This window comes from Glycine max, chromosome 2 (genome assembly GCF_000004515.6).
Source record: "Glycine max cultivar Williams 82 chromosome 2, Glycine_max_v4.0, whole genome shotgun sequence".
Lineage (NCBI taxonomy): Eukaryota > Viridiplantae > Streptophyta > Magnoliopsida > Fabales > Fabaceae > Glycine > Glycine max.
This window is the reverse complement of record NC_016089.4, coordinates 45577673-45639258: the sequence shown is the minus strand read 5'-3', so window position 1 is coordinate 45639258 and position 61586 is coordinate 45577673. Positions and strand designations below refer to the sequence as shown.

The 61586-nt window shown below is 31.2% G+C and overlaps 6 protein-coding genes, 1 non-coding gene and 1 pseudogene across 11 annotated transcripts in view; 4 read left to right on the top strand and 4 right to left on the bottom strand.

The window, feature by feature from the left end:
- Positions 1-2865: 2865 nt before the first annotated feature.
- LOC100813380 (pentatricopeptide repeat-containing protein At2g34400) lies at positions 2866-6418 on the bottom strand. 3 transcript variants are annotated; one of them, XR_001385720.3, is made up of 3 exons: positions 5367-6418; positions 3172-4669; positions 2866-3034 (listed from the first exon to the last, which is right to left on the bottom strand). XR_001385720.3 is itself a non-coding variant. In XM_003518347.5 (2 exons), the coding sequence occupies exons 1-2, from the start codon at positions 6263-6265 to the stop codon at positions 3721-3723; spliced, it is 1848 nt and encodes a 615-aa protein (XP_003518395.2). In that variant the 5' UTR covers positions 6266-6418; the 3' UTR covers positions 2866-3720. The 3 variants fall into 3 exon arrangements, 1 of the variants encoding a protein (XP_003518395.2); XR_413305.4 differs by having other exon boundaries at positions 2866-3503; positions 3590-4669; XM_003518347.5 differs by having other exon boundaries at positions 2866-4669.
- A 1586-nt stretch (positions 6419-8004) lies between these two features.
- Positions 8005-8089, top strand: MIR169J (microRNA MIR169j). The gene has a single exon (NR_048878.1). It is a non-coding gene; the product is annotated as a microRNA MIR169j (primary transcript).
- A 3561-nt stretch (positions 8090-11650) lies between these two features.
- Positions 11651-17976, top strand: LOC121174311 (uncharacterized; the record flags this gene model as incomplete). Its single annotated transcript, XM_041013388.1, has 2 exons — positions 11651-11844; positions 17940-17976. Coding segments are annotated over exons 1-2 (231 nt in total), but the record flags the coding sequence as incomplete, so codon positions are not given.
- Positions 17977-18058: 82 nt separating this feature from the next.
- On the top strand, positions 18059-22817 carry LOC100812848 (probable methyltransferase PMT11). The gene is made up of 9 exons (XM_003518346.5): positions 18059-18820; positions 19413-19562; positions 19658-19928; positions 20048-20158; positions 20301-20460; positions 20974-21231; positions 21321-21443; positions 21549-21626; positions 22174-22817. The coding sequence occupies exons 1-9, from the start codon at positions 18197-18199 to the stop codon at positions 22373-22375; spliced, it is 1977 nt and encodes a 658-aa protein (XP_003518394.1). The 5' UTR covers positions 18059-18196; the 3' UTR covers positions 22376-22817.
- A 1438-nt stretch (positions 22818-24255) lies between these two features.
- On the top strand, positions 24256-26833 carry LOC100812305 (uncharacterized; annotated as a pseudogene).
- A 1403-nt stretch (positions 26834-28236) lies between these two features.
- On the bottom strand, positions 28237-30383 carry LOC100807302 (protein phosphatase 2C 37). The gene is made up of 4 exons (XM_003519309.5): positions 29711-30383; positions 29303-29617; positions 28992-29097; positions 28237-28887 (listed from the first exon to the last, which is right to left on the bottom strand). Exons 1-4 carry the CDS (start codon positions 30173-30175, stop codon positions 28550-28552), a joined length of 1224 nt encoding a protein of 407 aa, XP_003519357.1. The 5' UTR covers positions 30176-30383; the 3' UTR covers positions 28237-28549.
- A 16405-nt stretch (positions 30384-46788) lies between these two features.
- On the bottom strand, positions 46789-47857 carry LOC102662367 (zinc finger protein 10). Its single transcript, XM_006576037.3, has one exon. The coding sequence runs from the start codon at positions 47647-47649 to the stop codon at positions 46789-46791; it is 861 nt and encodes a 286-aa protein (XP_006576100.1). The 5' UTR covers positions 47650-47857.
- Positions 47858-54718: 6861 nt separating this feature from the next.
- LOC100811766 (ARF guanine-nucleotide exchange factor GNOM) overlaps positions 54719-61586 on the bottom strand; it is a 7101-nt gene continuing 233 nt past the window's right edge. Inside the window, exons 1-3 of one of the 3 annotated variants that reach the window (XM_006575448.4) lie at positions 61276-61538; positions 60090-60889; positions 54719-58875 (exon numbers count right to left, since the gene is read on the bottom strand). In XM_006575448.4, coding sequence (XP_006575511.1) covers positions 55198-58875; positions 60090-60830 — 4419 coding nt within the window. In that variant the 5' untranslated portion in view covers positions 60831-60889; positions 61276-61538 and the 3' untranslated portion in view covers positions 54719-55197. Of the gene's footprint in view, positions 58876-60089; positions 60890-61275; positions 61539-61586 lie in introns of those variants that run through there. The other 2 variants (XM_003518345.5, XM_006575447.4) reach the window with 2 other exon arrangements.

Below are 61586 nucleotides of genomic sequence, written 5' to 3'. Positions count from 1 at the left end.
CTATAATTTTTTTTTTATTCAAACTTCATACGTCCATCAACACCAACCTAATTTAATTAAAAAAATAATACAAATTTCATATTCCAAATATTTTCTTCAAATAAACATCGTTACACAATTTTTCTGTTTATTTTTGAAATTTAAACACACACTAACAAGCCTTTTAAACATAAAACCTAATATAATTTTTTAAAAATAAAATGCTTCATACAACATAAATTTCTAAAGTCACCAAAATACCAAAGCTACAAAAACGAAAACAAAATTCAAAGGGAAAGCGCTGAAGAAAAAATATAAAAGCTAATATAATTTTTTTTTAAAAAAAATTGCTTCATCCCATAGCAATTTTCAAACCAACTAAAATGCTACAGCTGCCGCAACGAAACCAAAATGTTTAAACGAAAGTGCTTCATACCACAAGATCTTCAAAATGCTTAAGCTACGAAAACGAAAGTAGGATATTAAAAAAGGAAAGCTCAGAACAAATGTAGAAGCCTCTGAGAAACGAAGGTATTTAAACACCTTCAAACGCCATCACCATTGACGTTTCCATGCAAATCGCAGGTACCAATGGCGCTTCCAAGCATCAAAAGTGAAAACGCAACAAGGACTGGCGCTTCCCTGCAAGCCTCTGCAACTGCAACTGCAACAAGGACCTAGGGTCTGCACAGCAGTCGCCACTGCTGCTGGCGCTTCCAAAGGACCTAGGGCCTAGTCGCCACTGCTGCTGGCGCTTCCATAGACAGCTCAGCAAAAGCGAAAACGCTGCTGACAATGGCGTTTCCGTGGCCACGTGCCTCGTCCAGCTTGAAGGCGCCATCAGAATTGGCGCCATGCATGGCCAGTTACGTGAAAAAGGACACCCCCTGGGAAATACTTTCAGAAGAACCCTAGTTTGGGAAATTCTTTCTAAAAGAATCCCAAACAGGGAAATGTGCCTGCATTGGTATGCTAGCGATTGACACTTCTTGCTCTGTTGTCCATCTCAAATATTGACACGTTGTTATGTCAACATTTTGGTTAATGTTCATATTCTATTGGTTGCAAAATGTAATTGATAATGTTCTTAAAATCGAACGAGCCATTCACTTAATCAAGATATCAAGCTAATGAATCGTTGGTCGACGATAACATAGCTCCTGGTTTAGTAGGTATGTGTTTTATTTTTAAAAACTTATCTTCATAAAAGCTTCTTCGTTTCCACCTCCATACTCATAAGCCACTTTCATAAATTTGATCAAATAAACTCTTTTAAATACTTCCTAATTCTCAAACTTGTGCTTTAACTACTCATTTCAACCAGGTACATGAATGTGTGAATATGCTATTTTTCATTTGCTCTTCAAGTGTTGTCACTTTCTAAATTCTATTTTGCCATTAATATGTATCTTTCATTACTTTCAATCATTTATTTCTCAAATGACTGTCCATATCTTCATAGAATTCATTTCTAACTTTTCGCCTATTCTTTTCGCTTGCTTCCAATGCAAAATTGGTTTGTTATACCATATCACCGAACCACCTGATTATATTTAACATGGACACGTGTCTCACTCAATGTCTATCTAACAATGAGATCTAAAATAAATTTTAAGAAATTTATTCTTTTAAATAAGAGAATTATACATTAGTTCTTTTTATCAATATATACATTAATGGTGTTTGAATTAAAACTAACAGTAGAACAAATGTGTTACTAAAATAATTTTTTAGGGAATATTTTAGAACTTTTAAAATATAAACACCAATTTAAAATTAAAAAATAAGTTAGGTGATGATACATATATTTTAGCAAGAAAATTAAACATTTTCCTCTATTTTTTTTAACAAAAAGTTATCATTTTTAATTGACTTAAATACCTTTCTACTCTTTTTAATTTAGTGTTTTTCTATTACTTTTCGTCTTTGTAAAATATTTTTTACATTTTTAGTCTTGATAAATTATGTTTGCTTATTTTTTGTCTTTATAATGTTTTAAATAATATTTTTTCATTATTCAAAGTATTATCTAAAGTGTTTTAAGAATTAAAATCAAAATAAACATAATTTATAAGAAGTAAAAGTAAAAAATAAAATTAATAAAATGAAAAATTAAAAAACACATATTTGTAAGGAATAAAAATATATTTAAACTTTTCTAATTTCTGTTATTTTCGTGGGGTTACCATGATCGTGTCTCGACAAGTCTCACTAACAATAAATAAATAAAAAAAGATCGGGCGTTACAATTTAGATAAGGAATCCTGTGGTTAAGATGGGTTTGCTAATAATTAGCTGCAGTTGGACCCATGACAAGGCGGTGGGTAATTGCTTCAACGTCGTTTATCAAGAACAATCTCGTGAAATCGCATTCAACATGGCCCCTTTACACGTGATTCCACGTTTGAATTTTGTGCCTCTTGACAACAACGGCGTATTTGGTACCATTAGAAAAAGCATGGTAACAGTGAAGTATCATATTTGGGCCCATTAAGTTTGAACCATTGGATGTTTCCCACGTCAATCATTGGACAGGGTCAATTTTAGGATGAGCGGTCGTGTATTTCCATCTAATTATAAACCACTGTAAATAGTAAGTTAATTAATTTTTATAGTATTTTTTTATTGGTTCAATAGTGTAAAAGTTTTTAAATCAAAGATGCATGAACATTAAACCTAAACTATTTCACCAAAGTCATACATACCGAATATACGTGACAATAATAGAACAGAATGAAAACAAAATCATGGTAGGAATAAGTGAAAAACTCCATATTGAAAGAAAAACAGTCTATTTAGTGTAAATTTTACAATTTGCTTTCATAACATTTAGCATTTCTATTTGTTAACAACTTGGTCATAAAATGAAAGCCCAATAATCTCATAAAAGTAGAATGGAAGTTCATTATGAAAATCTCATGATTTTGAATAATTTTATCTCATTATAGAACAAGAAAATGAAAGTAGAAAAGAAATGAAAGTGACAAATTGTTAGCTTACACTTGTATCACCTCCCAGTACCTCATCAACTCTTTATCAGCATTCTCCACTGAATCTGTATTGATGGCCAAAGAAAATTCATCATTCCATCTTATATGTAAAATAATTTTTGTTGCTATAATATAATTACCTAGCTAAACCTCCACTGGTGAATATCAAATATAAATATGGAGTATCGAAATTTTCAATTACTCTTTTATGTTCTTGCTAATATGATATACAGAAGAGCTACTGTTGCTTCCATAAAAGCAAGATCAACTGCTGGACCCCACTGGCCACAAATGTTGCTTATAAATGCAAAATCTAGTTCTTCTGAAGTAAAATATGATCTCATATTTTCTCCAAATCAACTAAGTGAAAAATTTCTTAGAGTGTCAAAACTTGGAGCAGATATGCCTATGGATACTCCAAAAGACAGTTGCAGTGCGGCACATGTTTTCATAATACCCCATTTCATTTCTATATGACATTTAAGCTGGTGTAAACGCCAGAGACTCATCCTCAAAAAATGATCCATATCCGAGCTTCATGCACAAAAGAATACAAACATCAGTAGAAAAACAAATATGGTTCCCACGGTACATTAATTGTGCTGTCTGAGCACACTTACCCGATAAAACCAATCCTATTAACATTAATATGAAATAGTTGAGCTGAGACAACTGAGTTCCCCTTGATCCGATTTTCCTCACTTCGGAAACTTCCAATTAAACAATCTTTAGCTCCACACAACTGACAAAGCTATTCAACAACTTTTGGGACATACCCTTCCCTTTTGAGTTCCTCATAGAGCAAATCAATTATGTTACTTAGATCTATAGAGTCAAGGCATAAACCATCACCAGCATGAAATTCATGCAAGTGATTCTCAACCTCAATCCAGCTACAACCAGGAGTTTTAGTAATACCCTTTTGTCTCATCAACAATCTCATCCTTGCTGAATCTTCCCACATGTTCAGATTAGCATATATTTTTGATGAGATAATATAGTTACCAGAATTTGAAGGATCCACCTCCAGAATCATCCGCATAACCCGCTCACCTATATCTACATTTTTTTTACTTCGACAGGCACCAAGCAAAGCACCTAATGTAACCTTGTCTGGTTTTTCGGGCATTTTCCGAATTAGATCCCATGCCTCGTATAAATGACCAGCACGAGCCAAAAGATCAACCATACAAGAGTAGTGCTCAATTTTAGGTACCAATCCGAACAATGTGCTCATCATATCGAACAATCTATATCCTTCATCAACGAGGCCTGCATGCACACAAGCAGAAAGCAACCCTACAAATGTTATATCATTAGGGCGGGCACCTCCACCCTCATCTGACATGTGCTGAAATAGTGATAGTGCCTCCTTGGCTTTTCCATGAGCAGCAAGTGCTGATATCATTGCATTCCAAGAAGCTTCATTTTTTTGGGGCATATCTTTGAAAACTCTCTGTGCATTGTCCAAACTCCCAGACTTAGCATACATATCAATTAATGCAGTAGCCACAAAAATATCATGCTGAAATCCTCTTTGTGATGCATATTCATCAATCTGTTTCCCCAAATCCAGAGCGCCAATGGTGGCACATGCAGAGAGCACTGCAGTCAAGGTAATTTTATTTGCAGTAACACAGTCCTCCTTCATACCATGGAATAACAAGATTGCTTCATCCGCCATCCCGTTCTGAGCATATCTGTCAAGATGTGAAAATCACAGGATATATTAAAAATAAAAATAAATTGAGTTTGTAGGAAAATCAAGATAGACCCATAATTGCAAAAGTGATTGGAACATGAATCTATAAAGTATAGATAGATCCGTGACATGGAAAAAGCATAACATGGACATGGATAGAATTTATCTAGTTATTGTATTATTCAAGTCAATTTTGGTATTAAACTTTAATTTTTTTAAAAACAAGTAAAATGCAACTAGGACAATTCAAATTGCCCATATCTCCATGAAGTATTTGACAAGACGCAGGTACTATTTTGAAGTGTCTGCACTACTTTGACACGAACAAAGCATACACAAACCTACTATCTAACTCAACACTACAATCTAACACAACATGAACATCCAAACATATGATGATGCTCATACAAGTCATATAATAGAATCAATTAAATTGGGGCTTGTTTGGATAAATTTATCTATAAAAACTTAAGAGAAGAAAATAAGAAAGAAAAATTAAATAAATTTCTCTCATAAGCACAAATTAAATGGGAGAACTTTTACAAATTAGCTTATGCATAAGCTAAGTTTAGTTCACGGGAGAAGCTTACTTCATTTTTCTTTCTTATTTTCTTTTCCCAAGTGCTTACGAAGAAGTTTTAACTAAACAGATTAATCTTTGGTAAGAGTTAAATTTTAACAACATACTGACTCACCCTGATATAACAGCATTCCACGTGATAACATCTCTTGCAGCCATGCCATCAAAGATCCTTCTAGCAGACTCCAATTCCCCACATTTAGCATACATACTAATCAAAGCAGAACCTATATAGGAGTTAAGAGTCATGCCACGTTCCACAACAAACCCCTCCACCCACCTCCCCAACTCCAAGTCCCCCAACTCCCCGCAAGCCCCGAGCAAACTCACCAGACTCATCTCGTCCGGCTCAAACCCGTCCCGCCTCCCCATCTCCCGAAACACCTCCACAGCCTCCCTGGCACAACCCGCCTTGGCGTACCCGGCGATCATGGAGTTCCACGACACCGAGTCCCGGTGGGGAATTTCATCGAACACCTTGCGCGCGGACGCGACGAGGCCGCATCGCGCGTACGCGGTGATGAGGGAGTGGGCGGTGTGGGGGTCGGAGTGGAGGGCGAGCTTGAAGAGGAGGGAGTGGGCGGCGCAGGCGTGGGAGAGGGAAGCGAGGTTGGCGCAGGAGAGGAAGAAGAAGGGGAAGGTGAAGTTGTCTGGTGTGAGGGAGAGGGACATCATGCGATGGAAGAGGGAGAGGGCGAGAGGGTAGTTGTGCCACGTGGTGGTGAGGGCGCGGATCATGATGTTGAAGGCGTAGTCGTTGGGGTGGGGAGCGATGTGGGAGAAGAGAAGGGAGGAGTAGGGGAAGTTCTTGAGGTGTATGGCTTTGGAGAGAAGGTGGTTGTTGGGGGTGTGGATGGAGGAGTTCACCACCATTTGGGTGTGAACTTGTTGGAGCGTCTTCGTTGATGAACATTGCTTCGCTAAGAAAACTAGACATTCCGCTGTGTGGTAGTACTTGCACTTGCCGCCAACTGCTACATTTTCAAACGCCAGGTGCCGCCGGACAACCATCATCAGCTACCTCACTCACTCCCTCTGTTACTTTCTTATGTTAGTTACGATGTCTTTGTAGTACTACACTTTTTCAATGACCAAGACTCGGAAGCACAATATAATTTTGTTTTTTATTTTTATTTATACGAATCAAATAAAATATCAGAAACTTTATAATAATTCATGTATTCGTTTAATCAGTTGAACTAAATTTTTTATCCTATAAAAATTAGCTATTAGACCATGAGATATTGCCATACCATTAAATAATAACAATATTAAAAGGAAATTAATAATTAGACACCTAAAATGCAAAGTGAAATTTAGTGAAAGAGAAAAAAAAATAGGTATTATAAGTGTTAGTATAATATGATAGTAAAAGAGAGATAGAAATAAATGTGTTCAAAAATCCCAGTTGATATTAAATTAAAATGTCATTATATTGAATCAAAGACCAAAAGATTATATTTATTATCATTTAATTATACTAGTCATTGTAATGCTTTCATCTCTTCATGAACCGAGACAAAATGAACAATGGATGCATTAATTGACTTAGAGTGTGTTTGTTTACATGAATCACACGTTCCAAAACATTTTGAATGTGATTTTTGTGAGAGAAAACTTTGGTGCCAAACGTAATTCAACTTTAAATCAAACACAATCTTACATTAGTGAGGGGTGCAAGTATACCCTATCATTTAAAAAATGATGATTAATTTTTTTGACAAAAAATTATAAAAAAAAATCTTATATTTTTGTATTTTCTATTTTATATATTTAAATCCATTTACTTTAGTTTTTATAAGTTATTTCCACTTACTCAAGTCCTGAGTATGCTGCCGAATAGATGAGTAGGGAATAATAATTTTCTTGGAGCATCAATAGCTTCTCTGGTGAGGTGAAAGGGCTGTAATGAAAAATGCAATTTTTTCTTTTTTTTTCTTTATTAATATAATTTTATAAAAAAAAAATCATACACTAATAATAAAATAGTTATACACAATTATCTAATCATAAACTAACATATATGATAAATTGTTAATTTTTATTATAATTATATTTTAAAAGTTATATAAATAATTATTTATAATTAAATGACAATATATAAAATTATTTTATATTAACAGTGCATAACTAATCATTAACTCTTATTTAATTTTATTATTATTATTTTATAATATTTTAAATGAGATGAAAATATCTCATAAGATAGTCTAATAACACGTAAAATAAATGAAGTTAAATACATATATTTTAATTCCACCATATCATTTTTTTTTCATCAGCAATTCCACCATACCATACCCCTTTGCTCAATATCTCTCTCCTTGAGACACAAAGATTCTATTCCATTTTAAATTTGAATACATATGAAAACAAATCAATTTGCAGACAGCTTTATTCTATATATTGTGAGCTATCAAAGTCGTATCAACCGCCCTTAAATAAAGGCATTATTCTTTATGTGTCAAGTTTCTCTTGGTTGCATGCAAACACTTTCTAATGGAAAGTTATCTAGCTAGATAGGACTAAACACAAGAGAATAATAAAATACAATGCCACTGAATTGGAATGATTGCTCCCATTTCCCTGCATTAACCATTCCCCTCTATATAAGGTCGCAAGTAAGGCTTCATTTTGAACCATAAAAATTTGGACACTAACTATTGTTCATACAGAAATATGGATTTCCATGCCTTAACCACCTCCCCCCATTTGGTTTTAGAGTGTTTGCAAGAAGAGGCAGGGAGCGATTGGTAGCCAAGAATGACTTGCCGGAATGCATGCATTTATTAGGTACCAAGGTGTATTGTATGATTTCGACGAGTTGTTCTTGGCTACATTTATCTCTCTTCTTCTCTTTGTAAAGTTCTATAAACCCTTCTTTTCTTTTGGAGGACATATATATTCTTTATGATAAACAACATCAAGAAAGGTAAAGGATGATATAACTAACTGCTTATACTGGTTTCAGAATTAATAGAAAAACTATACTACTATTAGTAATTGCTTGCTGTATGAAAGTCATAAATGCTTAATGTGTGTTTGTCATTGCGTAGATGTAAATGCAAAACAGAAGCAACACCCCGTTGCTTTGGCTTTTTTTCATCGGAATGCCAAATTTTTCTGTTGAATGCAGTTGTAACGTGTTTCCAAACACGTTAGTATTTTTTTTAATTTATCTATATCCTCTCTCATGTGCTAGAATATTTCATAAGTCAGGGCAGTAAGATTCATTGATCCAATGATCCATCTCTAACTTAAATCTATATTTTTTTCTAGAAGAACTTTAATCTATATATGAAATGTATATCAATAAAATAATACTTAGATTTAGGGGTATAGAGTTGTTGAAGAAGCATCCATGTTTACCACTGATTTAGAGAGCAATATTTATTGTTTTCCTAAATGTATAGAAGAGCTCATAATCTCAGTGGAACAATCATAAGACAATGATTGAAAAGGTATTTTGTAATATATGATTCTTTAACAATGGTTTCGTCAAATAAAAAAAATAGAATATATTTATTTCCTTGTGATAACAATATATTATCTTACTCGCGAAAAACTCAACACACAAGAATGCCAACAAAATCAACACATCCACGTGACTTAAGGACCTATAAATTGTCCATAATAACGAAGGACATATTTCATAATAGTTTATAAACACTTAATTAATTTAATAAACTTTACCGTAGAAAACTTTTTAGAATAAATTAATAAATAAAGCTGCTAATCAGTGATGACCGGATAATATATAGAAGGCATGGAGCACGAACACACACACACTAATGACACTATTATAAGAAGTTTGGACTTAATAAATATTTGGAGTACATGTCCTTAATCAAGAATAATTGACGCATATAAATTTGATTTGATTGATAAGCAATGTGCAATCAATTTATAATTTTCAAAGTCAATGATTATTTGTTCCACAGAATTAGTGGTCTGTCAATCCGTATTTGGAACTTATTCGATTTTATATCTTCTCATGCCTTTTAAGTTTTAATATAAAGTTTTTTTTATCAGAAATTGCAATTTCATTAATGAACAAGAAATGCATAAAACGAATACATATTCACCAAAGATAGCCCACAATTAATCATGTTACAACATATCTGAAACCCCAAAGATATTCCTCTATACCTTTCAATAGAAAGTGAATAGAATTTTTTTCTTCTTCGTTTTTTTACACATATATATTTCTACCTTATGATTTTGCTGCTGAAGTTTCTGGAGGGGGCCACAATCCCTTGCCAAGCCCTGCTTATGTTCATGCATGGAACCGTGTAATATTTTTGACAATTTTTAGTTTTATCAAGTATATATATAATATATGTTGGGGATGAGATAGAAGAGACGATTGTGTACCTTGTTAGAGATGAAGTGCATAATTAATCCCAAATCAGACATAACTTAATCATTTAAAATAACAAATTATAATTAAACATTAATCTTTCTATGATTGGTCTTTACTCCCTTTTGAGTGTCCAAAGGGCTACGAAGCACGGGCTGCAAATATGTATATTTGATGTCAATTACTATGTTTTTAGGTCACTAGCTAGATGTATGGTAAAAAAGTGACTGACAGGTTTTCATATAGTCTTTGTAAGTTCTGGGTCATATTTTTTCTCCTATAAAGATAAATATCAAAACATTTACAATAAATTATACTTTATATTTAATCAACTGAATTAAATTTTATTTGTATGATAATATTAGGTCATATATGATATAACAGTAGAACTGGATACATAAGAGATGGCTGGGACATGACAGGTCAATATGTAAATGAGTTGGGCTACAGCTTCATTAATATATTTTTTTTTGGATAAAAAAGAAATTGAACTGCAACGAAAAGTTACAATCATTATTGATAAGGAGGCGTCAATATATGAAATGGTCAATCCTGATCATTGCATTAGCTCTCTCTTTTCAACAAGAAATAAATTCCATTGACACACATTTTTTTAGATACTATTCCCACAGAAAGCCACACAATCCTTCAATTTTCAATGTTTTAATTCCATTGTTAAAGGAGTGGGGATGATAATGTATTAAAATAGTTTTTATAAAGTTTAAGCCTTAATTAAAAAATATTTTATAATAATACAGTATTTGTTCGCAATTTCACATGTTCCCAGCCGTGTTAATTATAAGAAGAAAACATATTTCATTTATTAAGAAATTAATTACCTTCGTTAAAAGTGTGAGTTCCAATTAAAAATTAAATATTTTTTAGAATTATTATTCGTTAGAACTTAATATTAAGTATAAAAAAATGAATGAAAGATATTTTAAAAATAGTCTCACTGAATAAGACATTGATAATTAAGAATTATTTATATTTGATACAAAAATACAAGAGTCTTTTGTTGTTTATATTTAAGACCGGAGAGAATATGCAACAAAAAATAATTTTCAGAAATGATATTTTTTTTCCAAATAGCAATTACTCAAAAAAATAGTAGGTGATATGAAGAGCAAAAGAATGTGTGGAAATAGCAGCATCCATTGATATAATGTACTTGACATGGGCCTTAAATTCTAGTGAGAATGACCAAACGGGAAGGCACAAAGCCTTGAAAATTAGTGATAAATTACTTATTCAATCATGAAATATAGACATCTTTGTATATTAAATACTATAATATTATTATTATTTTTCTTCTTCTTATTGTATCACTTATTATTATTGACTAAATTTTTTTTTTTCTTCTCAAATCTTAATTGTTCATATGTGAATGGTTGGAATATACTATAAAATTAGAAAAAAAGTTCAATAATTAACTTTGTTATTATTCTAATAATATTGATTAATTTCATCTTTCTCTATAATTATATAATTTTATGTACATATAATATTGCACAATACTCCGGAAAAAAAACACCAATATAATTTTATATACATAAATTATAATTATTTTTAATCATTAAATTTACTTAGAAATACATAAAAATCATTTTAATTTCTACATCAATCTTTATGCAATTCAGCAACTACACACTAGAATAGATTGTTAGTCTCAATACATACTTCTTCTAATTGATGATCCAATATTCACTATTTGTATTATGAACATTCGTTAAGACCTTTGGTTGCATTTGTAATGCAATGCTTAATTGTTTAGTGTTACACACAACTTTTATTCTATTATTTCTGTTAACTTTTCATTCACTCCCATGCACACGGGCACACTTGTCATGAAACACTAAAGCTGCTAACTTAATGCATGAGAGAAGGTACACCAACCCATTCATGTGATACCCCTCATGCCAATAGAACCTGACATTAATTTATTAACACTCCCTCAAAGCATTGAGTACATATATAAAAAAAATTGTAGTTAACAATAAGTAACTACTTGAAAAACTATTGAGAAAGCACAGAGGAATATGGAAACCCCACAAAAGAATAATAGTGTTGGATTCTTTCAGATGCCTCTACACTACCCAAGATACACACAAAAAGATTATCAGGACATGCCCGAGTGGAAGCTTGATCGACTCCTCAAGGAATATGGCTTGCCTACACATGGTGATTTGGCCTACAAAAGAGAGTTTGCTATGGGTGCTTTTCTTTGGCCTAAGTATTGAGCCAGCTTGCTGCATATAATGCAATAAGGTGTTTGAAGGCTTATCTATAAACAAGAAATTTCAATGTAGTTTATAAATACTACTTTATTCAACTAGTAAGGTATATTATTACTTGTGAGGTCTAAATTGGTTAATTCAATAAATTATTTCCTCACTACTCCACCTTTTGCACATAAGTTGATTTTCAACAAGTACTTTTTTGAGCCTTTTTGGTACATTGGCCTACATGAAGTTTATCCATGAAAATGAAGGGAAGCATTGCCTTCATAATAGGAAAAAAAAGTGTTAAAAACACTCAATCTTGTGGATATTTTTTATTGGTTAATTAGAATTCCTTTTTTTTTTAATTACACTCAATTAAAATAAGTATATCCATAAAAGTAATATTCCTGACATTTCTCACTAAGAAATTTTACTAAATCAGCATGCTTAAAATGAACGATGTTGTATGTCATGCCTAAACGAAGACGGTTTATGAATGATGTTGTATGACATAAGACAACTAATAAAATTATAAATGTACATGTGTGTGCGAGTGTGTGCACCTACAATGATAAATGAATAGTGATTGGTTTAAGATGAATTGAGAGATATCTTTTATTTATATATCGTTGCTACATGTTGTCAGACTGATGCCAAAAGTGAAGCATCCACCACCGTGGTCAATACTGATGCCAAAAACAAATATTGTTATTGAGCATCTCTTAATTTTTTCACTTCAAAGTTAACTTCTCTCCCTCTCTTTCCTTCATCCTCACACCACTTTCTTTTTTCTCTCTCATTCTCTTCTTTCATTGAAGTTTCCTCTCCAAGCTTCTTATCCAATACACTCTCTTGGTGGTGAAGCTTCTCTTTCCATGACTTATTCTCTAGTGGATGACGCCTCCTCTCACCTCTTCTCCTTTATCTTCCACTGTAACTCCATGACTGAAAATCACCATTGAAAGACCTTATTGAAGCTCAAAGATCTAGTCTCCATAAAAACTTCTCAAGCAAACTTTCATCAAAGGATGGTGAAGGTTTTACTTTGATTCACAATGAATTTATCTATGAACCAATGTGATATAATAAAGTGATTGTGTAGGATGAACTTTGAAGTTTGTGTATATTATGATGTCTACAATTTGAAGACACTGTAGTAGTGAATGTAAATATAAATTATCCCTATCCAACTACAATGTTTGAACTATCATATTATTCATAGTTTTTTTATTATGTCGCTTATAGTATTTTATCTTCATATTTCATATATTATATATTTTTTTATCTTTTTAATCTTTATTTTTAAAATAAATTTTAAAAATTTTATCCTTAAATTATCAATACTTTAGTTTATCATCTTTTATCTTTCAACTAAATTTCAATAATTTTCCCCTTAAATTACCAATAACTAAAAAATATGATATGTCCTACTTTAAATTATTGATTATAAGTTTAAAATAATTTATATATTCAAAAATATTATCATCAATTTTAATTATATAAAATTAAATACTTATCATGTATCATGATTCATGCATAGGCTTAAAATACTAATTATGAATATGTTATTATCTTCAAACTCAGTATATTCTATTTTATTTTAAGTTCTATCAAATTTTATTATTTTTAGAATATTATTTTTATAACATCACTGTAATCTTTAAATTTAAATCAAATTAATATTAATTTACATTTTTAAATAACTTTGATTTAATTTAAGTCTACTTTATTTTTATAATATTTTTGTATAATAAAGTGATTTTAATTTACTTATATTTGATTCTACTAATTCATTTATTTATTTTGTAGCTAATGATTGAGTCTGAAAAGAGTATTTGGTCCATAATAATCCTAACATAAAAATAAAATTTAAGACATCATTAATTAAAATTAACATTTAATTATTTTTATTGGTTTTAATGAATTAGTTATTTGCTTATTATAAAAAGGATCATATGAATTTATTTTGTTAAGAACTCAAATAATATATATATATATATATATATATATATATATATATATTATTTTAATTTATTTTGGAAATAAATTTATTTCATCAATTATCTATATTTGATGATGTTAACTTTTTTTTTCTTGATCTATATTTAGTATGAGAAAAATTGAACCTAATAAAGACATATTCAACTTTAAATTCATCAAATGTTTCACCTTGATGAGTATATATTACTTAAATAATCAATATTGTATTTAATATAATATGATAGAAATAATTTTATTAATTTATTATTTACTTCTTTCATCTAAATGGGTTTCAAAAAAATCAAAATTCGAAAGATAGTAAATTTTGTTCTTATTTAGTTATAAAGCTTGTAATAAAATGTATATATAACTAAAAGGGGTCGGGATTGACTTTTCATAGATGTTATCTCTCTCTTGTAGAAATAACCTCGGGCCTATATGACATTATCAATCAACAAAAATACTTTAACATTCTACCTTTGTCATATATTCCATACATCACACTATAGATATCATATTCAGAGAATACAATTGACTTTCAAGATGTCTTGGTGGTGAAATGATAGACATGCGAGACTCAAAATCCCGTGCTAGAGAGCGTGGAGGTTCAAGTCCTATTCAAGACATAATATTAACATCTCTTATTGAATTGGAATAAGTTCGATAATGAATTACGAAATCTTGGTGATCTACTCTATCGAATGAATGGGTAATCTATTTTGAAATCATCCGCCCTGCACCCTCCCGAGCATATGCTTCAACAAGAATCACACCGAGGTATTGTTAGGAATTTGATTCATATTTTTTTGTGAAGAATCAAACGTTAAGGTTTGACTTAATCAATGACTTTGACGTGTACATGATAAGTTTATTAACAAAAAACATTTTATTTAATTCAGTGAGACAAATTCTAGTGGGGTATACAAGAAGGGATATGTGGCCCTCACACAAGGAAAACACAATAAAGAATAAGAGATGTTTTGTTGGACACTCACAAGTTACTCATCTTTTTATTTATTGTATTTTGTCTTTTCACTTTCAATTCAATATTAAACACGGGTGGATCTATCCAATGCACCAATCAAAACTCATGCATGTCTCTTATAAAATCATCTTACCTTATGCTGATAGTTGATAGTGTCTCCGTCACTTTTTTCCCTTTGTAGCTCTTTTAAATACCGAATACCAAAATTAAATATGAACGAGTTATTACAAATAAAGAGCTACATTGTCTTTTTTCATCTTTTGATTAAATTCTATATTGAATGTTTTTAAATTATAATAACTTCATATTATAAAAAATATTAAATAGAAAAGGTAACATTTAAATTTTTTTATTGTGTAATTCCTTGCCAAATGACTTTTAAACACTAATAAACACCAATCTTTTCCTATTTAACAAAATATATAAACAAAGTAAAAAGTAATTCATTTGTTATTTTTTTCCTACTTAACCAAAGAAAAAATAGTAGAAATTAAGTGATGTCATTAAAGCATCAAGGTTAGGCCTAGTTTTTTTGTAAGCCGACTCCAGATATAACTGTCATAACCTTTGTTAGTTTAACTTTGCAGTCTTATAAGAAAACATGCATTTTGAAAGGTTTTCCTTCCTCCTCTACTTCAAGTTGTATTAACCTTTGGTCCTTTTATCAGATGTTACTTTTACATTTAAATTATAGTGTTTATAGATTGGAATTCTATATCAGTTGTTTTTTCTTTGTCCTTATCAATTTTCATTATAATAACCAAACATTTCAATTTTGATTTATTTTGTGTGAGGGGATCTATTTGTGTCCACACCAACTCCTTTACTAAAATATATACTCTAGTCTAAATCTTTTTTCCCTTCATCAATTTTATATCAGAATCCACATCTTCATAATAATTAAATGTGTAACACTTTTATCAAACAGAGGATTATATCACAAAAAAGATGTTTATATTTAGTGTTTGATTGTTTTTCTCAACCTAATTTCTTTTAAAGAGAGTACTTGTGAAAAACTAAAAAAAATGAGAGAAGGAATTAATTGATTATAGAAAATTAAATTTAAATAGAAATGAAAATAGAAAAAATGTGATAATTTCGATCAAATTCTATAATTTTTAACATTTATTATTGATGAATTTATTCATAAAGAAAAAATGTTCTTTAAAATCAAGTATGAATAAATGATGCCGCTCTCTGAGGAAATCAATAAATAATACATTTTTTTAAAATGACATAAAATTCAAGAACCCACTTATAGTTGTTCATGTTGTATGACGTAAGACAACTAATAAAGTTATAGATGTGCATGTGTGTGCGAGTGCCTGCAAGTATAATGATAGATGAATAATAATTGGTTTAAGATGAATTGAGAGATATCTTTTATTTATATGGAGTTTCGCTTTCGTGCCCTTACAATGTTTTTTCAATTGATGTTGTTGTTCATCATTACACCCCATGTTGATACTTGTTGCCATACTGATGCCAAAAGCTAAGCATCCACCACCAATGTCAATACTAATGCCATAAACAAACAAATATTGTTATTGAACATCTCTTGTTTTTTTCACAAGGGATTGTGTAGGATGACTGTTGAATTTCGAACACATTATGATGTCTATAATTTGGAGACAAAAGAACATTGTTATGTCAATCCAAGTCATCTTGGGTATTCTTTAGATGAGATTTATAATCATACTTGAATTTATGTTGTACGAAGTCAAGTTAATTAGAGATGGAAAAAACATTGAGCAACGATGCCTAATTAAAACCTTTTATGATATCATAATTGGACGAATAATGTGAAAGATTTTCCCACTTATCTAACTTCCTTTTCATTTGGATAGATACCAGGCTAGAGATGCTACTTGGTTGATTAAAACTTGATGGATTTTAACCTCCTAAATTTATCAAAAAGTTGATTCTTTATTTTGAATGTCTAAAAAATTTAAGAAGAACCTAAGTACCACATTGATGAGAGCCTATTTATATTTATGATACATAATTTAAATGATGGCATAAGGTTATGTTGAATTTAAAATCACCAGGCAACTATGAAAATTATAGATGTGCATTCATATGTGTTTCTGCGTGCATGAAACCAATAAATACAATTTATTTTTTTTCTTCATATAATAAAATAGTGGTGAAGTTTCCTATTTCACTTCTTTCTCTTTCCACTCCACAATATATGTATAAATTAATTGAAGATAAGAGAACAAGTAAGGATATAATTGATAAAAGAACAAGGCTTAAATATATTTTTTATTATCAATAAATACTCAATTTATGTTTTTGCTCCCTAATAAATTTTTACTTTATTTTGAGTCTCTAGTAAAATAATAATTTTATCTTTGGTCCTTGATATTTTATTTTACTCTCTAATAAATTAATAAATTTTGTGTTTGTTTTTTAATAAATTAAAAAATTTTATTTTAGTTCCAACAAATCACAAATAAAAAATTATTAGGAAACAAACACAAAAGAAAATGTGTCAAAAGAAATAAAAGTGATGTAATAAATATTGTCATGTAAATGTTATTTTATTAAAGCAATTTCATAACTAAGTATTTTAATTTTGACAAATGTACTGTAAAAAAATATTTTTATACACAATTATTTAATTATATAAATTAAAATCACTTTATTGTACAAAAATATTATAAAAATAAATTGGACTTAAATTAAATCAAAATCATTTAAAAATTTAAAATTAATATTGAATTTGATTTGAATTTAAAGATTACAATGATGTTATAAAAATAATACTCTAAAATAATAAAATTTGATCTTAAAATAAAATAGAATATACTTTGATTTTGAAGATAATAACATATTCATATTAGGATTTTAAGTCTATGTATGAATCATGATATATGATAAGTATTTAATTTTATATAATTAAAATTGATGATAATATTTTTGAATATATAAATTATATATTAAATTTATAATAAATAATTTAAATTATGATATATCATAATTTTTAGTTATTGGTAATTTAAGGATAAAATTATTGAAATTTAATTTAAAGATAAGGATAAAAGATAATAAATTAAATTATTGATAATTTAAAGATAAAATTTTTAAAAATTATTTTAAAGATAAAGATTAAAAATGATAAATTAAAAAAAATATGAGTATAAAACACTATAAACTGTATAATAAAAAAATTATAAATAATGTGATAGTTGAATAAATGATATTTTCATAGTGAGAATCTATATTTAAATTGACTACAACTCTTTCACCATAAACAAATTTCACCTTTTTTCGTTCCCAGCCGCCCATTTATTATTGGTACTCTTATTGTTTATCATCACTATCAGTCTACCACACAATTTCATCACTTTCTTCTTCGAAACCATAGCGTTTCAGTTTATTCGAATCGAACCACCATGAAGGCCTCCGTCTCCAGCAATGCCGATTTCCTCAAGATGGGACTCTTCTTCCTCTTCGTCACTTTCTTTTTCGTGGGCAAACACTTCTCCGACAGCTCCTCCCAGCAGCTCATCTTCTTCTCCGCCACCACCGCCGCCACCACCACCACGTCCGCCGAGGTCACCATATCCCCCAACTTCAACCAATTCTTCAACGTCAACGCCCTAATCGAAGCCCAGACCCCCAAAACAAACCCCTCCCAACAACCTCCCCCTCCGCCGGAGCTTCTCGACACGATCAAGCGCTTCGGGATCCTCAACGACAACGGCACCATGTCCGACGACTTCGAGATCGGGCACTTCGAGGAAGGAGTACCGGAAGACTGGGGAAACGACACCGTCGTCGAGGATTCCGTCTCTTCTCCCAGAATCGCTGTGAGTAAGTTCGGGATCTGTCCGCGGAGCATGAGCGAGCATATACCGTGTTTGGACAACGCCGACGCCATTCGGAAACTCAAGTCGACGCAGAGAGGGGAGAATTTCGAGAGGCATTGTCCGGAACAGGGGAAACGACTCAATTGCTTGGTTCCGCGGCCTAAAGGATACCGTCCCCCTATTCCGTGGCCCAGAAGCCGCGATGAGGTACCAATTTCATCCATTGGGAACTAACTACTACTACTAATTTAGTGCGTCTTTGTTTGAATCACTTTATGTATTAACTACTGCTACTACTGCCAATGCTTTACTGTTTTTAATTTTACGTGTTTAATTTCCATGCATTGTCATCCTATAAACTTTAAACCATCATTTAAATCACCACTTATCTTATTTTAATTGGATTCTAATGTCAATCAATCAGAAAGCTTTTTATTGGGATTGCACTTTCCATTACTTTTTTAATGCTCTCCAATGATCTGCACAATTAACACTTTCTTTTCTTAGTTCCTTAAATAATGTATCAAGGGCACTCTCCATACAAATATTTTTTATTGGCACTATATAAATTAAACTCTTATTTTATATTCGATTTTTTGAGAAAGTTTTTGAAAAAACTAAAAGGATTATTTTCTATTAAAAAAAAAAAAAAGAGTGGTTCCTAGGCATGCACTTAAATAAGTAACATTTTTATGACTAAATTTTAGAATTTACTCGATTTTCTGTTTTGGTGGGGTGGGGATGCTAGTACATTGGTTTCTCAATGTAATGTTATTATTGTTATGTTTTGCTCTTGTAGGTTTGGTACAATAATGTTCCTCACCCTCGTCTTGTTGAAGATAAAGGGGGTCAAAACTGGATTACCAGAGGCAAGGATAAGTTTAGGTTTCCTGGGGGTGGTACGCAATTTATACATGGAGCAGATCAATACTTGGACCATATTTCTGAGGTTGGTATATATTATATGCTTTGGTTTTGCTTTTAAGGAAAGTGTAGGTGCATCTTCTTTGATGATTCTGGTGTTTTTATGTCATGGTTTTGTAGATGGTTCCTGATATTAAGTTTGGGCAAAATATAAGAGTTGCTCTTGATGTTGGCTGTGGTGTAGCTAGTTTTGGCGCATACTTGTTGTCTCGAAATGTCATAACCATGTCTGTTGCTCCCAAGGATGTTCATGAGAATCAGATCCAGTTTGCTCTTGAGCGTGGTGTGCCGGCAATGGTGGCTGCATTTTCAACTAGGTGTTTATTATATCCAAGTCAAGCTTTTGACTTGATACATTGTTCACGCTGTAGAATTAATTGGACTCGAGATGGTATGATCTCTAGCAGCTAATTGACCAGTGGGAGTGCATGTTGAATTTAGTTATAAGTTTTCTCCCTACTGAGAAAAATAATAGCTAGTTATTGTGTATGTTTTTTACTTGTGGTGCAGATGGTATTTTGCTGCTTGAAGTTAATAGGATGCTGAGGGCGGGAGGGTACTTTGTTTGGGCTGCCCAACCGGTTTATAAACACGAGGAAGTTTTAGAAGAACAATGGAAAGGTATCATTCAACTTGATTTCCATTCATAAATTAATTTAAGTTTTCAGCTGTAGTTAATAGGATTGCGCTTAGTTTTGTACCTTGGTATTAATGTTAACATTTTCTAACATGGTGTACCCTTCAAATTGTTTGTTATCTTCAGAGATGCTTAATCTTACTAATCGTCTATGCTGGAAGTTATTGAAAAAAGATGGGTATGTCGCAATATGGCAGAAACCTTCTGACAATAGCTGCTATCTAAACCGTGAGGCAGGAACTCAACCACCACTGTGTGACCCAAGTGATGACCTCGACAATGTTTGGTATTGTGTTCTGGCCTTCCTGATTTACAGATGATTATATGATTAATGCCATGACAGATTGATCATATGTAAATTTCCATACTATCATCATCTTATGCGGTAAAGCTTCTCAGATTAGGAACTACAATTTTTATTTTGGGTTATAGGGAAATAAATTGAAATTTTGTTTTGATGGTAAACTAAATATAGAGAAGACTTTGCACTAGCTAGAAGTTCATGATCAACAATTCACTGAGGCATTTATATGAATATTTTTTATTTATTTTCAATATATATTTCCTTTAAAATGTTTACCTTTTAGGTGAATTACCAAAGCATGCACTGAAATTAGGGACCCTTAACATTTTGCCCACCATTGAAAAATAAAACCTAATGATAAGTTATATCATTTTTAATAATTGAACAATTTGGGTCAAGCTTCAGGAATCATGATAGCTTATCATGCATCAGTGTTTTATCAAAAAATTACAAGCCCCAATATTGGTGATTTCATTATTTGCTTGATTGATTTAGGTATGTTAATCTAAAATCATGCATCTCTCAATTGCCTGAGAATGGATATGGAGCAAATGTTGCTCGATGGCCGGCACGCTTGCATACACCACCTGATAGGCTTCAAAGCATAAAATTTGATGCTTTCATATCCAGAAATGAGCTTTTTAGGGCAGAATCAAAATATTGGGGTGAGATAATAGGAGGCTATGTACGTGTTTTACGCTGGAAGAAGATGAGATTAAGAAATGTTATGGACATGAGAGCTGGTTTTGGAGGGTATTGTCTTTATCCTATTCCCTTTCTTGTTATAATATGAATTTGGGATTTTCTGATTAGTATTTTTAATATATTTGAGTGCTTTGCAGATTTGCAGCTGCATTGATTGATCAGAGTATGGACAGTTGGGTTATGAATGTGGTTCCTGTTAGTGGTCCAAATACCTTGCCTGTCATATATGACCGTGGGCTGATTGGAGTTATGCATGACTGGTATTTTATTGAGCTTATTTTATTAAACACATACTAAATGACCTGTACCAATATTTTGTGAACGTGTCAGAATGTTGTAATATTTCTCTATGATTTCTAATTCAGGTGTGAACCATTTGACACCTACCCGAGAACCTATGATTTACTGCATGCTGCAAATCTGCTTTCTGTTGAGAAGAAAAGGTACACTTTCTCCACTTGTCTCTCTTCTATCTTTTTCTGGGTAATTTTGTGTTTGCATTGATAAAAATGAAAAATGAGTGGTATATTTAAAATATGTCAGGTTGACCTGTGAGATGGCTCGACAGATTTTTACCTCTTTTTCTGTTCGTTCATTTTTGTTTTTGATCTGTTGTCCATAGGAATAGGAAGCATACCTCTACTCTACATATTATTTCTCTTAAGCAGAGTAAAATGGATTGAATATCCGATCTGTTACTCATCCTTCCTTGCCATAGTAATCTATTAAGCAGATACTGATGCCATTAAATTCAGACACTTATGCAGTTATGCCTTAGTAATATACATCTAAAATTTGTCCATCTACAAATAAGTTATATTTGTATTTTCATACTTCATTGTTCGTTTAGACCATGTATTATGACTCCATCTATGCTTATTGCACATAACTAACTTGTTCAAGCTTACTGTGTGTTTGGTTTTGTATGTTGTAACTTGTTGGTGCTTTTGCGGAAAATTATACTATTGTTGCATTTTTTTTTCTTGTCAGATGCAATTTGTCATCAATTATGCTTGAGATGGATCGAATACTAAGGCCTGGTGGACGGGCATACATCCGTGATACTCTTGCCATCATGGATGAGCTTATGGAGATTGGCAAGGCTATGGGCTGGCAAATGTCACTGCAAGATACAGCTGAGGGTCCTCGTGCAAGTTATAGGGTCTTGGTTTGTGATAAGCGCCTTCGTTAATGCAAACTCGCTCACTTGTTTTTTATCTCTTCAATGGGGAAATCAACAGAATAGGGTCACACTCATTTTAGAAGAGAAGAATAGGAGGACGATGCAAGTGTAAATATCACACTTTCTTGTTTTTGTCTGCTGGTTCTTGACATCAGATCGCCAGAGCAGATGGGGTAGGTATAGAGGGTGCATCATTTAACTTGTTTATAAAATCAATTTATTTGCATATCACAAAGTTTTTAGGCCGAACATCTGGCATATTTAAGTTAAACGGGCTTTCTCTGGATTTTGATATTATTATCAAAACGGGTAACTACTCTGTTTCTCACCATCTCTCGTGACTGGGGATTTCTCCATTTCACTCCTAGATCTGTTGAGTGTTTTTTTAACTTTATGAAAACTTGCTATGAAAATAAGCGTGGATAATCATAAATCCATGGCTTCTTATTTACTAGTTTGTTGTAACCAATCGTAATTTGTTTCATGCATTACTCACATCCTCATCGAATTGCATACTATGTACATGTTTGATTTTCTGTTAGTACTAGTTCCGATGCTTCCAGACGTCAAAGCAACTAGTTGCGTTGGCTAAACTCAGACATGCAAGTGATGCAACTTCATGATATGTTTTTTCTTTTTCTAGACAACAAAAGATTTTATTTCATGTTCTAAAAAAGAATTTTAAGGCCTAATTTAAAATCTTCTGAAAAAGTTTTTTTTTTTTTTTTTAAATATCCTAATGTAACACCAAAAAGATGGGCATTTATTCCTTTTTGTTGAAAAATACGCTATTTACAGAGTAAGTGTGGCAAGGCTTCACGATTTTCATTTATTACCAAAGGTGGGCGGGTTGCTTTTAAGTTTTTTAAAAATAAGGAGTATACTAGAAAGTAAAAAAAAATACTAGAAATATTTAAAATCATGAAAGAGGTATAATTTAATAAATTTAAATAGAATTTAAAAGAAAAAAATATTGTTCAGTGTAATATAAACATTTTTGTATTTAAATTGACTATTTCTTGTGAATGGAAATGGAAAAAAAATGATTAAGAAGAAAGATTTCATTAAAAATGATCAATTATATTTTTTTTTATGAAGATTAATCATCGTGAATATTTTACAATTATGACTTATACAATAGAGAAAAAATTAAAGGTACATGAAAAGGCTTAATACAATTAAGAAGAAATTATCAAGTGATTTTGGATCATTATGTTTTCCCTTACTATTTACATGCACCTAACTAAGTGTCGTTATTGTATTTAATAAATTATAGACAAACGTGTGTTGGACAATAGTTTTTTATTTTTTTAAAGGATCGGCTAAACATTAGTTGAAGTTATAAATAAATGATTTGAATAATTACTCATATGGTAAGACTCTTCTGGTGACTAAGATGTTAGACTAAGATAAGATGTATTAGTAAGATAAGAGTAATATATATTTTAATTCTATTCAATTTTAAGTACATCTCAGACAACAAATTAGATGATATTATTGTATTATGTTTTATATTTGACATGAACCAAAAACTATTTATCATATTTATTTATTTATTTATCACATTTTTAGTTTAAAATAATCATGTGTTTTATATAATACAATCTCGTCTGTATTTTTTAGAATAATTTGAGAATTTTGACTATTTACTTAATAAAAGAATAAAAGGCATTTATTTAAGACTGGAATACCAAAAGCAAACTGTTGTGGCAGAACTACAATTTATTTAGTATAAGTTTGTTTTGATTAGAACTGTTTTAGATAATAAATTATTTATTTTAACTACAACAATTCTTTAAAATAAATTATGTTATAATTGATAAAAAAAATCATTTTTTACAATTATTATTATTATTTATCTTTTAAAATTTTTCATGTTCCGATGCCCTGTTCAGCATTCTAGTTTAGTAGCAACAAAACACTTCGACGCCGCCTTCTTCGTTTTTCACTATCTTTCTCTCGCTCAGTGAGTTTAATCTTATACATTATGGTACACTCTCTGTACTACTTCTTCTACGCCGCTGACCCCCACTTTTCATTTTTGTTTTTGCAAAAAAAAAAATCTCTTTTTACTTAATTTCACTGTGTAGTACGGTACGGGTTGAATTTTCTGAGTTTTATCCATTTGTTTACATATAGCAGTAGAATTGAACGGCTGGGGGAGACGATCCTTTTTCTGATTACATTTCTTCCTTCTTCTTTTTAATTTAAGTTTGTTGATTAAATTTGCCAATTTTTCATACTTTATGTGCCAACCCAGGAGTAATGATTTTAGTTTTTTAAGCTTGAAACACTGAATTTGTGCTGATATTGTTTGGATGAGTAACATTTATCGCTTTTTCAAGTGTGAAACACTAATTTGTGTTGATATTGTTTAGGTGTTTAGTTGATGGTAGCGAATGCTTTTTGAGATGGACCTCATGCATTTTAGAAGTGAATTCTTGCCAACAACACTCAATCCATCTTCAACTTACCTTCAATTTTCTCCTCTTAAACCTTTTCAAAAAACCCTAAACCTAAAATTCCGATCACAGAAACGCTTTGCAGTTGTTTCATTCTCCCAAAGCCATAAACCAATTAGTGAATTCTCAATTTTGGGGCGGAATTCACGGTGCACAAGGGACCTCAGGTCTTACGCTGCTCGTAGCAAGAAGTCCGGTGGTGATGGCTCACCCAGCGGTCGAATTGAAGGCAATGCCGAGTTCTGGAGACGGTTGAAGCGCAATGACAGGGCAAGAAGCAAGAAGTATGCTGAAAAACCCGAAGGGAGGTGGAAACTATCCCGATAACTTCACTGAGGATGAGCTCCAACAAATTGGCCTTGGCTATGATCGAATGGTCCGGTTCATGGAGAAGGATGATCCAAATTTACGTCATCCGTATGATTGGTACAAGTATGGTCAATATGGACCTACTCTTGGCGTGGAGTTGTTGTTGGCGAGCCAGTTCGGGGTCGGTTCTCCGATGAGTGTGTGACAATAATCAGTGAAGTGAAGGACCATGAGGAGTGGGAGCAGATTGAACAAGGTGAAATGGCTGAAGAGTATGGGGAAAAATTGAAGCGGCCGGATCAAAGTAAATTAAAGTATTTTTGTGTATTTGTAAGGCACCCAAGATGGAAAATTTCAGAGCTTCCTTGGCAGCAATGGACGTTAGTTAGCGAAGTAGTACTTGAAGCTGGCAAGCAGAGATTAGATTAGTGGAATTTGATGGGCAGACTTGGGAACAAGGCTAGGTCATCGATAGGGCAATGTGCTGCATGGATGAGACCTGATATTGTATATGTGAAGAAGCCAGTCTTCCAGTGTAGGTTTGAGCCACAGGATGACTTTTTCAAGCCAATAATTCCATTTCTTAATCCTAAAACAGAACAGGATTTTCTTTTTGAGTTAGAGAATGATGATGGTAGTGTTGAGTTGTGTACTTATTTTGGTGGATTGTGTAAGATTGTGAAGGTAAATCAAAAGGCACTTGTCAATGATGTGGTGAATGCATATCAGAAATTGAGTGATGAGAAAATGTCAAAATGCTTGGAGTTTCTGTTGAATCATCCAGTGGAATTGTTACATCCATATACTAAAGAGTGGAAGGCTAAGTTGGATGAGATGGAGCTGGGTTGTGATGCTCCTGATGAAGAAGATGATGCTACTTTTGATGATCCCGACGAAACTGAGATTCTAGATTGGATTGAGGATGAAGGCAGTGATGGTGATGCTAACATTACTGATGAGGATGAGGATGAAGAGGATTTGATTGATGATTATGGTGACGAAGACCAAGATCTAGTCATGGACATGGAAGAAAGCAAAGACGGAAAATTTCATGCCATGGAAGAGGATACACTTTCAGATGAGGATGAGAAGGACTTTAACTGGAACGAGGAGTTTCAAAAGGCATTAAGTAGTGGAGAAGCAATGGAAAATCTGGCAAAGAAGACTCTTGAGTTCAATAAGAAGTTGAGTAAGAAGCAATTTATGATGAACAAAGAAGAGGAAGAAACAGCGCACTCAGTAGATGGAGATGAAACTGACTTGAGAGGCAAGCAAGCAAAGGTCAGTCAAGAAGAGTGGAAGTATATTGGGGTTGGTCCATGGAGAAAAAGGAATAAGAAGAGCAAAATTCCTCCAGAGCTATTTTTGCGAGCGGTTGTTAGACCATTCACTTACAGAAATCTTGTTAAAGAGATTGTTTTAACTAGGCATGCAATTTTGGATGGTGAAATTGGTGCATGAGTTTGAGACATCTTCCTTTTCCGTTGAGGCCATAGTATTGTGTACTTTTGTATGAGTGATTTTGACAAGTCTTTAGATGGTTCAGCATTATTCAATTCCCATCATGTTGTTAAAGTTGAGAAAATAGAGTAGACTGAAATATTTTCAGTGACTTTTCTTTATGCTTACCTAGTTGCTGAAAAGAATGAAGTATACAACATCAATTTTGGATTACTTGAAAAACTATTTCTATTTATTTGTACTTGTGTTTAGGTTAACCTCAATTTTCAATGCATAAGTACAATGAAAGCGCAGAAAACACTTCAGACTGGCACGGTTAGATGGGCACCAACATTCCCAAGTTGTGACTTGAAGGCTAACTTGTCCCTTAACTGAGTCGTTTAGCAATTTCATCTGATCCAAACGAAATGCCATGTGACTTTCTTGAAGCATTTTCCAATTTTCTTTTAAAGATCTTTCTCATGTACTCCTTTCATTCAGTTTTCCTCAAACGTTTCTGTTTAATTGTTATAACATCTTCGCTATGCACGGGGCATTTTGAGCAACCGTATAAATTCCAGCAATAGAATATAATAGCAGGAAGATGATTTATATAAACATGGACAAGTTCAGCATCAATATCTGTAACTGCCCGTTTGAATAGTTTGGTTTCTATGTTAAATATGCTCAGAGTCACAGTACTATAAAATCGCTAGGTCCTTCACATGGATTTCAAAGGTACCACATTGAAATTGGTCTACTACTTGAAATCTGTTATAAAAAAAAAAGCCATCATATTAATACAATCGTTTTCATCCTACTCGTTGTGCTCTAGCCCAATTGCTCACAATTTTTATGAACTGCAAGTGGTGATTCTCAATGCATAACTCTAAAAAAAGAACCAAAAGACCAACTATAATCATAGTTTGAAGATCTCAACTTCTTTCTTAATCCAAGTGATAGTCTTGTGGTTAGAACTGACGAGGTACCAAAGTCAGTCAAAATACAAAATGTAACTGGATCAACAAGACTGCTATTAAAATCTACATCTCTACTTGTAAGCAGATAATAAATGCAGAGGCAAGTTCAGATTATAGAAGCATCACAGTTAGTTATATTTGTGCAGAACGATGAGAGATGAATGTTTTTTATTCCATGTCAATCATTCGTAAATCGTAATTTCGTATGTATGGCTTGATTTTTCAACATTCTACAAAGCACAACCATTGCCAACAGCTTTATGAGTACTGAAATTGTTATTTTCAAAATATCAATTGATTGATGTTGAGTGTCAAAACGTAATATTATTAAACTATTCTGGTAGTAGTATAAGAGTAAAATGCCTTTTTTATATACCAAACAACGTTAATTTTTCTTTGTTAAATTAAAAGTAACTGAAATTTTATATAAATCTTGCCAAATAAAAACGCAAATTGAACCCATCACTATGTTATATGTAATTACTTTTATAAGTATCAATAGACGTATTTTTTATAACCATGGATGACAGACAAACCGTAATAGAAGTGTTAGGTTCTTAACATTCGGGTAAAGCCCCATATTTCATATTTTCTCATCCCCTTGAATGATCCCCCCACAGTAAAAACGTCCATCCCCTCCCTCTTAAATGGAAACCAAACAACAAAATTGGCGACATTATAGATCCAAGCTGATTTCAATTTCAATTATATATCTAATTACAACCAAAACAACGATGCCTCAAGAGCCTGATTTACCTCTTGGTTCACACACTACTCTTAAAATTTCCCAAGGTTCGTTGATAATATCCTGAAAATTACAAATTTCACCCTACTATTTTAATTACAATCACATGGAATCAGCACTACGTAAACACCCTTCATTTTTCTTCCCTTTTTTTGTCAATAACAAAATTCCACAAAATCAAAGGGTGTCCACGCACAGTTCCCATTTTAGGTTTGGGGCGGTTGATTAGCATTTTTTAAAAATTTAATTAATTAATTCCTTTTGTTGTTGCCATTGATTGGTCTCTCCACAAATCAACCACCACCACGCTAACATTGTCGGAGCTTTGCCTCACCAACGCCAATTTGGTCAGAAGAATGGAGGCGTCGGAGCACGACTTGTCGGAGCAGTCCACCGCCATCTCCTTCACCGGAGACGCCGGCTTCTGCGCGTTCAGACACATCCGCACCACCTTACATGCGGTGTCGTTCTGCACCGTGTCCCAAAGCCCATCGCTCCCTAGTATCAAACACTCATCCTTGTCACTCCGCTCCGTTACCGTTACCTCCGGTTCCGAAATTACATACGGTTTCAGATAATTGTCCCCTGCACAACACGACCACAACATTAATAATCCAGAACCGTCCACTCTGCTATAATACGCCGCGCGTGTATTTTAAAAGAAAAAAAAAAGTTTGTGGATTACTCACCTATGGCTCTGGACATAGCCAACACTCCAAGCACTCTAGGCCGGTCCCAATATATCACGCGCCCTCCCGCGGCTTGGATCCGAAGCAACTCGTCGGGCCGGTCCGGCTGCTCAAAACCAAAAACCGAACCAAAAAAGTTAGTGCACATGACCACACAAACGAACCAACTTTTTATCCTCCACTACCCGTTAGTGGAGCCACCACAATCAACCCAAATCATTCGCGCGTGTCAAGAACGCGCCAACCATATCAATTCAGATCCCAAACCTATAAACAAAAGAAATAAGAAAACTCTTAATTATTATTATTACCTTGTGATCGTCGGAGAGTGGGACGGCTACCTTGTTGCGACAAAGCACGGCGCGTGAATCGCCGCAGTTGGCGACGATGATTTTCTCTGGCGTGACGACGGCGACGACAGCGGTGGAGCCTACGGCGTCGCAGTGCGGGGTTTGAAGCTCGCACCTGCAATTTGGAGTCTCGTTGTTCTGGCTCCACCTGAGAACCTCTTCGTCCATGCGCGCGAAACACTTCTTCATCGTTGATTCCCATTCCAAATTCTCCTTCGCTTTGTGAATCTCTTCCTTCACTATTTCGTGTAACCTCTCCTTACACATAGTCGCCACCTATAGAAAGAAGAAAAAAAAAACTAATTAAAAAACCAGATCGGAGTAAAATAAAAGGATTAGTAATTTGAATTTATAATTCAATTTATTTACATGTGAGCATCCGTGGCCGTCGAAGACAGCGAAGAAATGAAACTCTTTCTTATCATCTTGAGATAAATTTTCCTGGCAAAACGATGGACGGACCGAAACGGCGTCTTCCATGTCTCTCCGCCTTCCACAAACGGACGTTACCCCATACCTCAGACACCCCTCGTAAACTGTTGGACTTGTCGAGTCCAACGTAAGAATCTTGGAAGAACGATTCCGAACAGCCTTAGCTACCTTCGATTTGGAACTCTGAACCGCGTTTTCGCACTCCCTTGCGGAAGAAACGCACCGATCCAGCTTCTGGCGCTTCCGGCTGTTCTCCGGCGCCGGGACTGACACGTCAGCAGCTATGTATCTCAAAGGCAAAAGGTCCAAACTCCGGCGAGCGGAGGGGCGCGAGGTGGGTTCGATTGAAGAGGAAGAAGTCTCTCCGGATTCTCCAACAACTCCACAGCAAATTCCAGCCATTCCAAATTAAAAAACTATTAATTGTATAAATCCTTGAACTCTTTGAGGGCGGCGAAAAGGGCAAAAAAAGAAAATTGAAAAGCAAGTGGGGAACGGTTCTGAGGGTGTTAGTAGTATATGAGATGAAACGCAGGATCGGTTGAAATGGCGTTGGAGGAGAAGCTTTTGAAGAGGGGCAACGGGGCAGTCACCTGGGGGCCACACAACCTGCCCGTCACCGTCACGGGCACCACCCGACATATACAGTTGGAATGACGTCGAACCATTTAATACCCAGATGCAATCCCAGCCCTTCATCGTACCGCTCCCAACCTATGATTCTGGCACGTGGGTACCTTCTTTTCTGATCCAACACGTGGACCAATCGGAAGGACGCACGGTAGGTCGAAACTTGTTCCTTTTCTGACACGCATGTGGTCCTTTACCAACACTCTCTCTCTCTCACCCGCTCAATATTTTTTCCTTCGCGTTTTTATTTTATTTTTTTATCTTTTCACTCTGACACCAACCGGAGGATTCTAGCACGTGGCGACATCGTAGAATACGAGATTCTTGTCTGATTCTGATCTCCCATCGTTGACGGCTCGCAAACAAAAAGACTCAAATATCAATCTCGTTTTTAAGCCAAAAGGCAATACGTGGATTTTCTTTTCAAATCCTTTTTATTTGGAATTTTTATTATGAAACATGTCTACCGCATTCAATGATATTATTAGGAAGGTTAGCGACACTTTATTTATCTGACACTTTTTTTTAATATTTTATTTATCGTTAATTAAAAATTATTAATTTGAGTAAGTTTTACTTTTCATTGAATATAAATTGAAAGAGAAAATTATTATAAAAAAAATATTTCACTACTTTCTTTGTCTTTTATTTCTAGAAGATGAAAATAAATATCTCTTAAACTAATACATTTTCTATTTTTACCATCTCATCTTTTATTTACTTTTTCTATTCTACCAAATAAATCTTAACAAAAAAAATTCTTTTAATCATATTTTTTCAATCATAAAATCTAAATTATTTTTTCTAATATAGACTATAGGTATTTTCATTAAAAATAATCTCACTCTAGCATGTAGGAGCAAAATAAGTGATAAAATTTTCTCATCAAATATTTGACATAGTTATGTATCTAAAAATTAATTCAAAACTTTTGATTAAACTTGAAAATTCTTACTACCATGACAATCAATGATACAAAATTTAAATTCAAAATCTTTCTTAAAATATTTAACCTCATTTCCTTTCATATGGATATAATATGACAAAATATTTTACAAGTTTATGTGTTGTTATTTGATTAGAATTAGAGCTTTAACTCAATAGTATGCATAATTTTTAATAAAAAAAATCATAATAAAACTCTTAAAACTTAAAAACTTAAAACAAGTTAATATTGGTAATTTTTTAATACACTCTCCTATCTTGTTTAAATATACTCCCAAATAATTTATAATATAAACTTCTCTCTTTTAATTCTTTAACCAGTATTTATACACCACTAATTAATAATATCTTGATAAATAATACCCTTGATAAATTAAGGAGTTACAATTGTAACAAAAAGATGAGTTAAGTCTTGGTTTGGTTGTAAAGAAGATATTACTATTTAGAGATAAAATTTCAGAAGATAATATGAATCTGATAATTTTGTTTCTATGACATTATTTGAATTTATTCTTTTCATGAAACTCATTGAAGAGCGTGAGAAGAAGGGACAAAAGTGGTGAATGTGTGTGGTGTGTAGAGGGTTGGGTTTGAAAGTTTGAAGGGGTGAGAGAGAGAGAAAGAGCGCTGTTGGGTCTACTAGTGCTGGCTACCTGCTGGTTCCGATTGTCCAATGAAAAGGACGTACGTAAGAGTGGGGATTAGAAGACGTGTAGGATGGCATGTCAAAGGTGATTGTCGCTTGCGCCAATATGCTTACGGGACGCGTGGCCACTATCTACGTGGAGCTCAATGGCCCCTCCACCCTCCTTTCTTCTACTACTTCATCCACGCCACCTTCCCCCTCACAAATGCCTAATTACTCCCTCTCTCCCAATCTCATTTCATATCTTTCTTTTAAATAATCCACACACCTAATTCATTATGATTAATAGTTTTTAAACTTTTACAATATTTCTAGAATGAAAAGTGTTTTTTTACTAGTTTTTTATTTTTATTTTTATAAAATATTTAAATATTTATAAAAAAAGTAATATTATTTATTAAATATATTGTTTTCATAACAGAATAATTTTATTTGACTAAAATACCTTCATCCACTCCACTGCATTAAACAGTTATGACTATATATTTACCAATGTAATTACTATTTCTTATGGATATTATTAAAAGGAGTAATTAATATTTGGTTAAACGAGAGATTTGATGTTTATAGTTTCATGATTTATATCTTTTAGTTTTTAGAGTTTGGAATTGATTTTTTTAGTTCTTATAATTTAGATTTTAATTTTTTTTTAGTCCTATAATTTATATTTTAATTACCTTTTAGTTCTTATTATAAAAAAATATATAAAAATAATTAACTACAAATTAGTTATAAATTATCAACTATTTTTTATTACAAATTATCTTGCGATAAATTAGCTATGAATTACTTGCTAATTTTTGTAGTTAATTATAATTGATAGTATTACTCATATTTTGATAATAATGACTAAAAATGAATTAAAATATAAAGTATAGGAATTAAAAAGATCACTTTTAAACTAAAAGGACTAAATGATATTTAAAAGGCAAATTATAAGGACTAAAAACCTACTTTCAAATTACAAGAACTAAAAGATAAATAAAATATAAATTAAGAGACTTAAAAAAACCAATTTAAAACTATAAGAATTAAAAGGTACAAATGATGAAATTATAAGGATCAAATAAGTAGAATGATTAGTAATGATAACACTTTGGTGTGCGACACCATTTCTCTCGGTGTTACCCTCAACATCCAAGGCCACTCATTCGACCTTGACCTTACCACTTACCCCTATGTGGTGCCGATATCGTCCTCGGGGTCCAATGGCTAAAATTACTAGGGCCCATAACTATAGACTATACCACACTGCATATGTCATTTACCCACTTGGGTCAGCTCATTATCCTTCACACTGTTGCCTCCTTATTCCCAGCTTAGGCTTCAGCCCAGCAGCTTAGGCATTTTGCTCATACCAATAACATTTTAGCCTTATACCAACTAATCCCAGTGCCAAACCCAACCCAGCCTTTCCATACACCATCACCCGCACCACCTCTAACTACACCACCTTTCATCACCGCCATCATTGATAATTTTGCTAACATATTTGCAAAACCACATCAATTACCACCCATTCGCACCATTACCCATCACATGCACATTCTTCCAAACACTTTCCCGATGAACGTTAAGCCTTATTGGTATCCTTATTACCAGAAGGCGAAGCTAGAGAAATAGGTTTCCACCATGCTCGACGTTGGCCTTATCCAACAGAGTCATAGCCCTTTTTCATCTCTTGTCTTGGTAGTCGATAAAAATGATGGGAGTTGGCATTGCTGTGTTGACTACCGTGCTCTCAACGTCATCACTATCAAAGACCATTTTTCAATGTCAACTATCAATGAGTTATTGGACGAGTTGGGCCAGGCGATAAAACAAATTAACTTATAGTGGAAGATATTTTATCTTTTAATATAGTTATTTTCATTTTTTTAATTTCATTAAAATAATTACTTGCTTTTGATTTATGATATTACTATCCGACCTCCAACCTCCATGAAAGGTCCAACTCGATTGATTAAATAATGTGTATACATTATTATAAATTTTACAGTATATAAGTTTGATTCCTATAAATAAAAAAAAATTTATAAACATAAAAATTTTCATTAAATTTTATTCTTGTTTTAAAATATTTTTTTATTTTAATCCATATTATATAAATAAGAAATGCCATTTTTTTTATAATTTTATTAGTTATGTAATCATTTACCATCAACATAAATAAAACAAAATAATTTACAGAGATTAAAATAAAAAGAAACGAAAATCAAAACCAAATATCTTTATATCACAGGAGGTGTTACAGTATGATGTTGTATTCTCAAAAATCATATTTTAAACAAATATTATAATCAGTAATGTTATTCTTAGTCGCATCTAAAAATATGTTATATTTTTAAATTTTAAAATAAAAAATGAAGTAAAATTTGAAATTATATGAGGTTGGATCTTTTCACATCGATCTCTCCTTAACACGTGAATAAAAAGTGTGTAAATATGAAAATATAACTTAAAAAAAAGATAATTTATTTATTTTTTATAACCTCCTAACAAATATGTGAATATATATTTTTATTTTTATATTTCTAATAATACAAGAAAATTCTATGAAACAAAGTTTTAGTTAAATAATGTGTCTGAATTACCATAAACATGTTAATATATTTTCGTTTTTTATTATTATGAATAAAAAATGACTATCAATAATTTATATCTCCCTCGCTACTTTTAGAATTTGCAAATTAATGTCAGTTTCTGTTGTCCACTAGCAATTATGAAAAACAAAAACTAATTATTTTTATCAAGATATTTCATTCGATGCCTGACACCTGTCACATGTTATTTTCTCCTCCAATCAAGCTGGAAATATCTATACAGATATGAGTCATACGTTCATTTCATAAACTCAATAGTCTGTTCAATAAACAATAACACACACACACACATATATATATATATATATATATATATATATATGAACTGAATGATTTTTATAATATCTCTTCCGGGTTTGGGTTTCTGCTTGACCTATATGTTTAAGTGGAGCAATCAAAGCCCACATATTTTTATTAATATAAGTAAACATTGGGATTGCCTGCTTTCACTGCTTTATTATCTCTTGATGTGTCCTATTTGTTGATTAACATAGTTTATCACATGATGAGTCATTAATTAAAGTATAGCAAACAGTGAAGCATGTGGGCCATGTAGTAGGATGGATAGCATTCAACACCAACGTGAAAAAAATATAGGTGCAATCATACTACGTACCCTGAAAAATTATGTGTAAAACAATTTTTTTTCCTATATACTGGGACTTAAAATATTTCAGATAATATTTTCCATTAATTTTCAAAAAAACTAGTTATTTTTCACTCGAATATGATTTTAGTTTGTATAAATATATGGTTTACATTTAGTTTTTAATCTTTCAAAAAATTACTAGTTTTAATTCTCACAATTTTTTTTTGAAAATAATTACTGATATCACTTAATGATGAGTTAACATACGGTTAATTATTATGTTACCAATCCTTTTGAGTATATATGTGATGTAACGTATCTATATGCATGTTCCATCACTAGTAAATAGTTACTATTATTTTTTGTTCTTAGATAGGTTGTCTCTAAAGTTTAGGATATTAAGCTATAAATATTTTAAGTGTATATGTGTAATTTACTTGTTCTTAGGTTAAATCTTAAGTTATATTTGTTCTCAACATGTATTTGATTGAACTTCAATATTTTTGGGACGATTCTTCATACCCTGATCTAGTTGTTATTCTGATATCATCATATTCACGTCTTAGGCAGCTACACTAGGTCTAGGAGGTGTGGCCTCTGATGTGGGCATAGGATTGTCTTAGTGGTTGCGTTGGTTCCACAATGGTCGATCATCCACTGAGTCAATGGTTGACTAGCAACCTAAAAAGGCTCAATCAACACATGACCAAAAAGGTACATAGTTCAATAAGCTTAAGTGTGAAAATACGAATAGATTAAAAAATTATGATGGATTGACATACGATACAAGAGTACACAACCTCGTAGCCTTAAGTGTAAAAGCATGAGAAGGCTAATTAAGAAACTATGACTGGTCGTCATACAATCAATAAGAGGGTATAAAGTCCCACAGGGTAGATCCTTAAGTGTAGAAACACAAAGATACTAGAAAATTATAACTGTTAGCCACATGACCACAGGGTATAATTATTATTTTTAAACATTTTAAAATTTATGAAAACTAAAATCAATAGAAAAAAATAAACACAAAAAATAAAAAAAATGGCCAAATTTACGAGCATTAATATTCTCTTTTACTGTTATATTAAATGCAAGTAGGTGAATTTAACCAAAGTCAATCATAAAGAAAATGAGTTAAATTAAAAGGGTCCGTTCTTTTGCTTGAGTTTGAGAACCTAGTATCTGGATGTGTTCCTTCAAAGTGAACAAACTTGTAAAGTCAAAAAGTTAATAAGATTATAAGATGTTTTAATTGAAATAGGTTTAATTGCATATTTTGACTTCTTATTTTTACAGTTTCGTAAATTTTGTCAGGTCAATTTTTTTCCCACAATTTTCACTCTATTTTAAAATTTTACAAATTGTTTATTTTATTAATTCACCATTTGTTGCCTTTTGACATAACAATATTAACTATCTCGTGACATTAACATGTTAACATAATATACATTGACGACTAAAATATATAAAAAAGAATTAAAAGAAAAAAGATAAAACTATAATTTTAAATAAAACCTTTATAAGAATGATAAAAATGTTGGAAGTGGAATTAAACCCTTAACCCCTTCGTTCTCTAGTGGTGTAAATGTCAAACACATTTGATTTGTTTGTTTTATAAATAAAAATATTACATATATCATTGTTGTATTTGTTAATTGTACTTTTGGTTTCTCAAAATATTACCATTGTGTAAGTTTATTTATTTTTATTTAACATTAAAAATTATTATTTTAGTTTTAAAAATAGTATAGATTAAATATAATAATACTAACATAAATAATATAATATAAGTGATGTGATAAAAAAAATAGAGAGATGAAAAGAAAATGAGGTGAAAATGTTAAGATGGTAATTTTATCTATTAAATATTTTTATTTTAATTATAAAAATTTATTTATTGATATTTAATATTATAAATTATTTATATAATTAAACTTTAATCTTAATTTAACTAACAAACAATTTATATAATTTAATGATTAAAAATAAAATTATCAAGTACAATAATGATATTTATAAAAAAAATTATTTACAAATTAAACAATTTAAATGATTTAGTGACTTTTGTAGTTAAATCATTTTTCTAACAGCTTAATTGTACTTTTTGTTTTTATTTCTTTACATTCAAATTTTCTTGTACTTTAACCCTTATTTTTTTTTGTACATCTTGTTCCTTATTTTTTAATAAGGGTTAAAATATGTGAATAAAATTAAGTGACACAATTCTAAAAATCTTGAAAATAATAAGATATAATGTGCAATTAAACCATTTAGATAAATGTTAATTATACACTTATTTTTCACTTTACACATCTATTCACCTAAAAAGACTAATGATGCATTTGAATAAATAACTTAACTAAAGTTACTAAACTCTTATTTAATATTTTCTATGTCCTATAATAACTTTTGTATACGAAAAAAAATCTCAAAACTTATGCTACTATCCTGTGTTTATATTTACAAATTATTTGTATAACTAGCCAGCCTTCTCAATTTTTGTACTCTAGTATCATTCGTATTCTCTTATGACATTGACATTCTTATTTTTTTAATGCCATAACGTTTAGTATCGTGTTGTTTATGGCAAATTAAAACAATGGGAGGCACTTGGCTCTGCAATTTCCAATGAAGCCTAATGCATGATGTATCCCTACCATGTTGCCACCACCAGAAGGCCAGTATACACGCATAAATAAGAGTTGAATAGTAGACAAATGTCACGGCTATAACGCCGTGTTATACGGTGGGATAATATAATAACCCCAATATTATGCAGAAATTCGAATAAATTATTCTTTTTTATTTTTTTCTGTATTAATAAACAATGTCTCTCTTTTGAATAAGAATATTTTTCTTTGGTTATTTAGTTTCTTGTATTGATGTGTTGTTGTTTAACTTTAAAAGTAGGAAATATGACAGAAGAAAGGAGACACCAAATTTGATTTGAATGTTTTTGGTTTCGTAATGAAAATTAAGAGAACTGATTTTGAGTTTCATTAAACTCGATTATATAAAATTTAACAAAAAAATAAAACGATTTTATAAAAATATAAATGTTTGATTATAAGTAGTTAAATAAAAATAGTATTGTCTCAGAATCTCAATTTGATTAAATGTGATCAAAAGTAACTTTGAGTTGAAAGTTTAAAATCTATACTACATTTTATATATATATAAAAAAAAACATAAGCAGAAGCAGCGTTTTTAACTAACAACTTTTCAGAGAGAGTTCGTATAAATATTAAGTATATAAATAAATTTTAATCTATAAGAAAAACTTAATTTATTTTATTTTAAAAATATAAAAACTATAGATAATTGTGGATGGATTGAAGAATAAAAGTGCAACCATTACAGTAATTACTAACTGTACAAAGTGGCCTTGTGACTATGACTATTTGCTGGCATATTGGAGGTTTTGGCAAAAGAAAAAATCATGAAAAAGTTAACGAGATCTCAGTTTGTATTTGTAAAGCTAGGTTTACAAATCAAACAAGATTTTGCCGGTCCACGTGTCAGCCTCTCACCACATTGGTTGCTCACCTGGCCTCATTCTACCTCTTAGATATATTTTTTTATTAGTTAGTATTTTTTAATATCAACATGTTAGAAAGCTTCTATTGTGTGGTTTATAATTATACAATAGAGGTCAGATTTTTTAAACACTAGGGTTTTCTTCCCTTTTCTTCACTTCTATTATTATAGTCTCTTTTAATATAGACTATTAATTAATATCCTTGATCTTTAATCTTTACCTGCTGTAAATGCTTTTGGTGCTGCTTTAGATCTGAGTTAGATTAAGAACTTTAATATTAATGTGATAGGAAATGTTCCTTTCTAAATTAATATATTTTTTAAAAGTTGTGCAAAAGAGATCTTTGTAATTTCTTGGAAAAAGAGAAAACTTTTAAACCCACTACAAATGTGACAAAACTTGATATTGTAAGGTATTTGACACTGTCATGCCTTGATTTTATTTTAGTAATTCTGTTTTCAGAAAGAAGAATCGTTTAATCAAAGTTTAGTTTATTACTTTCAGCTCTAGAGAATAATAAAAACCAAAATTATTAAATAACGTGATATATGGTCAATCACTGGAAACTTGAGTGATATTGTGTCCTGTGAGTGTCTTGGTGATGTAAGAAAAATGCTCTTGGTGGTCTCTTGTATTTTAAAATCATTACTACTGTTTTACTGAAATGACAAAAGAATGCTTAGATGGTTCTAAATTAATATTTTTGTTAGAAGTAAGAAAAAAATGTTTCGTTAGCTATAGGGAGTGGATAAGATATCCTCCAAAGCAGGGGGAAAGAAAAAGAAACTACTCAATAGTCAATACCTCTACAATTAGAAATAATGATTTCTAGCCATTACGCTATTTTCCTCATGGCCCACGTGATTAGGAGAAATACCATAAAGCCCATGAATGCAATGTTCAATCACTTGGCCCAATATCTTTAGCAAAAAACTAGTTGAACTTCAATATGAAAGAGCTTCAAGCCTTCAACCCAAAGAAGTTGCACAACTTGTCCAAGAAGACCAACGCAGACAAGTATCATTGCCACCTCCTTACTTGAGCTATTGGTGCAAAATTATTATTATTTTCACTTAACACTTAGCTTGTACACGTTGAAATACAAATCAACATCCTTATATATATCTTCACATTAAAAAAATTAATTGAGTTAAAATGATTTTAATAACTTCTATGTTGGATCAAAAGCTTTATAATGAATTTTATTACTATCACAAATCATTATTCTCCAAAATCATTTTATAAAATTAGTTTTATAAATTTAAAATTAAGAGGATAGGTGATAGAGAGACAGAGGAAATAGTAGATCTAGCAACAAGGGGTGCAGCTAGAAGGAAAAACAAAAAGAACCATCACCAAGTCTGCATATATGATCATGAGTCTCATGACTGAGTTGACAAGGAAGAAATCTCGAGATCATGATTGTCGAGAATTAGGGAACAACAATAATATAATTTATTTGCTTGTAATCTTTTTCTAGCACAAAATCACAATTCTATTAGAAAATTCACACTATAAATATGCATGTGTAATAAAACTGTAAGACATGAATGAAAAATACAGAATTTCTTTCCTCTAATTTTCTTCTTCTCTTCTTCTTCATGAGGTGTTGGATCCTCAAAATCAGCTTTCCATACTTAGCACCTAAACAGTAGGAGAATAAGCTTGTGAAATTGAAATGTCATTTGTCAAATTAAGTTTCTTCCAAAACCAATGAATAGATTAATTATAGGACGATATGTTTATGTTTGTGTTAGTCGTATGCATTGCCAAAAGTCTCCTAATATATAGACACACACATGCTAGGTGGCTGCAATTGTCAGACCCGCTCTGGACTCTTAAGTGTCTAAAAACAACATAAATACTTTCACAAGTTAAAATTGATATTTTTTTATTTATAAGATTTAAATTTAAAATAATATTTTTTATAAGACTCAATTTATAATATTTATTATACTAATTTTTTTAGATTATAAATAATTCTCGTTAAAAAAATTGAAATAATGTATTATCAAATTATTAGAAGAGAAAAAAATATTAATTAATGACAATGATAATTTTAAAAAAATTATAAATTTAAGATAAATATATTATTATAAACTAAATTAATCACTTTTTTTATTTTAATAAATTATATAATTAAGTCTTATATATAGTAATGGATAAAGGATATCTGAATTCCAACCAATAAACTTAGAAGCACCAAACAGAATGTATGATTTGGTTCTACATAAAATTTAATTTAAAAATAAATATATGCATTAAACTATAAAATATATATTCCATATATAATTTTTTTATATAATACTGAAAATGCACTACCCCTCCTTTTTAGCCTTCTTCATTTGATGATTGATCCATCTCTATACCTGTTATGAGGAAAACATCCACTTCTACACTTTTAAGTTCACATTACTTTTACAAAGTAACACCGACTAATTGAGGGTAGCTGTTATGGGATTACCCCGACATTAGATATTATAGGTCGGGTTTTGTAAAAAAGCTGTGTCGACTTCAATAAGAAACTGATATATGCATAACTACTGACATAGGGCGTAAGTTGCATATTTAAAATTAGGGTTACAGAAAATAACCTAATCTAGAGTAAAAAGAGAAATAAAATCATAAAATAAAGATTAAAATGTTTTCATTCATTGATTGATGTTAGGATGGGCCTAAAAGAGGAATATATTTATATATAGGTCTATTTGATGTCAACATCTCATTATTTATAATAAAAATAATAATAATTTATAATATCAATATATAATTATATCCTGTATAATCTCTTAACCATTTAATACATAGGTAGACCATATAATACAAATAAGAGATAACATGTGACATAACTAATTTTCTCGCCAAAAGGCTTCCAGCAGCCCTATAAATAAAGACAACTCTGATTCATTATGAAAATCCACTTTCTCTCTAGCTAATCTCTCTCTTCATCCTCTCTGGATCACGCTTTCCCCATTTCAGTGATTAACACCATAACAATACCAATTTCCCAATCAGCATGTGAACCTAGGCAGAAGAAGGTAAATTCCCCTGCAGCTACACAGCAATGCCTCTCCTAACGTTGTAAACAGAAAAGAGCATAAAGTCAAACATGATATATACTTGATCAAGTTTAATTTCAGACACAGTGACTGTGACATCGTCTCGTGTATTCTGGAGGAACGGTCTGTGTCATAACAAGGTGGCTAACACTGTTTTTGCGTTACTATAAGCAGAACACTCTCGGGCTTCCAAACACAAAGAAAATGGGGAGTTTTACCATTTTGGGGTAGTTTTTTTTTTTTTTTTTCATAGGGTTGTTATCAAATGATTTTTGAAAAGGAGGTAAGTGGTAATATGTATTAGGAATTTGAATAAAAAATTATAATATCTATTATCACTTTTTTTTTTATTGGAATTTGTAAATTTTTTTATAATTTTAATTTAATTTTTTATTTTATTTATGACTTTCAGAGTCATATATTTTTTTAACTTATGGCTTCAAAATCATAAGTTTTGTTTTTTCTTTTTATTTTTTTACGACTTGACTTTGAAATCGTTTTTTTATGTTTAAAGTTTTTTATTTTAGAATTTTTATTTACTTGTATTGTTTTTTGTTTTAAATTTTTTCTAAAAATTGTAAATAATTTTATTTAATTAATTATTAAATAAATATTTTTAATTTTATTTGTTCTTCATTTTATTTAATATCTTGCATATATTTTTTATATGATTTTATTTAATATGTTATATATTTTTAAATATATATTTTAAAAAATATTTTATATAATTTTTGAATAATGATTTATCTAAAATATTTTGTATATTTAAAGTTTAGATAAATTTAAATATTTAAATATTTTGTATCTTTTCAACAATTGTAGTAACTGTGCATTAAAAACAAACAAGTAGATAATTAATATAAATTTATACTATTTATATTTCTCTTCATTTTATATTAATGTATTATGTTGTTTTTAATTTAACAACTACTTTTGTTATTGAATTATTAGATGTTGTTAATAGTAAATTCTTTTATACAAAATAAATAATATTATTTCATAAATTATAAGTTAATATGAGTGACAAAAGTAGTTGTTAAATTAAAAATAACATAATATATTAATATAAAATGAACAATATAATTTAAAGAGAACATAAAAAATAAAAATTATAATAATCGTTTAGTTGTTTGTATACACAATTACTATTATTATTATGTTAAATATATAAAATTATCTAAATTTTAAATATACAAAATATTTTAGATAAAACATTATTCAAAAATTATATAAAATATTTAAAAACTATATGACATATTAAATAAGACCATATAAAAAATATATATAAGATATTAAATAAAACTAATAACGAGTAAAATTAAAATTAAAATTAATTAATTAATAATTAAATAAATAAAATTATTTATAATTTTTTAAAAAAATTGAAAACAAAAAATTCAAGTAAATAAAAAATCCTAAAATAAAAAACTTTAAACATATAAAAAAATACGATTTCAAAATTGTAAAAAAAAATAAAACTTATAATTTTAAAGTCGTAAGTTAAAAAAATATATATACAATTTTGAAGTCGTAAATAAAATAAAAAATTAAACTAAAGTCGTACATTTTATGATTTTTGTTAAAAAGAAAAAAAAAGTTATAATACCTGTTTGGATTATTTTTTTAGAAATAATTTAAATATGATCCTCATATAAAAAAATTGAAAAAAAATATCCCTGAATGGTAAAACTCCCAGGAAAATGTGTGGACACTTATAGGCTCCTATTGGAGGAGGGGGATCCCTCAGTGTAACATCTACAGCCAACATGTGGATATATTGTTCCATGAGAAAATACAAATTAAGACGTGTTAACTAGGCCTATGATGTGATCTTCTTCTTCTCTCTCTCCCTATGTTTTCAGACTAGCTAGGCCATGTTGATTACAATAATGTTTACTACATTAATTCGATCTCTTGTACTATAATATATATTCAATTTGATTCCGTGTGGTTAGTTGAGTTTTTGGAGGCGTTAGCAAGAAAATGTGGAAAATAACTAAAAGCTTTGGATTTTGGAAAGTGTAGGGGTCATGAGGGGAATTAAGATTCTAATGCATCATGCAAGGATTAACAATGTTAATATTTAGGTGTTTTGATTGGATTTAAATATGTGTTATATATATATATATATATATATATATATATATATATATATAATAAAATGAATTTTAGATGAAGCCTAGGGTGGTCAAGTGGACCATTTTTTGTATACCATTGGATTAATCTAGTTCCCACATTAATTTGGTGCACTCTCCCTTCTTCCTTTTGGAAGTGATGTCGCCGTCGTCGTCATTCACCATTGTTGTCCCATTAAAACGATGATTTAGCCTGTAGTGATATAAGTATCTTCTGTCATTTGCAACTATGCCTCGCTCGTGAAACTTTCTTTCGCAGATTTTGCAATGCCGGGAGCAATTGATTGATCTTCCCTTGCGTCAAGTCTTACCAATTTCTTCAATCAAAGTTCCTCACTTTTTCTCTCTTGATCAACACCCACCATACATTAGAGAGAGAAATCTTAGAGATGAAAAATGGACACCCTTCAATTTTAGAGAAAAGCTTACTTTGCCATCAAGGGCACCTTCTTGGGTCTTGCCTATGTCAATAGCGATTATGATGACATAACTCCCAAATGGTTTGGGTCTTTCCAAATAATGATTTTTCATATTGAATATATCACAACAATATCTCTAAGGTGGAATCTAAAATTTACCATCAAAGCTTCTATTAATAGATTGTCTATAATTATGAGTTTCACTCAATTTGTGGGCAAAGTTGCAGAGTTTCGTCATCTTTGCTACAAGCTTCGAAGCTAAGCTATTTGGAAATAAAATTTCAGATTTATTTTCATTCTTATGTGACAAAATCACAGCTACAAACTTGACCATCTTGGATTTTATCAAACAATGAAATGAAGGAACATCTTTTAGATTGTTGGTTATGGAGAGATTATGATGGAATCGAATCATTTTTTGGTTTTGTTGTGGGTTTGTCAAGCATTTCTATTTTCACGAAAATTGTGATTTAATTTCAATTAACTGTTAGGGATTTTTGCCCCTTGGTTACCGATCAGGGAAAAGGAAAGAGATAAAGTGAGAGGAAAAAAATCATGTGCAAAGGGTGTACCAAATTAACCTGTGCACTAGATGAATCCAAGGATGTAAAAAATGATCCACCATAGATCACATGGTCCACTTGTCCACCCTAGACTTCATCATAATTTTATTTATATGTAGTGAGTTTACCCAAATATTTCATAAGATTCAATCATTTTATCATACTATCTTTTATTTTTTGATTTATAAGAAGGAATAGGACTCAAATATATGAGAATTTACAAATAATTTGTACACATTATTTAATCAATTAAATTATACTTCTTTTGTACCATATCATCTCTAATAATATTACTTAATAAAGTCAATTTTATTGAATGTATGTATAAAAATATTTTAAACTATGGAAATTAAACTTATGTTAATCTAAATTGAAATATCTTGTAAATTTAATTCAATTCAATTTAAATGAGTGATAAATGCATTGTTGCTTTACAACACTCCACGTCTCATTTTAAAGAATACAAATATATTTGGATTATAGTCGGCAAATCATGGTTTGATTCAACGAAAGAGTAACATTTTTTTTTACTACTATTCAGACCATAATTTAAGAGCTAAAATCATGTTAAAAAAACTTAAACTATAATTCGAATTTGTTAAACGTATTATCTGTCGATCAATTTCAATTTACATTATCCAAAGTAAGGTTTTGAACGTGCAAAATATAGTCTAACCACCCCCTTTGTTGAGGATAATAGATTTATAAGAAAAGCGCTTCCTACCTTTTTATTAGTGATAAATGGTGTAAGAAGGTTATTGAGGTTACAACTTACTACTATTAGAAAGAATCAGATTTCCACATAGAAATCGGACTATTAACTCTAATAATAAATCTTAAGAAAATTAAATTTTAAAATTAAGATTTCCTCTAAGAATCACCATTAAAAATACTCTTACTTTTCTGGAATTTATGTAGCTGAAGTGACTTCTAATCGTGTGAGTTAGTGTCACTTTCTTTAACCACTTCAATACCTTACAGTTAAATTTTCCTCCTCTTTGATTCTTGTCCGAAATTGCAGTTTTCTGGATGCTCCAACTTGTACGTGTAAACTACTATTGTTTGAGTACACTTCTATTATTTTTTTTAATTCTTAAGTACTTGATTTGTGAAAAGTTTATAATTGTACAATAAAGCTGTATAATTTTATGTACAGCAAAAAAGGAGAAAAAATATAAAAAGTGAGATAATTAATGTAATAGAAAATAAATTTTAATTTTCATATTTAAGTTAATGTAAAAAATTTAGTAGTACTAAATATATATTTTTAGATATTTATTATAAAAATTAATAAACTTATTATAATATTTTATTAGATGACGTTGGCAGTCTAAAAATATTTTATATTGAAGATACATTTAATTTAAATTTAGAAAAATAAATGAGATTATTATGAAATTAAATACAAATATTATACAACCAATATAATTCTATCTAAAAAGTTATTGTAACGGTTCATCTTGTTTTTATCTCTCTTCACATAAACCGTAGAGCTCAGAAATTTCATTTTCCATCGAAAACTAATTTGGAGATCAAGTATATTCTTTAAATTGCTTTAGCAATGTATCTTCTTTTGTCATTTTACCTTCATTGAACTGCATACTGATCTCAAACAAACAAAACACCATATATTGATGAAGGAAAAAAGAAAAACAAAGATAGCAACATGCAACATAAGATCATAGAATTAGTATTCAAACATTTGAAGAAAGTAAACCTTATAATTTTAAGCAAAGAGAAGGTCCTCTTCCCTTTTTAGTTTTTTCCATCAACCAAAAATGGATGATCCAGAGAGAGAAGGGGCAAGAGGAGAATTACAAAGCAACAATACTGATAAGAGACTTAAATATAACTTCACAAAGTTTGTACTATAAATTACTATTATTTATTAACTACTTAAGTTTCTGTTACGTTTCCCTAGCCTGAGTTCAAGATCCAAGTCTTCAACCGTTCCATGTACCACAGGTTGAAAAGCCGAGCTTTTATCATTTGAACATGGCTTGGGAAAGAGAGGCAGAGAAGAAACAATGCTACTCCTTAGTCTCTTGCAACTGTTGTTGGATCTGTCCCCACAAGGAACGGTTGTTGGTGATGATGAATTTTGGCCAAACATTGAAGTCAGTCCAACAGACAAACTTGTTTCAACATAATTACTACAACCCAAGCCATTAAATTTATAGTCCCTTGCTTTGACTACCCCTTCTTGTTCTGAATTAGGAGACCCTACGTGTCCCAAGATAATTGAAGAAGAACAAGAATTAGAAGAAGAAGGTGAAAAATTATGGTGGCCACAATTTTGATCTTGTGTGGATGATATACAAGAGAAGAGTCTGGTTGTTGTGATTGTAGTTGCAGGGCTAGAAGAATAACAAGCATGATGAGTAAGACCACAATCTAACTGGGTGGAGATTTCTGGTGCAGATGAGAAATGAAGTTTATTATTACCTAATAAGGATTTGATGATGAAATGATGATTTTTGTGATGAGGGCTAAGATGATTTTGTTGTTTGAGCCTAGCCCTGTCCCTTTGGTGGATATTCATGTGACCCCCAAGGGCTTGAGCAGATTTGAAGTCTCTTGTGCAAAAGGTGCAAGAGTAAGATCTTTGAGGCCACATGTTCCCACCAAGTATCCTTGCTGCGTCTTCAGCAAAAGCCCTTTCTTCCCACGATGAGTAATCTCCAAGGTGTGAGTGCTGTTCTCTCTTCACATACATCCTGTACTGAGTCTGAGAGTGAGATCTCTCCATGATCACATGCAAGGAAAAAATGCTGACTATTTACGCCGAGGGTAGTGATTAAGAGCAAAACTTATATGAAGGTTCTATAAAGAATTGAAGAATTAAGCAATAAAAATAGCAAACGAGGTGAAGTGAATATTCATGGTCAAGAGGGGTGCATGTTCCAGTAAAGATAATTGAAAGCAACTTAGGAGTCTATTAGGGAAGAGAAAATGACTAGCTCTAGGTCTGGTTATACGTTCTGATAATCTCTTTGGCTTTTGTAGTGAAGCTGTTGAATTTATTATTATTGTTAACGGTTTGAGAAGTGTAATAAATGTTAAGTAGTAAAAACTTAAAAGTTTCACATCAAGTTTATTTTGTTTTTGCATTGATAATTTTCAAAGAGGGAAATATAAGATGAGATATAAAAGATGGATTTAAAAGAACAAGATAATAAATATTAATAGAGAACAAAAGGAAATAATAGGAAATTTAATAAGATGAAAATGTTACAACCTATCATGTTTTATTTATCTAAGATTTATTGATTGAGATTTTTTTTTTATCAATTAGGTGGATTTTTTCTACCCACATCTAGATACTTGTCTTTGATGTGTCATGATGACAAACATATTTTATCTATCTATCTCCCAAATGTCTTTGCAATAATTCAATAAATAAAATGCATGAAGTTCTAATTCTAGATGCTTGTTTTGATGTATGAGCATAATGTAATTACTTTATGTCTAACAATGATTTTATTAAGATACCCCTTCCTTTTAGTTCTATTAGAAATTACTCTTTGTCGAGTGACTAATTCCTAAAACAGATACATGCAAAATCTTCCTTGTATTTTTACTAAGGATGACCCTCTGTTAGCACTTAACCTAACCCCCAAATATGATACAAGAATGAATGATGCATGAAATTAAAAATAAAAAAAGATAACAAGAAAGAAAATACATGTTTGCATTGATAAGGGATCTTACACTTGAAAATAGATTTAGAAACTGATGAAAGAAAAGGAATAAAAAAAGGAATAGAAAATAATGAAAGAGAAGAAAAATTTTCCTAAATTCTTTATTTATATTTTTGATATTTTTAAGATTTTTTTATTTTTAATCTCTCTTTTTTATATCTGTAAGTCATAAATAAAAAAAATATCAATTTATAATATTTAAGTAAAAAATAATTGTTAAATAAATATTTTTAAAGATATTTTTAATATATTTTTATCATAAAAAATAATTTATTAATGATTAATATTTATAAAAGATGTCGGTTGATCCACCTTTATCTACCTTTAGTGAGATTAATTTCTTATGTTTATTCTATGCAGAAAATTCAAATTCAATACATTTTTAATTTAAGAAGTCAAATTATGTTTCATTTGATAAATGTAATTATCATTATTTGCTTGGTTTGATACAAAGGCAAGTGGGGTCTCTTCTGTATCAGATTTGATTTATACGGATGAAGGAGATATAACGGTTATGATTGTAAGAAATAGTGAAAATACTGCTGAACTGGATACTAAGCTTCCCTCAACCCTATACTATATGGTAATAGTGTTAACTTATGCCCATATATATGACTTTTGTTTTTTCTTTTAATTATTTTTGGGTAAATAGTATATATACTGGGGAAAAGTGTTTTCTGAACCCGAAATTAATTAGAACAATAGGTTGTCTTTGATTTTGATGTGTTATATAACTATTAGTAAAGAGAATTATTTTTATTTGGTGTAGATATTGTTTTAGATTATTTTATCTTGTAATTAATTCTAAAAATCCAACGTAACAGTTATTTACATCTTTTAATTATTTTTTATTTTTAATTTAAAACTAAAAAAAATTGTGACAGATATATAATGTTATTAATTTTATTATATTCAAATAATGAATTGAAACTGCAAATTACATTTATAGGTCATTTATAATTCTGAACCAGTACCGTAACCTATCTGTACGTTGTAGGCCTTCTGTAAGTTTTAATTTACTACGTACTCCCTCCGAGTAATTTAAGTTTTTAAAATGTTATTAAAACAAATTTACCTAAAAAATAGGATTTTTTTTTTAGTTTTCTAATTAAAACAAAGAGTCCCCCTCTCCCCCCTTTGACTACGGTTGTTTAATTTAAAATTGTTTTATAGAATACTTTAAATAAACAGAGGAAAACAAAATCTGAGTAGTCCATAGAGTTCATTTCTATCGTCCATGAAAAAAATGATATATCAAAGTTTATATCGTAGGTAAGGGTCAACCTTCCTTGATTTGATAATCACAAACACAAACACTTTGCATGTGTCCCTAGCTAGCTCATAGACACTCCACAGAATCTTGTATGTTTTTACTCCTTATCACATTAAGCTAGCCCTCAAATTCATAGTCAAACTAATATATGATGGATTAAATGTTTTTACTCTTTTTTTTCTTCTTTTCATCAACTAAATAAGTGAAAATTTTAAACCTCAAATTTTTTATTCTTCCTTTTCTTTCTCTCTATTTCAAGCATTTATAGGCAAGTTCGTTTGGGAATATTTTAAAAGTTTAGAAATAAAAAAAATAGTGAAAATATGCAAAAACTAAAACAATTGGTAAAATTTGATGTTCTGATTGGTGAGTCGAGTAAAAAAAAGTTTAAAACTATTTTAAGCAATTTAATTTATGAATATTTTGAATAGAAAATAAAAATATAAAGGTTTTAAGTAAACCTGAAAGCAAAATAAAATTTGCTTAATCTTAAAAAAACTTAAAAATTAAAATTGCACATCGTTTAAACTAATTAGACCAAAAGTGTGATTGAGAAAAAGAAATAATAACCTTTTAAAAGATATTTTAAAAAAAAATCTCGTAATGAAGCATATATCTATTAAGTATTAAGAGCACTAAGAAGCTCTCAATTTCAGTAAGAAAATTAGGTCTTTCAGAATTTAAATGCTTAATCTTTATCGAGCGTTTTCTAACGTACACATTCTTTAAACCATGTAGAGCAAATTGGCAGTAAGTTATTGTTACATTTTTTGTCAGGGCATGTTTAAGAACCATTTCATTGAATAGGTCTTACTAAATCAGTTATAGTACTCCCTAAATATATTATTCCCTAATCCTTGGACTTAAGCAAGGACAAGTGCCTTAAATACAAGTTCCCAATAAAAAAAGGATATGGCTACCATTTGTGCTGACATAAAGAAATGGAACTATATGTGTGTTTATGCTAATCAATGTTTCTGCACAGTTGGAACTGAAAGCCAGTAAGATACGACAAGCATGATCCACAATTAATAAACATTGATCTTTAACAGCCAAATCTTGTACACTACCATAATTAAGGTCATGTAATTGATGAGTTATTTCAACTTCATTATACTCGCTATCAATTTAATTTTGCATAGATTAATTTTTATTAATTGAATACCTCAGAGTTAATATTTAAATTCTTCTATCAAGATTTTTTTTGAAACTTCTATCAAGATTAATTCACACTTCATTTACCTATATTATTTGGAAACGTAGAGGGATGAAAAATTGAGAATTTGAACTAAAATTTGGAAATTAATTTTTTTAATTAATTTAATTTATTATTAAAACAATTATATGTAATGTTAACTATTTGGAAACTACTTTATCAAAAGTAATTATTGCAAAGACAATAGTTTTTATTTATATAACAAGTTATGATTGATGATAGTATAGAAAAAAAAACTTTATAACAGTTTATTCTTTAATTTTTTACAGACTATCAATTTATTCCTAATTTCCTATTAATTTAAAGTTATAACTATTCAAATTAATATCAAAGATATATTGAATTAAATAAAATAATTTTTTATATTACTTTTTGATAATTTTCTGGTTAGCCAAATATGTTGCATTGGACATATGCTTTTTATTTTCTGGAAAATGATTGTTGGACTTATGTTGGTGCTTGAAATTTGAGTATCCAAATATAATCATCCTTACTACTAGAATCATATGTTGTTGAATTAGGCCAATAGTATTATTACTTACCCTATTATAACTGTAAAAGATTTAACAATGTGTGTGCCTGTGTGTAGATAAAATTCCTTGATCGTGGAGTTCGGACCATATCGAACATATATCATAATCCTAAAAAGTACAATGATTAATGTAGTAATCGACAAATCTAATACTTTTTTGTTGAAGAATATTCGAAACAATTCTAATAAAATAATCTTTGAATATTAGTTTTAAGAAACATAAAAAATAAGTATGATAATTTGTTTTGATTTTGATATGTAGGGAAGATGATGAGTAAGGTCTAGCTATGACACTAGAGCATTCCCATGAAATAGATTCTCTTTTATGTGACCTTATTTTTTTTACAAATACTAAAGTAAGAACAATATCTTACTACTAAAATAAGAGATAAATTCAATTGATATCAGGTATCAAATTTTATAAAATGAAATATACAAATACAATAACATTTTATAATGTTTTTATTAATATAATAGTTTGAATTACAGTATATTAAATATTCTAATAATTATGAATATTAAATTTTAAATAATTTAAATATTTATAAAATAGATAATATAACAGGTATTTACTTATATTTTGAATAATATATCATATGTTATAAAATAGTATAACTAAGTGTCAAATTCTATAAATTTGATATATTTTACGTAAGATCTAAATATAATAATTGAAAAATAAAATTTAGTTTTTATAAGAAAATATAAATATATTATTTTACGATATTTTTCATTTTATATCCATTGACCCTATCTCATAAAATAATTAATATACTTTTAGAGTTTAGTTTTGATAGATATTATTAATGTAAGGATTTTTATACTATTAACAAATTAAAAGTGACCCAAAGTAGGTTTTTCAAAATAATTATTACAAAAGTTAGCAATATTAAATTATAAGATATAATGGTTTTCATACAATCAACAAATTAAAAGTGGTCCTAAATATGTTTCTAAAAATAATTACTACGAAAATTAACAATTTTAAGTTATAAGATAATTTGTTATTAGATGATAATGCAATTTATCAACTAAATTCTATTTATTAAAATATACGTGCACGAATGAAACATGGTAAATACTGTACATAGTCAAGTCCGATTTTAGTCTAATTTCATGGGTAAAGTAATTTTTTAAATATTTATAATAACAAAATTTTCAATGTAAGTTATTATTTATTAATTAGATTTAATAAAATTTTAAATGTTTATATAAAATTAAAGACTAATAGGTATTATAGTACAACTCACTTTGAATTAAATATCCTTATCGTCTTCTAGATCGGTTTTGTCCCAACAAAAACAGAAAATGAAATTCAGTTGAATTAAATACCGAATAGGTGTCCAAGTACAGTGTTAGTGAACAAGGAAAATATAAAATCAACATCATTTCTAAAATGACTTAGAAAATATTGTGAAGATAGTTCTAGATACATAATTCCAACAGCACAGACAATACCAGAAAATCAATTAATTATACTTACATAGCATGATGCCGAACTCATGGACTTGTGATGTCTTTACTCTCAACTTCTGGAACCAGTAGTTGAAATATTAAATGACGTTATATTATACATGTGTAAATTGTAACTTAATCATACAACAAATAGAGAATGGTCTAACTGAGAAGATCGAGTAGAATTATGAAAGGTTTTCATTTCATGACCATAAATTAGGAAGAGTGTAATTGTATTTGCATTGTACTTAAATTTTATACATACATTTTTACATAAAAAAGACATCAAGAGAGAAGATAAAAGTGTGGGATAAAATGAGTGGTGTAACCCAGAAAAATAAAGAGAGAATGTGAATTTTTTTTAGTAAAAATTATATGCATCTTTTATTAGAAGTAATTTGTTTGACTTAGATAAGATAATTATAAATAATAATTTTTTTATAAGTATTTAATATAGTTACATATTTAAGATTTTAACTTAAATTTAATTTTAGTAGTGCATGTTTCATTCTGCTTCAAATCATAAATGATCTGCATCAAACCACAAGGCATCAGATGTAACTTTTGCATTACTTTACTTTATCTGACAAGATTTTTTAGTATTACCAAAATTATCAACGTGTAGAAATCTAACTCCTTTCACCTTTACATACTTTTCCATTAGGCTTAATACACCTACACATAATTTTGCTCAAGGTTGTCAATTGTGATAAATCTTGGAGTAATTGAAGAAAAACTTTGGACAAAAGCTTCATTGCCAAGATAAGTGTGCCTTCCATGTTGCAAAGATAACAAGGCATGATTTCGAACCTCCTCCATTCGGTCTAAACATCTCTCCAATATCCAGGAAAATGGCAAAATCACAACTATTTCAGAGGATTTGGTGTCGTACAACATTTTTATCTATCTACCTATCTTTCTATCTATCTATATTAGATTACCATAAAAAAATGTTAAACAGGATTCGAAGAACACTAGTAAAATTAGAATATTAGTTAAAGAATTAAAATTACAAATTACAAATTGTTAAAAACAATTATTAATACAATCCACCATAATTTCCAATACACTTCAACGTAATTTTTTTATAATTTTTTCTATTTGATTCAATAGCCAATACCCTAAGACCTTTAAAGTTAAATACGATTTCCTTTACTAAAAGATAAGATTAGTGCTGTGACACAGGGAAGGAACAATTTCCCCCATTTCCTCTCCTTTTTCCCCCATTATTAGTCTTTTAAACGGTGGCATATGTAATTTTTGTTTCCATCCCTTTACCTTTTCTTTCAGTACCTCTAATCCAACCAAATCTTAAGAAACTGGCTGATCCTGGGAATCGAATTCCACAGATGTTTTAGTGGATTGCTAGAAAGAAAAAAAAAACGTTGTCTCTCTGTTTTTACCTGTATCTGAGTTGTTTCTTTTGTAATTCATTTGATATATAATGATTATAAATTTACAAAACTTATAGTAATTAAGATATTTTGTTTTTAACAAAAATATTTACGTTTAGAGTTATCAAGAAAATGCTTCACCATAGATATAAAATGAAAAAAAAAATGACGAATTGAAGCTAAGTACTAGTCACAGGCATAAACTTGAAATTGTAGCAGTAAAATGATCAAAACTCTATCTGGACTCTTAAACAATAGCCTAAGTTGATAAATCAATGAAGGCATACTCTTGAAGTTTCAAATATTTATGACAATTTCAAAATTTGTGTTGCTTGCATCATACCGAGTAAATTACATCTCGCAGCTAAGTGAAGAGAATATCGAGTTCTGTACAGTTTAGTAAGAAAAACTCCAAATAATTTTTTCAGCTAACCAGCTCAGGCGAGAGCTCATGGAGAAAGGAAGTGGTCTCCATAACGACCACACTACAAGGGCTCTTTCTAATGTGTCTCAAGCCATAACATACCTTCAACCAAAAATCTTACACTAACATCAAGCGTCCCAATAAAGATGTGAATGAGATCTATGATGTGCTGCATAATCACTTCAAGAGAACCCAGACAACCACGGAACAAAAGAAAACCAATCAATGAAGGACTGAGATCATGGGTTCAAAGAGGGACACAAACAAAACCAATTCCGTTAGCCATGGGGCTGCAGCTATGATTAACCGATACCAGGATCATCTTTACCTGCTGTTACATTTGAAGACACAGAATTGCTTTCATCAGCCCCCAAACCTTCAACTTTTTCAGTCTGTTTGTGCTGCAAATGCTCCGAGTCTTGCTCGGGAAATACCTCAGATTGCAACAACGGAGCAAAATTATCTATATGCAGCCATGTCAGTTCCCATAAACTACTTCCATCTACACTACTGCTACGGACTAGTACACGGCCTGCTTTCATAACAAGCAAAGTGTTCTTAAGAAGCTCAGGCACAAGCTCCTGAAGCTTCTCACTTCTCCTTCCCCTAACTTTCACCTTCATATAAATTTCTAACCGACTTAGTACAGCCAACCATAATTTGTTGAAGCCTGGCAATGGTGATAGGTCTTGGATTAATTGGAGGAAAACTTTACATAAGAGCTTCATAGCAAGAACAAGCGTTCCTTCTATGTTGCGGAAGTCCTTTTGAGAGTGTGTCTGAGAAATTTCAAGCAGGTCATCAAGCACGGAGAAGATCACTTGATCAAAACATTGTAACCACAAGCTATGTGGGAGATTAATCCCAACTGATCCTGTCAAACAATTTTGCAAAGATAACAACGCATGGTTTCTAACTTCCTCTCTCTGGTCCAGACATAGTTTTTTTAGTCCATGTATGAGCCTCAACCACATGTCCCCAATATTGTGCAACATCTTTGCCACTTCCTCTTCTTCCGCTGCTTGCTTAGCATCATTAGTCCACTTCTCTAAACAACCGACAGACCCTGTCATAAGATCGAGGGCCATTACAGATCGTTCTACCTGTCCAACACGAGATTCAGCAAACTGCTTTGCAGCATCTACACAGAGAACATAATTAGCTGGAAGCAGGTGGGCTTGGTCTGACATAATGAACAACAATGCATCAAACCCAGCCTCAGCTGCTTCCAGGTGTCTAGCAGTGATGGAAAGCAGTGATGTAATCGTCCGCCATCCTAAATGAGATCTAATATGAGAAGCATTTGCCTTCATGAGGTGACTAACTTCCTGTGTGATCTGCTCATAGTATGCATCAGCAACACGTGCATCAAGCTTCAGGACAAGTTGCAAAGACCTCAGTAGTTCATCAGTAATGTTCTCTTTGTAGGGAAGTAAGCGATGGCAAATTCGTAGGAGGCCAAAAACAGCCTTCTCTACCAATGCACAAGGCATCACAGTTGACTGAACAATATTGGAGATATGCTCATAAACACCCTGCCAAAGAAGTTCAATTCTATCCCTATTATTCAGAGTGATTGCTACCAGTAACTCCAGGCAGAAAACCGAAGTATCTTCATCCTCAGATGTGCTGTTCCCTTTTTTAGGCCGCACTCCTGCACTAGTGAGTGCTTTTGCAAGCTCCAATAGAGATTTAGCTTGCAAAAATTTACTCTCGGTGAATATGCTGTCAATGTGACACTTCTGAATTGTTTGAAGGGTGCACTGCTGAGCAGCAAGTTGTTCTTCAGTAGGTTCTGATCTTGGCTCTTCAGCGCCAAGATATAACAGTTGACTAAACCTACTCATCAATCCTGAGGATCTCTTCGGAGTATTAGCAGATGGAAGACGAGATAAAGATAAAGAATTAGTATTCCGCTTCCCACCATCCTCAGTTTCTGTAGAAAGCTCTGACTCTTCAGCTGCATCACTGGCCATACGAGCAGGAAGAAGACCTAATTTGTGAAATTTTAAGATGCAATCAAGAATATTCCTCCACCCTGTGCGGATGTAATCACCATACCTATTTGCAATAGTGAAAACTGTCTCAGTTGCCATTCTTGCTTTTGTGTCATCTCCAAAGGCTAGGATTGACTCCTCAACAGATAATGGATCAAAAACAGTAACAAACTTACAAAGTGACACCACCAAATCATCCAGTATATTTTCAAGATGATAGTAAGCCGATATCTTTGCAACAGCCAAGAATCCATCCATACATGTCTGGTATACCTCTGCATTCTCAGCATTATCAAATACCACAGAAATGGCAGCAATTGTTGGACCAGACAATATAGAAAACATATCATAATCAAGGTATGCTTTGGAATCAGAGACAATGAATGGAGCAGATTTTTCTGACTTGTGCATGAGATAAATCCACCGACTTGGGGTCATTTCAGGGAAACCAGAACCTTGCTTAGGAGTTGTCCGGATCTCATTCTTACAAATTGAATGGTAAAGTTCTGACAGGAACTGTCGAGGTAGATCATTGCCACCATTTATTCGCCTATTATTTCGGATAAAATCCTCTTCTGTCATCTTCTTTTTGACCTGTGAATTGTGCTGATCTGTATTAAGCATTATAATTGAGTATGATAACAAAAGAGCAGCATCCTTATTGGCTAGGATATTTTGAGCCTGATCATAATATCTCTCAGAAAAAGCTTCGAGCACCCTCTGTATCTTCTGTGATTCTCCAGGCAGTCTGAAAGCCTCCAAAAATAGACGCAGGGCAGTGTCTAACATCATGTCTTTGAAATCAAATGTTCTAGCAAATTCATGAAGAACCTGAACACAGAATTCATCATGATTTCCTAGAAAATCACCAATGAGATTCTTATCCAACCCAGCAGTGTATCTGAAAAAGCAGGCAACACTTTGGGGATCAAGTTTGTCAGGCAAAAGATGTGCTCCTTGAAGAAACTCAAGACCTTTCTTAGTATCACGATTAAAATGATCGGCTCCAATCATCAATCTTTTCTTGAAGTACTTTCTCCGGCATACAAAAGGAACCCAATTATTTGGATCACTGAAATTTTCACATTTTTCCTGCCAGAATGGAGTATATTCTTCAAGATTCATAGGAAATTGTTCTGAACCCAAAGATCCATTGCCTATCCTTGCAGCCATTCCTTGCATGACAGCAATAAGACCATCCAAAGCAAGAATATGCATGGAAGACAACAGACTGTTCACAGGAAAAGCACTTTTGGACAACAAATTAGCAATGTCTTCAAAGACATTACTGCAAGTTATGTCACAGTCGAAGTTAGCATACATCTCCACCATGAATGTTTTTTGTCTGCAGAAGTCTACAAGGGCCTCCATTGCAACTTCTTGTTGCTGATATGAAGCCCCATGTTTGCTTTGTGCAAGCCTCAAAATTACACAAGAAAAAAATGCTTCTAGCTGTAATTTGAGTTCTGTACGAAGATGGTGATACAAATTTAGAACAATGCTACAGACCATTGAAAGTACAAGAGGACTCATTGACAAACCAAATTGCATAAGATTACGGAATAATTCATCCTGAATTAAGCTCAGCAATCTAGGGTGTCGGTGAAAGGAAGGCCCTCCCAATTCTATGGCTGAATTAATCAAAGTTAAGGCAAAAAGAGGCACATCTTCATCAAACGCTATTGTGTTTGATTGAGGACTCATTCCCATATGTTCAACAACATTGAGCAAAGAACACAAAAAGTGAAATATTTCCACCATGCAGGGAATCCCATATGGTTCATTCATAAGCTGCAATTCATTCAGATCAGTCTCTTTGCCAATGCTAGCAATAGCAGTGTCTTCATCCACTAAAGTTGCTGCCACATCACTCACAGTACTAGAAGCAATGCCTGTGGATAAGGGTCGACCATCATTTGCAGAATTCAAGTTCCCATTCTCCAATACGTTTGCAGAATTATGCTCATCATTTATCCCACCAACCTGTTGGAAAAAAAAAAACTATCAGCAACTAAATTTGCAAGTTTGTGTGTCCTCACTCAAATTTCGCATCAGCAATATGTTTATTTCAGTATGGCAATTCAAATATTTTTTGCAGCATTAAATTTGATAATGACACCTGATAACAATCTCTCAAACCCTAGCTAGTAACAATGCATAAACAGCCTCTAACAATCTTTCTCTTCTTTCTTTCTAATAGTCCTTGTATGTGTGTGTGTGTGTGCGTGTGAGTATCACTTTCATGTGATTTTTCTAGATAATATACTTAGGGATTTTATTGATGATTTATTTTAGGTAGTTACAGGGTAATTCAGATAAATCCAAAGTCCTGCTAAGGTACTACATGCAGGGGTGACAATACTTATATATATATATATATATATATATATATATATATATATATATATGAGGAGGGATCAAATTACTCTAATCATTTTCTTTTAATCTAATGGTTCTAAAGTGCAACCCCACCTTTAACCATTAGATTAAAAGAAAACAAAGGTGGTATGTTATCTAGCAATGGACATAAGACAAGGTGGATTAAAGAAGCTCTAGAGGATTGCTTATTAGCTTTATTAAACGGACTTAAAAGCCAAGTTTAATCAACTGATCAAACACCATATGATATCTAAGAGTATGTTTAGGAGTAAGGTTTCAGAGGGAAACAGAAGGGAGGGCAAACTTTTTATTTCTGAATTAAGAGATATATAATGTTTCTAAAAAAATGATTAACAAATTAAGTTTGTGTTAACCTATCAAATTATTTCCTTTTAAAAAATATATAAAAAATGAGAGAAAATTAATTAACAATGAAAGTTTTGCCCTCCCTTTCCCTCCAAAACCTCAGACTCAAACATATCCTAAAACTCCAGGATTGTTGGCATACAATTTGTTGGAAATGATAAATCATGGAAATTGGAAGATTGAAACAAGTAATAAACAGTAAAGTAAGTAGATGGTAAATAAGCTAAGGAAATCTTCCTTTTTCACAAGTTCAGATTTTATCAGCGGAGAAAAGGTGAACACCAAATAATAGCCAAACAAAAATTCATGCATAAATTTGAATTGTACCCCTACACCCAAGGTCCCAATTTTTCGTTACAATCATTTACCTCCCAAGCAACTGACAAAATAATCACAGGAAAAAAGAAAATGGAATTGCAACCAAAAAGACTAAAGTAACATAAATGCTATACCTCTTCTTTTAAAGCAGTGCTCCCATTTACCAATGCAAGTTCTGTGTTGTCAATATCTTGAAGGTGAGAAAAAATACACCGAACAAGTTCATGCATTGTGTAACGTGCTATCCGCTGCAACAACTCACTTTTGGTTCCTGCTTGATGAACTATACGGAAACAAGTATTCACTATGGTGCAAATATGTTGGTTACTCAGCATCATAGATGCTTTACTTTTGACACATGCTAGAAGAACTTGTAATATCTTCATTAATACCACTTCTTCTGATCCAGGATCAGTCACCTCAAACCTGCAACTCGTGACAGCATCAACTACCAAGTGCATGGCATCCCCAACATTAACAGTGTTTTGATCAATTACATCCAATGTTAAGATCTTGTAAACAGATGATAGAGCGACACCAGTAATTGGTGCACCAGTTTCATCCGATTGAATGACATCCAGAAAAGGCTGGAAATACAAGGCAGGGCTTATGACATGCCACTGATTCTGCCATGAAAATATTTGCCTCCTTAATGCCTTCAGAGACTGAACAAGGGAATGCTCCAATTGATCATCATCCGACATATAATGAACTCCCCATCTAACATTTCTTCTCATGACAGCCAAAACAGCGCCAATTTCTGCATTGATCATGCATGCCACAGTAGTTTTGTTAGGATATTCAGCCTTGCACTGCCCAGATCCCTCTTCTATTGCATTAATACCAGTTTGTGTTTGCAACTTTACATGTCCCATTTTGTCAAGCAGATCTGCCGGACATTTACCAATAGAACTTGCCAAGAAGAAGCACAGCCCTACAAAAAAGCAATATTGAAAATTGAAACAGACAACCAATGCAAAGTGATTTGGGTATCCACGTGCCAAAATTGAAACACTAGTAAACCAAACATTCTAACTTCAAAAGAGTTATATTACATACACATAAAACACAGTCTACTAGAACCTCAAATATCCATCAAGCCAGCATATTTACGGTTAATAATACATAAGCAGACCACATAAACAACAGACATACATAGAAGAACATGTATAAAGGAAGATATGAGTGTTCAAATTTTTTATAAGAGATCCAATAAATCCAAGATAAACTACATATAAAGGTGCCAATACCAAGCAACACTGCATCCACTTTCTCAGTGGCTAAAGTATGGTGCCACCCACCCAATATTTAACAACCCACCTTGAACAAGCTACTCTTCTTACCATCAACTATCACTCACCGATTCCTCCGCCAAAATTCAATCTCGGACAAAGAAAAAAAAATCTTGAATTCAGTTCAAATCTTAGATCTACGATCAAATATGACCCTTTTGATTGAATCAATTCCGTTGCACACTAACAAATGACAATGATCTAATCCACTGAGAGATGACCCCATTTGGTACTGAGCTCATAATTCAATATAATGGGGTCCCGACAATGACATGAAGAAAACGAATATTGACATCGAAATTAAAAAAAAAAAAAAGTGGTAATGAAAATTGAAGCATA

Bases quoted from the DNA above. Each gene is read 5' to 3' on its own strand.
- LOC102662367 (XM_006576037.3), bottom strand. From the start codon at position 47,649: ATGGAGAGATCTCACTCTCAGACTCAGTACAGGATGTATGTGAAGAGA.
- LOC100813380 (XM_003518347.5), bottom strand. From the start codon at position 6,265: ATGATGGTTGTCCGGCGGCACCTGGCGTTTGAAAATGTAGCAGTTGGC. The intron at 4,670-5,366 runs GTGAGTCAGTAT...ACATCTTGACAG, and splicing joins TGGAATGCTGTTATATCAGG to ATATGCTCAGAACGGGATGG.
- LOC100812848 (XM_003518346.5), top strand. From the start codon at position 18,197: ATGAAGGCCTCCGTCTCCAGCAATGCCGATTTCCTCAAGATGGGACTC. The intron at 18,821-19,412 runs GTACCAATTTCA...TTGCTCTTGTAG, and splicing joins GGCCCAGAAGCCGCGATGAG to GTTTGGTACAATAATGTTCC. The intron at 19,929-20,047 runs GTATGATCTCTA...CTTGTGGTGCAG, and splicing joins AATTAATTGGACTCGAGATG to ATGGTATTTTGCTGCTTGAA.
- LOC100807302 (XM_003519309.5), bottom strand. From the start codon at position 30,175: ATGGCTGGAATTTGCTGTGGAGTTGTTGGAGAATCCGGAGAGACTTCT. The intron at 29,098-29,302 runs GTAATAATAATA...GGTTTTGAGCAG, and splicing joins CACTCTCCGACGATCACAAG to CCGGACCGGCCCGACGAGTT. The intron at 28,888-28,991 runs GTGAGTAATCCA...CGTGTTGTGCAG, and splicing joins GGCTATGTCCAGAGCCATAG to GGGACAATTATCTGAAACCG.